General features: G+C 46.4%; 1 long non-coding RNA gene across 1 annotated transcript; it reads right to left on the bottom strand.

Annotated features, from left to right (window-relative positions):
* Positions 1 to 14,000: 14,000 nt before the first annotated feature.
* LOC138503593 (uncharacterized) lies at positions 14,001 to 69,369 on the bottom strand. Its single transcript, XR_011279670.1, has 3 exons — positions 69,054 to 69,369; positions 67,434 to 67,562; positions 14,001 to 16,589 (listed from the first exon to the last, which is right to left on the bottom strand). It is a non-coding gene; the product is annotated as an uncharacterized lncRNA (long non-coding RNA).
* Positions 69,370 to 72,089: the final 2,720 nt, after the last annotated feature.

The raw sequence follows: 72,089 nt of genomic DNA, 5'->3' as shown, positions 1-72,089 counted from the left end.
CGTTTAGCCCTCTTCGAAATAGGGTAAAACAAGCTTCAGAGGACCAATCTGCTTCTTTAGATGTCCCGGGTACCTGTTGAAAGTCGAGTAGACGTTCCTGGGCACTGTAGACCTGCTCTGGGCGGTCAAACATGGTCTTAAGGGCCTGTATGAAGCCATCATAATCATCCAGGAGAGAATCCCCAGAGTTAACCAGTGGGGTGGCCCAGGTCAAGGCATTGCCGGAAAGATGCGAAATAATAAAGCCCACCTTAGCCCTGGGCGTAGAAAAATAACAAGGCTTGAAAGTAAAGTGGACCAAACATGAGTCAAGGAATCCACGAAGGCTCTTTGCTGAACCATCATATTTATCAACAACGCCGCCCAGTATTACACTCTCTTTTGTAGTGGATTCACAGGACAACACCAATTGCTTTAAGGCAGCGTTCTCTGCCTTTAAATTTCGGTCGTCAGCTCTTGCATGCCACGCATAAGGTCCTGGATGGCCGCTTCCATGTCTGTGTCAAATTCAATCAGGTAGCGTCTCAATCTGTCACAGGTTTCCTTTTTTCTCACCTGTTTTTGCTGCCTTGCGGGATCCTTCGCCAGGGTTTTCTTCCGTGCTGTTCGGGTCTTGTATAAGCCCGCTCGGCCGTTGTCGGATTCCAGGATTCGTTCAGCTTCTTCGTCCGGGATCAAGGAAACTCCAGGAAGACCAGGAAGGAAGGCCGCACACGGGGGCGGTCTGCGCCGAACGCGGATGGATACAGGTACAAGGGGAAGGGTAGGAGAAGGAATGGGTCCGGGAATTCGAGCAGTAACTCAGTTCCAGGAGCACGAACTGCGACGCACGTCTAGTCTCAGCTAACGATAGCGTTGAGACGCGCGAAGCCGCAGGGGCGTGGTTAATTTATGGAACGTACTGCATGGACGTAAAGGTTTGTAACGCTCACCTGGCTCCCACGGAGGCGCTGGTCTGGTCTGGGTTGCTGTGGCCTCTTCAAGCGTGATGCGCAGAATTCAGACCACCGATTGAAGAGGACCCCCAAATCTTGCTTGTCTGGCCCGTAGGAATATCCTTCTGCAGATGAGAAAGGGGATTAACTGTCTGCTGAATAGTGTGCTTGCTCCCCCTTTCCCCCCTTCGTTCTTCTCTGACTTCCTCCAAACCCCCGGTTTAAGCTCACCTTATGGTTTGGAAGGATGAACTCTCCATCCTGCTTCTGGTGCAGGGGGGCCGCCTTCGTCCAGTTACTTCACTGGTTTTCAGAATGGCGCTGGCAAATCCACTTGACTTTTCTGAGCGATACGCCGTAAGTATGAAGATGCAAAAGTTCAAGTGTGAGCCTCCTTTTCTGTTGATTTTCCTAACCTGTGATCTGTCCTTTATTTCAGGTGCAGAACAAAGGCGATGCGTTGAGGGGTTAAATTGCCGGTAGTAAAATCTGGTGAGTTAGTGCTGAGGGCGACCCCTCTAAATGTCTTTATAATTCCCCAGTAATGTCTTTTGTCCTTTCCCTAGAGGGGCCGGGGTGCGGTACCTGCCAAAGATGCAGCGCCGACCCGAGATGTGGAATGGTTCACCAAGAGAAGCCGGTAAGTAATATGGCTGAAAATTCGGCTTTCCTCCTGTGTTCCCTTGCTCACCTTTTGTCTCTTCTTCTCTCCCCTAGGTGCAGAGATGTGGCGACCGGTGCCGAGAGCTGCGATGGAGCCGGGCGGCGTCTCGGGAACAGGTGAGTGAAGCGCGGCGCTGCAGCGAGCAACGCGGTGCTTTCAAATGGAAGTCTTCCTTCAGGAATGCTGGCGTGAAGATTCCGGAGGCAGGTAAGAAGGTTGAATAAGTTCTTGGTTTTCACCTTTCTCTTCTCTTCTTTCCTTGCAGGTGTTCTAGGTTCGAGGCAGGCGTGGCTGGAGTTCAGGTGCAGGAGCAGACACAGTGAGCGTTCAGCTGCTGGGATGCAGAACAACGCGAAGCACGTGTGGCTGTCCGGGCGTGGCTTAAATAGCCTTGGAAGAAGTTCCAGGTGAGTGTTCTTCCACAGCCCCACCCAAGTAACAAAATAGTTCCTTCAGAAAAATAATCCCTCCTAAGCCTCGTTTGGCTTGGTTCTTCATGCAGCATGGTCTGCTTCAGGTAAGTGCACCCAAACACTTCCCCATATGAGCCTGGTGCCTATGGCGCCAGGACTGATGTCCAACATGAGCCTGGCGCCAACGGCGCCAGGACAGAGTCCAAAGAGCCCCTATAAAGGGCCGCTGGGCTTTTACCCGGGGGCGTGATGCCTGCTCCCTGGGGTGCTGGGCCGGGCCTGGTGCTCCGGGGGTAGGCATCATGACAGCACTCCCCCCCAAGGCCCCTCCCAAGGTCGTTCCCTCAGGAGGTTTCGGTTTGTTCGGGAAATTCCGATGGAACCTTTTTACTAGCCGAGGTGCATGTACGTGGTCGCTGGGTTCCCAAGATCTTTCCTGAGGGCCGTACCCCTTCCAATCAATTAGATAGAAAAGTTTTGATTTTGAGATCTTAGAGTCCAAAATGTTCTTCACCTCGAATTCAGGCTCCCCATCTATCTGGATTGGTTCTGGTGGCTTTATTAATCTGGTTCCTGGTTGCATTGGTTTCAAAAGCGACACATGAAAAACGGGGTGAATCTGCATGTTAGCTGGTAGATCTAGCTTAACTGCCACTGGGTTAATTATAGCTTTGATCGAGTAAGGGCCTAAATACCTTGGATTAAAAGTCTGAGGTCCCTTGAGCGATAAGTGTTTGGTAGCCAACCATACTTGATCCCCTATTTGGTATGGAGGCGCCTCCTTTCGATGCAGATCCGCATTCTTTTTGTATTTCCCTTTCGCATGTTGTAAGTGTGCAGTAGCATCCTTGAAGGCTTGAGTAATCGTAGAATGCAAATGGTCCACTGCGGGCATTTCGAGGCTCAAAGGTGAGTCCAAGTCTGAAGTACGAGGGTGATGTCCATATAGGGTATAAAAGGGGCTCTGACCAGTTCCAGAGTGTATCGAGTTATTGTATGCATATTCAACCACCCATAAAATATCCTTCCAATTACCCTCCGATTGGTGCAACATACATTGTAGATATTGTTCAAGGGTCTGGTTCGTTCTCTCCGTCTGACCATCGGTCTGTGGGTGGTGGCTGGTTGAGAGTCTTACGTCGATTTGTGCCAGTTGACCACACCTTTTCCAAAAATGAGAAATAAACTGGCTTCCCCGATCGGAGATTAGTATGGACGGGAATCCATGCAGACGGATGATATTTTCGAGGAATTCCTTGGCAAGAACAAAAGCTGAAGGTAATCCTTTCAACGGAATAAAATGGGCCATCTTGGAAAATAAATCCACCACAACCAGAATAGTATTGTATCCATTACAAGAGGGCAGGTCTGTGATAAAAACTAGTGACAAGGTGTGCCAAGGTGCTGGTGGAATGTCTAAGGGTTGAAGAAGACCAGCGGGTTTTGTTTTTTGACCTTTGTTTGGGGGCAAACTCCACAAGACATCACGAAAGATTTAATATCCTTTCGCCAGGACGGCCACCAGAATTGTTGTTTAATTTTTTCCTCTGTTTTGGCAATGCCAGGATGTCCTTCCATCAGAGTATCGTGATGACGGGAAATAACCAGTTCTTGCAATTCCTTTTCTGGCAAAAATAAAAGTCCTTGGAAGTAAGGTAAGCCATCGTTGATTGAAAAGTCAGACCCCCTTTTGATCCAATCCTGCAAGGCTGAAGAGTGCAGGAATAGTTTTACCCGTGCTTGAATGTATTCAAGGGTTTGTAAAGTGGTTATCCCCAAGATTCTTTGTTCGGGAATTATCGGCACAGGTTCTGAGTTTGTGTCCATTTCTCACATTCCAATTCGAGATAGCGCGTCCGCTTTGCCATTCTTACAGCCGGGACGGTAAGTGATTACAAAATCGAACTCAGCAAAGAATAAAGCCCATCGGAGTTGTCGTGAAGACTGAGCCTTGGCAGTTTTTAAATATTGTAAATTTCGGTGATCAGTGATCACGGTGATGGTATGCCTGGCGCCAAGAAGATAATGCCGCCAATCCTTAAAGGCGGACTTAATGGCTAATAATTCCTTATCGGTGATTGCATAATTTATCTCCGGCGGCGAGAACTTTCTGGACCAAAATGCTACGGGGTGCAGTTGGTTGGTTTCGGGGTCTCTCTGAGACAGGACAGCTCCCATGGCTAAGCTGGATGCGTCGGTTTTGACTATATATGGGAGATCAGGACGCGGGTGTTTCAAAATAGGTGCGGACGTAAATTTAGCTTTTAATTCCTGAAAGGCCTGTTCAGCTTCCTCGGTCCATTCAAAACGTTTATTCTTCCGCAAGAGTGCAGTGATGGGTTGCACCACCCGTGAAAATTCCGGGATAAACCTGCAATAAAAATTGGCAAAACCAAGCATGCTTTGGACACCTTTCACCGAACTAGGTGATGGCCATTTGAGGATGGCATCCACTTTCCGTGAGTCCATTCGGACCCCTTTAGGTGTCAGGATGAATCCAAGAAACTCAACCTCGGTGGTATGGAAAACGCATTTTTCCAGTTTTGCAAACAGTTTGTGCTGGCGCAATTTCTCAAGGACGGCCCTGACATGTTTTCTGTGATCTGATTCCGAAGAGGAGTACACCAGAATGTCATCGATATACACGACAACACAGACATCGATGAGTTCCCGAAGGACATCGTTCATGAAGAATTGGAAGGCAGCAGGCGCTTTGCACAACCCGAAAGGCATCACCTGGTATTCGAATAGTCCATATTTTGTACAGAAGGCTGTTTTCCATTCGTCGCCTTCTTTTACTCGTACCAGATGATAAGCCCCCCGGAGATCTAACTTGGTGTATATGCAAGCGTCCTTCACCTGGTCAAGGAGTTCAGGGACCAAAGGCAGAGGGGAACGATTTTTAACAGTTATCTGGTTCAATGCGCGGTAATCGATACAAGTTCTATGGTCGCCTTCTTTTTTTGGCACGAAGAACAAAGCCGAGGATGCCGGAGACTTTGACGGGCGAATGAAACCATTGGCTAGGTATTGATCTAAATATTGTCTCAAATGCAGATTCTCCGGCTCAGTAAGGGCATAAATCCTGCTACAAGGGGGTTGTGCACCGGGCACCAGATCGATTTGGCAATCGTACGATCTGTGAGGACGTAATGTGTTGGCCTGTTCCTTTTGGAAGACGTCCTGAAAGTCTTGGTATTCCGGAGGTAGTTGCATGGAGACAGAGGTTACTGATGCTAGACTGATCTTCAGATTTTCTGGGTAGCAGGTTTGTGCACACTCCAGAAAGGTTATTCTCTTTGCTCGCCAATCAATTCGAGGATTATGTGTCTCTAAGCAAGGGATTCCGAGAATAACCTGAAACTGTGGAGCCTTGATTACATCAAACACAACTGCCTCCCGATGGCCGTCCGGACCTACAAGTGTCACCTCAGCTGTGGAATGTGTTACCGGTCCCCGAGGCAATTTCGGTACCATCAACTGTGGTGATGACATCTTTGCTGGTTTTAGGACGCAGAGGGAGGTTAATCCTGGAGACCAATTCACGATCCACGTAGTTTCCTATAGCCCCACTATTGATGTATGCCTTTATTGCATGCAACCGCTTAGGCTGTTCCGGATCTACGAGGACTATTGGCACAATGAAATGCGAGGTCTGAGAGTTCGTTTTCAAGCTCGGCGAGCGGACCCCTACACTTGTCGGGCGGGGTCGTTTCCCGATAGAGGTTTCATGGATTTTATCAGCGGCTCCTACCACCTTCCTGGGCGGCCTTGCCGGGCAATCTCGTAGAAAGTGTCCAGAGGAACCACAATAAAGACATAAGTGCATCTGCCGTCTTCTTTCACGTTCCTTTTGAGTTAAAGGTCCTTTAACTCCTCCGATTTGCATTGGCTCAGAGGCTTCAGCCCCTTGAGGTTAGCGTGAGTCTTGACTAACACCCGGGTCTCAAACTTGGACCGATCTGCTTTTCTGTTTTGCAGTCTGTGATCCAATTGGACCACTAAGTCTATATATTCTGAGCATTCTTGGGGCGGATTTACAACTTGGGCCAGGACATCTTTAAGTTCATTGCGTAGACCTCGATAAAATAACGTGATTCTTTTATCCTCTGGCCACCCAGTTTCCACAATTAGTCTATTAAAGGTTGCAATGTAGGAAAGGAGGTCTTGATTGCCCTGTTGCAGAGATAGAAGTTCATCATCTAGAGCCTGCCCCTGGGAGTGACGAGCAAATAACCTTTCCATGCTTGCTTGAAATCCTTGAAAATCACAAAGAATCGGGTCATCTTGAGTTACCAGTGGAACTGACCAATCGGCAGCACTGCCGCTGAGATATGACAATACAAAGGCTACCTTGGTCTGGTCATTAGGGAAGGCCCCAGGTCTGCACAGGAAATGCATACGACACTGATTCATGAATACGGCAAATCGTTTGGTGTCCCCAGCAAAGCGTTTGGGAGGGGCCAGCGGCATGTTTCCAGGTAGATTAATCTGCACCGGGTTACTGGAAAGCACAGGAGCGGGGTTCCCTCCGGAACCGGGTAAAGGAGTTTGTCCAGCTTGACCTTGCAAAAGCTGTCTAGCCAGGTCATCAGCTCTTTCCTTTGTTACAATCACTTCCCTCCTGAGAGCATTAGTCTCTTGACGAGCGGCGTGTACTTCGGCCCGTAATTCCCCCAGTAGTTGGGCCAACTGGTCAGTCTCAGAAGTTTCCATAGCGCCTGGGTGGGAATTTGCAGGAAGGCTTTGCGTTCTGTAACGCTCACCTGGCTCCCACGGAGGCGCTGGTCTGGGTTGCTGTGGCCTCTTCAAGCGTGATGCGCAGAATACGGACCACCGATTGAACAGGACCCCCAAATCTTGCTTGTCTGGCCCGTAGGAATATCCTTCTGCAGATGAGAAAGGGGATTAACTGTCTGCTGAATAGTGTGCTTGCTCCTCCTTTCCCCCCTTCGTTCTTCTCCGACTTCCTCCAAACCCCCGGTTTAAGCTCACCTTATGGTTTGGAAGGATGAACTCTCCATCCTGCTTCTGGTGCAGGGGCACGCGTTCGTCCAGTTACTTCACTGGTTTTCAGAATGGCGCTGGCAAATCCACTTGACTTTTCTGAGCGATACGCCGTAGTATGAAGATGCAAAAGTTCAAGTGTGAGCCTCCTTTTATGTTGTTTTTCCTAACATGTGATCTGTCCTTTATTTCAGGTGCAGAACAAAGGCGATGCATTGAGGGGTTAAATTGCCGGTGGTAAACTCTGGTGAGTTAGTGCTGAGGGCGACCCCTCTAAATGTCTTTATAATTCCCCAGTAATGTCTTTTGTCCTTTCCCCATAGGGGACGGGGTGCGGTACCTGCCAAAGATGCGGCACTGACCCGATATGTGGAATGGTTCACCAAGAGAAGCCGGTAAGTAATATGGCTGAAAATTCGGCTTTCCTCCTGCGTTCCCTTGCTCACCTTTTGTCTCTTCTTCTCTCCCCTAGGTGCAGAGATGTGGCGACCGGTGCTGAGAGCCACGATGGAGCCGGGCGGCGTCTCGGGAACAGGTGAGTGAAGCGCGGCGCTGCAGCGAGCAAAGCGGTGCTTTCAAATGGAAGTCTTCCTTCAGGAATGCTGGCGTGAAGATTCCGGATGCAGGTAAGAAGGTTGAATAAGTTCTTGGTTTTTACCTTTCTCTTCTCTTCTTTCCTTACAGGTGTTCCAGGTTCAAGGCGGGCGTGGCTGGAGTCCAGGTGCAGGAGCAGACACGGTGAGCGTTCAGCTGCTGGGATGCAGAACAACGCGAAGCACGTGTGGCTGTCCGGGCGTGGCTTAAATAGCCTTGGAAGAAGTTCCAGCTGAGTGTTCTTCCACAGCCCCACCCAAGTAACAAAATAGTTACTTCAGAAAAATAGTCCCTCCTAAGCCTCATTTGGCTTGGTTCTTCATGCAGCATGGTCTGCATCAGGTGAGTGTGCAGCATGGTCTGCTTCAGGTAAGTGCACCCAAACACTTCCCCATATGAGCCTGGCGCATATGGCGCCAGGACTGATGTCCACGTTGGCGCCAGGACAGAGTCCAAAGAGCCCCTATAAAGGGCCGCTGGGCTTTTACCCGGGGGCGTGATGTCTGCTCCTGGGGGTGCTGGGCCTGGGTGCTGGGCCTGGCCTGGTGCTCCGGGGGTAGGCATCATGACAAGGTTGATAGACCTCGTTCTGTGAATTCGGCCATGTTGGGTGTACTATAGCGAGTAAACCCCGACGTGCCAGGGACCAGGAGGACCAAAAGGGGCGTGATCGATGGATCATGACAGCCAGGACTTCTCTTGTGTTTAGCAACTGCCTGTTATATGCTGGCCAGAACTTCTTATGGTTTCCCCTTTGTCCTCAAGTAGCATATACCTTTTCACTGGTTGACCTGGTATACATATTTGACAAATATTCAATTTGTTTTTCTTATTTTCAAAACCATTTCTCTTCAAGTAGCATATACTTCTTCACTGACTGGCTTGATAAGCATTCACTTTTACAATGTTCAGAATCTTTTGCCTTTGTGATTCAAAAACAATCTTCTTTGCAATTCACTTTCTGTATCTTTATAACGTTCTAATCTTCTTCAGTGTGGTTGCCTCAAGGCCTTGGGGTCCCCACTCACCAGTTTCCAGTAGCGTTTATGGCTTGCTCGCGCATACGTGATATGGGTTCACCGTCTGCTTTCCATTCCGGGTGGCTCTGATGCGACTTCAGGCTGCCTCGCGCTCTGTTCTTGCATGCTGGCTTCTCTGGTAAGGACAACGCTGCTTCTGGCTGCCGGGTGCCCAGGGACCCTCTAGCGGTTCTTGGCATTTCCACGACCCACCTCGCTTGCACCACGTTTCCCTTCTTTTCCTACCCGTGAGCTCCATCGCTCGCATTTATTTATTTTATTTTTTCCCCACTTCGCCTGCTGAAGCTACTATGCTGTTGTTGCTCCTCTGCAGTCCCTCAACTGCTGCAACCTCCTACTCACGCTTTACCAGGGTAAGACATGCATTGTGTTAGCCAAAGTTGTGCTGTGTATGTGTTTTGCTTTTTTTGCATAAAATATTGAAAATCGCAGCTTTGATGCCCACAAACTGCCTGGATGCATTCTTCATTTATTTTCACCTAAATCTTGGGTTTCTTCTGCTCCTTCTCAATTGTCAGCACACGTGGGCACACCGTTCATGTGCCTTTCCAAGATGGTGGGTTTCTCTAACTTTTAGCAATGAAACTGAACTACTGAAACACTATTACCTCCATCTCTATGGGTTAGTTCCCTCCTTCTGTTTACCATTTCTATTGCCTTCATGGTCCTTCACCCTCCCGTGGTCTCCCTGTTATGCTCTCTAATGCTCTCGTTCCAGGACTCACCTCTAACTCATAGCTCATTTATTTTACCTATGGTGCCTTAGCATTTACTTTTGAAAGTCAAATTTGGGTGTGTTTTGAAAAGTCAAATTAGGGTGTGTTTTGGAAAGTCAAATTTGGGTGTGTTTTTCATTTAACTTTGGCCCTAAATTGTAAGCTGCTAGCCCAGTGACCATTCCATAACGATGTACTTACATATTTCGCCTACTGTCTCCTCCCTCTACCTGCCCATGGCGTTATCTTTTTCTCGTTTCTACTCCAACTGCTTCTCTATCAACTATCCTTCCTTTCTCACTAAGTCTGGTAAGAAGACATTTAAAAAGGATATCCTGGCCTCCAACCCGGCTCTCCCCATTGCCGATACCTATTTCAGCGCCTCTGCCAGATAAACCCTCACTGACATCCTCTTTCCTTTGCCATATCTCTGGACCCCTCATATGATCTCTGTTCTCTGTCCTGTCTCCTCCTCTCCCATTAATGGTAGCACCCGCTGGGAAGTCCTTATGGATTCCTTTGACTCCTCCAGAGTCATCATTAATATCCACCTAAATGGCACTGTCATGGTGCAAGGCCCTCAGGCCAATCTCCTCCTCTTTGATAGGCGGTTCTGTCACCTTATCAACGTTCCCTCATCTCCAGCTGTCCCCTACTCTCCTCCCTTGGCTACCTTGCCATCCTTTCCTTCCTCCTCTGCCCTACCTCATGCTCCTTCCACACCTCTGGAGGACGTACCCCGGATTTGTACCCCTCCCCGAAGGTCTTTAAGGCTAGCAACCTTCTTCATCTTGCCACTCCTCTCGCTCTGCTGTCAAACACTCCTCTGACATCTGCCACCTCCTTGAAGACCTGGACCTTGATGTCCTCGGTCTCCCTGAGACATGGTTAGCGGCCAGCTCTGTCACAAGCTTTGATACTCTTCCTCCCTGATGGCTACAACATCCTCTCCGCCCCCAGATCCACCCGGCCCAAAGGGGGAGTATCCATGATCTTCCCTGAGTGGATTTCTGCCTCTATCATCCCCACCCAGACTTATTCCTCTTTCGAATGCCTTGTCTGCAGGCTCTCTCTCTCTCCCAGCCACTCTCTTACTGTTGCTACTCTCTACCGGCCCCCAGGTCAAATCATCTCTTTGAGTGGGCAGACCTCTCCTCCTCCATCCTGGCCTCAACCACTCAACTCCTCCTCCTTGGTGACCTCAACATTCATCTTGACTCTCCCTGTTCCGCATCTGTGCTCTTTCGCGGCCACTGCAATTCACTCTCCCTCTCTATCCTCCCTTCTGGCCCAGACTCACTCTGCTGGTCACACACTTGATGTCTTGATCTCCTCTGGCCTCTCCCTCTCTATTCCCCTCGCCACTCCTCTCTCCTGGAGTGATCACTGTCTCCTCTCCTCTCATCTTTCCATCTCCTCCCCTCAAGCCAAGCCTACCCCAAGGCTGCCACCCAGCTTCTCAGACATCTGGCCCATGAAGCATGCGTCATTCGAGGCTTTCAATGCCACCTCCCCCCTTTCACCCCGGGCTGACTCACACCCTGACACAGTCCTGTCCATGCTCTACTCCTCTGCTACTCTTGATGCTCTTGCCCCTGTCACGTGGATCCGCTTGAAGTCCAAAGCCAAGTGCAATTCTTGGTATGACTCTGACCTAGCTACACTTAAACTTAAGTTTAGGGTGGCTTAGAGGAAATGGAGGGCTTCCTGTTCATCCTCCAACAAACTGGCCTGCCGCCTGCTCCAAAGGCAATACTGACTCTCTGTCCGGACAAGAAGAGTCTGCATTCAAGCCTGTGTCTGTGTGGCATCTAACAACTCGGCTGAACTTTTTAAAATCTGTAAGGAGCTGGCCAACCCTACTGCAGTCTCCACCCCTCCTCTCGCCTCCCAGGCTCTTTGCAATGCCCTTGCCTCTCACTTTATATCTAAAACCCAGGACATCTTGTCCACCCTCTCCTCCGCTCCACCTCCTCTCCCCCCTCCTTCTCTGCCTGCTGACCCTCCTTCAGCTACCCCCACCCTCTTTCTCCTCCTTTCCTCTTTTCTACCCTGACGAGGTCGCTAGACAAGTCCAAGCTATGAAAGCCTCATCAAAACAGGTCCATCCTTGTTCCTCTGAAACCATTAAGGACAACATTGATACCCTCTCTCCCGCCCTTGCAGATTTCTGCAACCTCTCCTTTGCCTCTGGATCTTTCCCCTCCCCTCTGAAGCACTCCCTTGTACAACCCACAGCTGATCCTTCTTGTCCAGCTTTCGCCCAATTTCCATTACTCCCTTTTTTGGTAAACTCCTGGAAAAGCTGTCCATCTCTCAGCTTATCCTTCATTCCGATTCTGTTGGTTCCCTCCATGATCACCAATCCGGCTTCAGAGCAGCCACAAGCACGGAAACTGCTCTCCTGAACATCTGTGAAGATTTGCTCTCCAACCCTGACTCTAACATTCCCTCTTTCCTCATCATACTTGATCTCTCATCTGCTTTCCACACTGTCAACCATACCACCCTGCTCAACCGTCTCCGTGACAACCTGGGTATCACCGATCAGGCTCTGGCCTGGCTGACCTCTTTCCTCTCTGATCGACCCTCCCAGATAAAACTATCTTCTATCTCCCTTTCTACCTGTGGCGTTCCCCCAGGGGTCAAACCTCTAATCCTGGCTTTTCAACCAATACCTGGCAACTCCCGCCTACTGCATTTCCATTTTCTGCTCTAATTTTCAGTGTTATGCTGATGACACCCAACTCATTTTCAGGCTTCCTTCAGCCACCTCCTCTACTTTCCTCATCTCGGATTGCCTACTCGCCATTCAAAATTGGTGTGCCGCCAACGATCTCTGTCTAAATGCCAGCAAGACTGAGCTTCTCCTCATTGGTACACCATCACCATCCTTTCCCCTCACCCTCTGGCCGGCCTCCCTTGGCCCTCCTCCTACCCCTACCTGCGAGGCCAAGAACCTTGGGGTCATCTTTGACTCCACACTTCCTTCCCACATCTCTGACATCTCTAAAAAGTCAAACTTCTTACTGCACCTCCTCAGAGGTACTCTGCCTTTCCTCTCCTTCCCTCTGAAGCTTACTGTCTCCCAAGCTCTGGTTCTCTCTCCGTTGTACTACTGTAACAGCCTCTTTCTAAATCTACTTGCCTCCGCCCTTTACAACTAATCGAGAACAGGACTGCAAGACTTGTCCTTGGCCTCAAGCCCTGGCATCGTCTCTCTCCAGCTCTGAAATCAGTTAATTGGCTCCCAGTTGATGCAAGGATTACATTTACAACCCTCTGCATTGTCCAAAACGCTTTCTGGGGCGTAGGTCCAAAATACCTTCTAATATCCCTCCGTAAATATCTCCGCCCTCTCGAGCCCTTCGCTCCTCTACTTCTAACTCCCTCCGTGTCAGTCGTTTTTCAAAGAAACAAGCTCTGGGTAGATCTCTGTCTTCGGCTGGGGCCTCCCTTTGGAACAGCCTCCCTGCCACCTTGAAACTTGAGGAGAACCATCTCTGGTTCCGGAAGCACCTCAAGACCTTCCTCTTTGCTTCTGCCTTTGCCCCTCTTCTCCCCTGCAGATTCTGTTTTCTCTCTTGGCACTGTGCACCTGGCCATCCTCTGTCCTTCTGGCTCAGGTACCTGCTCCCCCTGCCACCCCCTCTTGCACTGCCTCCGGGCCACCCCTTTCACTGGGGTCTGTATCTGTACCCATACAGTTCCCCTCCCATTTCTCTTTTGCACTTATCATACATACCCTATCTGCTTAACCTAGCACTTGCCACTTGCTGGCCGCACCTCCACCTTTATATATTTATTTATTTATTTTACTTATTTATTAATTCTGTTCTCTCCTCTATTCCACACTTTCCACCTCTCCCCCCTTCCATGCACTTTCCCCCTTTTCCCTTTCCCATGCACTTGTGTGCTCTTGATGTCACTGGGCCTAGTAAGATTGTTGTTTTTGTTCTTCCCTGTTCCCCTCCCTTTGCCTGCTCGCACTCTGAAACACTTGTGTATGAGCGCAATATAAATAAAATATTTTATTTCATTGCCACTCCTGCTTTTGCTTGCACTTTCTGCACAACCAGTTAGGTTTCTCTTTCCCACACGCCGGAACGCATCTCCAGCCTATGTCTCCCTTGGTTGAAGCACTCACGCCTTCTTTTGAGCTGTTGCTTACTGTGTGGTTTCGATTTGTAATATTCCTCTTCACAACAACTGGCACGCTCAATACAGTTGCAGCTTCATGTTAACTCATTTATCCTCCTTGTCTCAGTACTTAGAGGATTATGGGATTTCAAGTCCCTTAATGGTTTTTGTTGTAAAATGTTTGGAGAGTCTTTTGCAACGATTTTACATTGAAATTCAGTTCTACCTTCAAAAACATTAACATTGCAAATGGCCATCAGGGTATGGGGCAACATGGTTTTGCTCATGGGAAAGTGGGGGATACTGCCTCTCAACGAATGGAGCCATGACATCTCCCCAGTGGCTATTTCCTCCCATGTGATCCACCCTCATATAGCCTCCCCCATCTATTGCACCAATCTGGAAAAAAGTGAAGCACAAAATGTAGGTTCAAGTTTTTACAACCATCTATTTCCAACAATGACATGAATAACAACAAGGTGGCTGGTTAAGGAAGCGGGGTAAAACAACTTGTTATGTCGGTCACACCATCATGTCTTGTCCACGACAAAACAGGCTTCATGCCCCTTAAGCCCTTTAAACAATAGAAAATGAGGACAAAAGCTGAATGTCAACAACTAGCTATTTAGATACCATGGGCATTTAGACAACTGGTATTGCTGGGCCTAAAAATAAACTGCACCACCAAGAAAATGTAAAAGCCAATAGATGCTTCAGTTATTATTAAAACAATTCCCAGTTCCTAAGTCCAAGCAAACAGTACATCATCAGCACACAATAAATGATTGCCTCAGTGCAATTTAAAATCTTAAAATTAAGGGAGACCTACTGCTCAATTGCCTTTCCACGCTCCTACTCTAAATCTTTATTTTCAATAATATGATTTCCAAAGAAAGCAGTCAGCACAGCAATTAAAGGGTGTGTATTAGCATATCATTGTAGAAATACACCATGGTTATTAAAAAGCAGAACAGTGATCATTCTGCGCATGCAAAAAACATGGCATTTCCCTCCCATCCTTTCTTGTCTCCAACCACGATCCTGTGAATAGTGAAGACTAATGGAAAAAGTCTGTGGTGTGTTGGTGGTAATGTGACTGAATCAGCCAAAGTTGGTTCACACTCCAAATGTCAGTTAGCGTTGTATGCTTCATGGCATTTTGAATCCAGATCAAAATGAGGTTTTCTGCAAAACAGTGGGATGAGAACACATTTTTATTCTTTAGAATGGCAACTCTGATAGTAAGATGTGATATATTTTCCAATTTTTGTCTTCTAATGAAGGTCAATTCTTCATTTGTGATTGACAGCAGAATTAATAAATAAAGGTAACTATGAGTGGGCAAACCATTATTCTCAGGCCCATCATCATCACTAAGAGCAGTTGGCCATTAGGAAGGAATACCACTGAATGGCTCGTGAAGAACCCGCCGGGCAGATGCAAGCCTGCAGACTCTATCTGTTGAATACAATAACATAACAATAGTTAGTCCATGGAACCTCACCATGCCGCACACCCTTAAGAAAAAATACTTGGCCTTTGTGACTAATAGCTGCCCTGTGTCTTGTGTGACCCCCTAGTTTTCACATTTCATTCTGGGACTCGTACTTACAATGGAAAAAAACAAAGTCCAGACATGCAGTGGTAAAGACCACAAATGGCTCTGTGTCAAGCATCAGACAGGGCAACTTGGCAGCTAGGTAGGCAGTGACTAATGAACTGTTTTCTAATACATATTTGTCAGCATAGCCTTTTAAAAAACAAAAAAAAAAGCTTAAAGCCTGTAACCAAGCCATAAATTGCAATGCAAAATGTTCTGTATTACAAAATGCCCATCAAGCCCATTTTATGTATCTTCTCCCTCATGCCCGCTCTCAAGCTGTTTAGTTAATTGAAATAAATTGTTTTCGCAGTCTTGTGCCTAAAAAACGGGAACTGCGAATGTTCCTATTTGTTGCATTTCTTCTGTACTATCAGATCTTTCTACACTCCATTAGAGCTTTTGTTTTTCCTTTTCTGGCCAACTGAATGTCAAGGCCATGACAGAAATAAAGAACTCCCCCTTTTTCTCCAACATAAAACCTTTCTAGCAGCCGTGAATGTCAACACATGCTATTGGCCAGCAAAAGATTTTTTTTAAAATCACTTTGTACGTTGTACCTTTTTTTTGTCATTCAAATGAATCGATCCTTCAAAGGAAATAACCATGGGTGTCGAGAACTGGGACACAGTATATTGTAGTGTCTGCTGAATTCATTTGCGCAAACAATTCATGATGCACCTACCAGTCTCGAACCGGAAAACACCAATTGATTGTTGGATGAACAGCCATAGCTTCAGCCTGGCTAGCTACTGTCACTACAAGAACCATCTGATGTTTGTTCTTCAAGGAGTTGCTATGTTGTGAACATTCACATCAGCGCTTCTCAGGCAAAAGCTTAATTGTATATTGGTCCTCCTTTCAAGTCAATAGAGAGTAAAGCCACATTTCAGCAGCCATTTTAAAATGGTGCACACACCATCATACACACAGAAGTATTTTTCAAGTGGTGTTGCAATAAGTGATCAAAGGAGCCTATTAATTTGTGGTGTGAAGCATATCAAACGTCACTATTATTATATATTAGCTGAACTACCTGGCTGTGCCCGGGATTTCAATTCTCAGATTTTTAAATCTCTGATCGGTAAATCTCACTTCAGTTTCATTGCTTTGTTTTTTAGCAGCACAAATTCGCAGATCAGTAAGTGTCACTTGATTTTCTTCAGCAGTTTAATTCCTTCGTTGTTCAGCAGCACTAATTCTCTTCCCTGCAAGTTGTGCTTCAATTTCTGGAGCCGTTCCATTGCTTTATTTTTTAGTAGCACAAATTCTATGATCAGTAAGCCATGCTTCAGCTTCTTAAGCACTTTCATTGTTCTGTCTCAAAGCATGTTGAATTCTATCAGCTTCATGGTCTTGAGATGTTCCTTCTTCAGAATGGTGATCATGTTTCAACTTCAATGCTCGATGATGAGCACTTCCTACAAATGATCTGTAGATAGCGGTTTAACACCACAAAACGTAATGGCGAAAAACAAAGCTGAAAAAACAAAAACATTAATTATCTCGGGATGACCTATCGAGCCAGAAATAGTTGCATTCATTTGGCAATGGAATACAGAATATTCCATGCAGAATTTATGACACTCAACCTATATATGAAGCAACTTTATAGGGTGACTAGCTAAGTACCCGGCTACACCGCAATATCCATTCTCATATTGTTTTCATAGTCCACTGAAAAAGATGAACACATATTGTTGATTGCCACAAAGGAAAAACGCGACCCGTGTTAATTTCACTAATCAATTGAGCACCAACTGTTTATTCATCTCTGATTTAAATTCTGACATGAATATCATATCTGTATGCTTACTCTGATTATTTGCAGTGTTCTTAGCATTAACATTTTCGCTGCTAAGCACTCACGGCAATTAATCAAAGTAAGAATACAAATATGATATTCACATGAGAATTTCAATCAGAGGTAAATAAAACTTTGGTGTTTAATTAGTGAAATTAACATGTATCCATTTTATTGAAAAACAAATCAATGAAAATAAAGACACAATAACTCTCTACTAAAATAATTTGAAAACCAAAAAATGCAAGAACAGTTTAGCATAGACAGTGAAAAAATGAGCACTTTCTACAAATTACCTGTAGATGGCGTGCGGAACAGACCACAAAACGTAATACCGAAAATCCAAATAATTAATTCTCAGCAATGGGATGACCTATCGAGCTAGAAATAGTTGCATTAATTTGGCAATGAAATAAAGAATATTCCATGCAAGATTCATGACACCAGACCTCACCGTTCATGAGAAGTTATGTCCTCAAGTTCCATTTCAGATACAAACCCACAAACAAACACAACTTTGTATAATATATATATATATATATATATTACATGGCCTGCAGTAGCAGCCATGTAGTTATGGTTAAGTTGCTAAACCCATAGGAAGAGCACTTTTTGGGCGGCTTATAACTTTGCTCCCCGTGGACGAATCCTCACCAAACTTTGCAAAAAAAGTATATGGCCCGCTCTGCTTGGCAAAGTTTGGTGAGATTTCATCCAGAGGGGGCAAACTTACAGGGGGGGTCCCAAATTTTTTTTTTTTCCATAGACACAACGGGAACAAACTTTGCTTACGGCTACAGCCCAAACTGCTGGACAGATTTTCACCAAATTTGCGGCAGGAGCGGCAGCTTGGTCCGGAAAGCGTGCTTTTGTTAATTTGGTGTAAATCTGTCCAGTGGTAACCAAAATGTAAGTTAGAAAAATTAGTGATATCTATGTTCTGCGGACACACTTCCCTGTCCGCTCCACGGACAGGACACCGATTGGTTAATCGGCTTGCGTCATGTCCACGGACACAAAACGTGTTTGCTGATTGGTTTGGATGAAGCATAAGGTCCGTCAGAATTTTGGAAACACCAGCCAGCTTGGATTCAGGGACAGCGGACGGTGTCCGCGGACATCGCGGTAAAAACATATTAAAAAACACAAAATTGCACTTGTCAAATTTATCAAATAATCTCTGGGGAGGTGAGGGGTTTTGAGAATGAGATGGGATGGGATATGGCTGCAAGAAGCAAAACAACAGGTGTTTTTCACCACGAAAGTCTGCGAACAGTTCGGATGTTCGCGAACAGTCCTGTGAGGTTCGGGGACAGTTCAGATGTTTGGGGGCAGTTTTTGGATGGCTTATCACTTTGGCGCTACTTAATGAAAATGCATGAAATTTCGGAATTATATTCCTGACCTGATCCCGAATCAGTTTGCAAAGTTTGGTGGGATTCTGTCAAGAGGGGGCAAAACTAGAGGGGGTCCCAAAATTATTTAAAGGCTTATAAATGTGGTGCCATTTGACAAATCTACACAAAGGTTTGCAAAAAGATTGTAGATCTAGATATAAATGTTTTCGTAAAGTCTGAATGGATTTTGTCGGGTGTATTGACCCACGTTCGAGCTATTATTCTGCAACATTTGGTGCTGTGGGCTTAGAAAATCCAAGATGGCCGAAAAGCCCACATTGCGCCAGAATCCAGGAAAACAGCACAGTTTTTGCACACACCAAAATGGTCGCCTTACCTGCCACCCACCAGTGCGAGCGTGATGGGCCCGGAGTGCCATAAGTGGAATGTGTGCCAAAGGAAAAACAGCAGTGCCTGTTAGCTCAACCACACTTTGAAATCACCTTTGTTTCTCTGAATGCAAGCTCAAAATGCCTATTTCAAACATTGCAAGATATTCAAAAATCTCACTGAACACCAGCAGACATTTGGCAGAATGAAGTCTTGTGTGCATACACAATCTTGGAAAAGAAAGAGCCTAAAATAATGTTCATAATGAAACTGGCTGAGCTGTGGATGTCAGCAGCTTAAGTTAAATTGGACTGAAAGCCACTAAAATCTAAATGTTTAAAATAAAAGAGTAACCTACTGTTGAGTGTCACATAGTTTGCAACTGTTAAATGTCATAGTTTTGAACTTAGAATCAGCATTCTAGCTGCATGTGTAAAAATTGTACGTTTGATTTGGATGTAGAAAACTGGAACAAAAGTGACATTTAGCTGAAGCCTGGCTTAAAGAGATTGAATTCTGCCTGGCAACTACCCCCGACAGGAGTTGAAACTTGCCCAGCAACTCTTCCCAGGCCTGGCTGCATTCTGCTGCCCCCACCAAAAGGAGATGACACCTCTCTGAGTGAATCAGGGGAGTGGCACCTAGGACTGGAAGGAAACAGAACAATGTACTTTCCTTGGCAGGCAAATGTTATATTGGGGGGGGGGCGTAGTATAGCTTCCTCTTGGGAGAAACTGGGAGGGGCAGTGCCTCTGTGAGCAAGCTGAGCTGGAGGAAGTGGACAAACCAGAAATTCCACCATGTGCTTTGGGAAACCACACCCCTCTGGGCCAGAGCATAATTTTAAAAAGATGGATAATTCATAGTGCGGACATGTCAAAATTATATAAATAATATCATCATTCTTGTGATTTTTCTGTGCACATTTTAAGAGGAGTTAAGGCTCTGTGGTATGTTCTGGGGGGTATTAGCGGAAAATAGGTTGTTACTCCAAATGTATGTATATTAAAATTCTGACACCTTATCATCTGATACCCATATTCCTTGTGCACATTTGTGTAAAATCTGGAAAAGTTTAGTGGTCGTTATCTGGATGAAAAGGACAGAATTCTGTCAGAAGTGGACTTGACCTCTTACAAAGACAGGGATCGGATGGTTTGGTGCTACAGAAAATATGTTAACTGGACATATAATATTAGAAAAATGGTACATAGATAAATATGTATTTGGATCAAAAATAGATTTGTGGGCAAATTGACAAGGGGAGTGTTCTTTCTGTATGCCATAAAATTAATCCCTGATGACACTCCATTCCTTCCCCCAATCAAGGGAGAGAGGAGGACTTAGCCAATGATAAGTTGTGAGGGGCAGGCTTAGTTATGCCCACGCACACACCCACTTGCAGAACACATAAAAAGAGACTGCTTGGACAGACAAGACATGCATTTTCCATTTTCTTGCAGAGCATTTTGCCGGACCACACAACATCTAGAAGGAACATCCAGAATTTAGACTCCAGATAGACTACAGAACTTAAAGCAAAGGCCTAACCCACAAGCTGAGAACTATTCTCAGCAGGCCTTCAGAATCCAGCAATGCAACCAAACTATTCTACAGCCGGGCAAGCTCTTGGAGTCTTTGCCAAGAACTTTTGCCAGAACCGGTAGCAGACCCAGAAAGCAGTGCTGTATCCAGAGAGACCAGAACCAGAGAGACCCAGACCAGACCGCTATGAAGTGCAGAGCAGAGCTGACCCAGAGAGCTTTGACTTCAGAACCACCCGCCAGGAGTCCAGTCTAAATCTGATCAGACATTGACGGCCTATTTCAAATTCATAGTGTGAGTACTCAGCGAGAACTGAGCAAAACCAATCTCTTAGTTTAAAATAATCTAAATCAAACTATTTTAACCTATTAGAACTGCATCATAAGGAATTGTGTGTACATCCTGTTGATTCAAACCTTCCAAGCGCATCTGTCACTCTGAAACTGTAATTTCATTTCTGAAAATCTACCTCCACTAAATCGTCCGTATCTCTTGAACCGTTTGTGCTAGAAGCGAGATTTAACTTTCATTTTAAAGCTAAGATTCTAAGCTTTCCAACAAGCCTAATTGACAGTTTGCTTCATTTCAACCACGTGTAAAAATATCTGTCTTTTGCTTCCATTACTGAATCCCATTTTCAACCTGATAACCATCCCTGAATCATTGGTAGGGCTGACCTGAACTGATTTAAAGTATCTCTCACTCACCCTGAACCTCTAGAGGGAATTAAAAGCATTTTCAGCATATTTTTCACTTCATTGCCACCACATTTAAAAGGAACTTGCCTGCTTTAAAATCATACCTGTCTTCCTCTAAGCTCGCTGAGGGGAACTGGAAATTTGTATTGCATTTTGTATTCCTGAGAATCGTGTGCTCTCCTTCTATCTCCTTATCTTGCATAGGGGGCGGGGAGGGAATTGTCAAAGAAAAAGTGATCATATCTTTTGCTGAAATCATATCAAGTTTATTTCTGTGCTGCATTTTTCCCTCATTGCTTTTCCTTGAAACCATAAAAGTATTTTCTGCTACCTTATCCTTCCTATACTAACTCCTCATTGATTGTAAAGAAGTGTGCTAGTGTCAGATTATCTATTGTTGATCAACATTATATTCATAATGTGCTATCAAATATTACTTTATTATAAAAGTGTGATATACATATATTTTGTTTAATTTTTCCAATAAATCTTTTAAATTGCAATACAAACCTACTTCTTGGCTCAGTGAGATCAGGGGGATTCATAGAGAGGGGTGTCATACAAGGGTTTATCATCCAGGGTATAACTTGCTATAAAAATATATAAATAAGGGCTTCCCTTGGGCGTCCCAGACGAGGCACTGACTTAGTGGGATTGCTGAATTGAAGTCACTTAACAATTTTGTCAAGTGGGGGCTAGGTTATATGACGATTGTATGTGCATACATTTGACGCTTTTGAAAAAATAAAACATGGGTGGATTTCCAGCAAACTTTTGTAAGGAGCATTGGCAAGGACCTGAAAGCATGGTTTTGCAAATGTGCCTCTGTTTTATTTTTTTGACAAGTGTCATAATGTAGGTACAAAAATAGTGATATATTGATATATCTTTAATTGATTGGCCTGCGGAGAGAGTGTTTTTTTTTCCTTCTTTGGAGAGAGAGAGAGAGAGAGAGAGAGAGAGAGAGAGAGAGAGAGAGAGAGAGAGAGAGAGAGATTTTTTTCTCATGGGAAACATTTCCATTCCCAGGTGGTGACTATTAGGACAGATTTAGGGTGTGGCAATTTAGACAGGTTGTGGACCATGTAATTGAATGAGTTGACCATGCTCATATACCTTGGCTCTAAGGTGAAGATTGCATTTCAGCTTGCTTAGCTATTTCTGCACATGACCATATTTGGCTCCCACCTCTTTTTACTGCTAGCTGAAATTTGTGAATATTTTACTTCAATACTTACCTGTTTGGTAGGCATGATTTGGAAACCACATTAATCATATACTAAAAATTTAATTTTGATATTTTGTATTTTTATTGTGAAGCATGGATATAGGAGAATGATTGTACCTTAATCTTCTCCATATAATAAACTACAGTACATAAATATCCAGATAATCGATTTTAGCCCAAAAATATCTCTTCTGAGTTTTACCACTATGTTTCCAAGTTTAAAAAACATCCAACACATGCTTGTGGAATGTTATTCATGATGTGCATGAGAAAATGTGAAATTGTAGCAACACTGTTGCTTGTGCCACACATGAGAGGAAATGGTGTGCTTCATGTACATCCTCTGACAAACTGGCCCGCTGCCTGCTCCAAAGGCAATACGGGTTCTCTGTCCTCACCAAGAAGAGAGCTCACATCCAAGACCGTGTCTCTGCGGCCTCGATGAACTCGGCTGAACTGTTTAAAATCTGCAAGGAACTAGCCAACCCTGCCGCAGTCTCTACCTATCCTGTCCCTTCCCAGGCCCTCTGCACGGCACTGGCGTCTCACTTCATCTCTAAAACTCAGGACATCTTGTCCTCACTCTCCTCCTCTCCCCTCCCTCCCGCTACTCCCTGCTCATTCTCTGGCCCTTCTTCGGCTACCTCTCCTCCCTCCTTCTCTGCCTTTCCCCTGTTCTCCGCTGACAAGGTTTCTAGACAAGTCCCATCTATGAAAGTCTCGTTCAAACAGGTTCACCCCTGTTCCTCCAAAACCATTAAGGACCACATTGACTTCCTGGCTCCTGCCCTGGCTGACTTCTGCAACCACTCCTTCACCACTGGAGTCTTCCCATCTCCCCTGAAGCACTCTCTTGTGCACCCTTTTCTTAAGAAACCCTCTGCTGACCCCTCCTGCCTGGCTAACTATCGCCCAATCTCCATCACTCCTTTCCTGGGCAAACACCTTGAAAAGCTGGCCATCTCCAAGCTCAACATCCACACTGAATCTGTTGGGTGCCTTCATGACCATCAGTCTGGCTTCAGAGCTGCCAGAAGCACAGAAACTGCTCTCCTGAACATCCGTGAAGAACTGCTATCTAACCTTGATTCTAACACCCCCTGTGTCCTCATGTTGCTTGATCACTGTTCTGCCTTTGACACGGTTAACCATGCCATCCTGCTCAAATGTCTCTGTGATAACCTGGGCATCACCGGTCGGGCCCTGGCATGGCTGACTTCTTTCCTCTCTGACTGACACTCCCATGTCCAACTTGGGTCGTTCCTCTCCGCCATCTTTTTCTCTACCTGTGGTGTCGCCCAGGGGTCTAACCTCTCTCCCTGGCTGTTCAACCAATACCTGGCACTTCTCGCCCACTGCATCGCCGCTCTATGCCCCAACTTTCAGTGTTATGCAGATGACACTCAACTCATTTTCAGGCTACCCTCTGCCACCTCCTCCCCGTCTCTCATCACTGACTGTCTTTCTGCCATCCAGGAGTGGTGTGCTGCCAATGACCTCTGCCTTAACGTCAGTAAGACTTATATTCTCCTCATCTGCACACCCACTCCCTCCTTTCCGGTCTTTCTCTGGCCGACCTCTCTCGGCCCTCTTCCTGCTCCCACTTGTGAGGCTAAGAACCTCGGGGTCATCTTCGATTCCACACTTTCCTTCTCTCCTCACATCTCTGACGTCTCTAAGAAGTGACACTAACAGCCGCACCTCCTCAGAGGTATTCTCCCTTTCCTCTCCTTCCCACAGAAGCTCACTGTCTCCAGAGCTCTGGTTCTCTCTAGGCTGGACTCATGCAACAACCTCTTTCTAAATCTGCCTGCCTCTACTCTCCGTCCTCTGCAACTCATCCAGAACAGGACTGTGAGACTTGTCCTTGGTCTCAAGCCCAGGGATTGTATCTCTCCAGGACTGAAATCACTGCACTGGTTCCAAGTGGCTGCGAGGATTACGTTAAAAACCCTGTGCATTGTATACAAGGCCTTCTGGGGCCTGGGGCCTCAATCTCTTCCTAAATATCTTCATTCTCGAGCCCTTCGCTCATCCGCCTCCAACTCCCTCAGGGTCAGTCGCTTCTCCAAGCAACGAGTTGGTGGTAGATCTCTTTCCTCAGCTGGGGCCTCCCTCTGGAACAGCCTCTCTGAAACTTGAGGAGAACCATCTCCGGTTCCGGAAACACCTCAAAGCCTTTCTCTTTGCTTCTGCTATTTCTCCTCCTCTCCCCTGCTGACCTCCTGGCTGATACTGTACTGGTTACCTGGCCACCCTCTGATCTCTGGCCCAGGTCACCTCCCCCGCCAGTCGCACACCTGCACTGCCGTCCTGGCCAACACCACACGTGGGGACTGTTTTCTGTATCCCTACAATCCCACTACCATCACTTGATACCTGATGCCTGTACTTACCCTTGCACTTGCCACCGGCTGGCCTCACCTCTACTATTGTTATTTATTCGCTTATCCCATGTACTACACTGTTCTCGTCCCCTTCCCCCTGCACTTTTCCCCTTCCCCCTTCCCATGGACTTGTGCAATCTGAATGACAACTGGCCTAGTAGGATCGTTGTCCGTCTTCCCTGTGTTCCCCCTCCCTTGCCTCGTCGCGCCTTGAAACACTCAATAGGCACGTTATAAATGCCATATCATATCATGGAAAAATGCCAGAGACCTGTGCTATTGGGTTGCTCCTTCGCACCCAAAACCCTTTTCCCTGAAATGGCCTACGTGAAAAGAAACAGCTGGCACTGTGCTTAGTAATTCAGTCAAAAAGTGAGTGGATAAACCTATTCACTGAAGGTAGCATAGTACTACACCGCGATATGAGATGATTCTCACATGTACACTGTATCTTACAGTGACAAAGCATATGGTCTGAACACTTTTGGTACAGTCTTCAATTTAGATACCGAATCATATTCATGTAGTAACTCTTCATGCTATTTATTGGCAGTGAATGGCTGTTTATTCAACACTCCATTAGAGTGGCAACGCTCTAGGCCTTCACGAAAATTATGTTATTTTACTTTATAAAACGTGTGTTATATTTGAGGCAGTGGTGGGTGGGGAATCAAAAGCGGGCTTTTAATTGTTTTGCAAAGAGTTCCATGTTTCACCATGCAAGTGAATTATTACACAAAGCAGAGACCACACTTTCTGTCTTGTCACGCAAGGTGTTCCTATCCCATAAGTAAGTGCTGTAATATTTCTCCCACCTATATTTTGTCTGTTTAGGTCAAGTACACATTTTCTCCATGAATTCAATGGGTAGCCACTAGGATTTTAATTAGGTATATGTGCCCCTAAACAAAGATCTACCAGATTAAACAAAGTCTTGTTCTTTACTAGCTCAAATCTAGATCTAGTACCCTAATGAACGTTTCTCCTTACCTGAAATATCAAATCCCATTTCAGCAACGCTTACAGCCCACCACAGTAGCATACAGTTCTTGTTTCTGCGAATCTCAGCTCGTGTGTGTTGTGCTTGTTCTCTTATTAACAAAGCGGAAGGTCTAGAGATATATTAGTACTGTTAACACAGAGAACAATACAAGCTAAGGATCTGCATTGAAATGTACTTGTCAATAACAGCCAACCCACAGTCTGATAGCCCCAGCCATGCTGTGAAACTAATTATGACGTGTTATGTTTCATGCGATGAAAATGTGAGGCAAAGACTGCTTTGAAACAGACACCCATGTGATGAATCCTCCAAAGGTGTGTGCTACTTTTTCACTTACACAAAGACTTCACTGCAGTATCCTCAAGCTAATAATATATCCCTTTCTGGACGATTTTTGCGAAAAAGAGGACACAACACTAGTCTTGCAAATGTGCACCATTCACCCCGGAAAGCAATGTGGTTCACCTACAGAGCGCTCTGGTGCAAGATATTTGCTCTCATTTATCATTAAGATGCATTAAAAGTGGTTATAGTACATGAATGATATATTCACCAATGATATGTAAAAAGACTACAGCAGTTCCTTTTATCGAATGCACAAACGTTTTTTTCATGGTATTTACATAAGGAATTGGTGGGGTTGGTTCATTTAAGTAGGCATTTAGGGGAGACAACAGATTCACAAATGGTGAAGCAAGCCCGAAAACGCTACTGGGAACTGGTGGGTCTGTGAAAGCAGAGTAAGGAACGCTGGGGCACTGCGGCAACCACAGGGAACATTAGAATGTTATAAAGATAGAGAAAGTGAATTCCCAAGAAGATTGTAAAAGTGAATGTTTGTCAAGTGGATATACCAAGTCAGCCAGTTAAGAAGTATATGCTACTTGAAGAGAAAAGGTTATGAAAATAAGAAAAGCAAATTGGATGTTTGTCAAGTATATATACCAAGACAACCAGTGAAAAGGTATATGCTACTGGAGGACAAAGGAGAAACCATAAGAAGTCCTGGCCGCATATACCAGGCAGTTGCTAAACACAAGAGACGTCCTGGCAGGATCTTGTGGGATGTATTTACCCATGCATCCGAGCCCTACCTCAAAACTGTGCAGTACTGACATGAAAACATCATGATGGCCAGAGCTTCCCAGAAAATGCACAGGGAAATGCAGGAAGAATAGGCTGCCACCCATTTTTGCCGATGTTATGGGCACAGAAGGACACTGCCTAAAACCACCATTGGACTACCCGCACAGTAGTCTGAAACCATTGGGAATGGCAATGCTGATTGCCAAATGCAACCTAGAATTGTGGGGAATTCATTCTTAAATCCCAAAAATGGGTGCAGTACCAGTACTCACCACTATCCAAAAGCCGGCGTTTTAAAACCACCCTGTGTTTCTCTGAAGGCAAGCCAAAGTGTCTATTTTAAACATTGCAACATGTGCAAAATATTCACTGAACACCAGCAGACATTTGGCAGAATGAGGTTTTGTGTGCTTACAAAATCTGGGAAATGAAGAGCCCAAAACAATGCTTATAACAAAACTGCTATGGAGTCAGCAGTTTAAGTTGCACTGGATTTAAAGACACTAAAATCGAAAATGTTTAGATTAAATGAGTGACCTATGTTTGGTGTCACATGCCTTTGTAACTGTTGAAATGTCATAGTTTAAACTTAGAATCAGCATTCTAGCTGCATGTGTAAAATTGCAAGTTAATTTAAAAAGCAACAAAAAAAACATGACAGTTAGCTGAAAGTCTGGCTTAAGGAACTGAATTCTGCCTGGCAACTACCCCCATCAGGAGTGAAACTTGAGTCACAACTGTGTTCCCAGGCCCATCTGCCTTTTTGCTGGCCACACTAAGGATATGCCATCTATCTGATAATTGAATTACCTGTGCTCTGCAGGAAAGTGAACAAAGCCCTGTCCTGGCTCAGGCAAAGGTTTTATTGGCAGGAGTCGTAAATGGTCGTAAAAAGTGGCTTCCTCCTGAGGAAAGGGGAGGAGCACTGCCTGTGAGAGCAAGCTGGCTTGGCAGAACTGGAAAAACCAGAAATTCAACCTTGTGCTGAGGGTAAACCACACCCCTTTGGAGCCAGAACATAACTTTAAAAAGATGAATAACTCATAGAGCGGACATGTGAAAATTTTATAAATGATACCATAATTCTTGTGATTTTTCTGCCCACAGTTTAAGAGGTTTTTAGAACCGGTGGTATGTTCAGGGGGGTTTTAGCGGAAAAGTGGATATTACTCTAAATGTATGCATGTTAAAAATCTGAAACTTCATCAGTTAATGTCCATACTCCCTGCACACATGTATGTAAAGTTGGGTCAATGTCAGAAATTGAAAAATCAGTTAAAAAGTCAATTATGTGCCATTTTTGAATGCAAGCTCTTAGAAACAGCAGATTTGGACAGAGACATGGCTAAATTCAGCCACACCATGTATATGTAATTTCAAGCAACTGTGTAACTGTGAAATATGTATTTTATTATCAAATATAGAATGTGTGCAATCTGACAGAGGAGTGTCCTATCTGCAAGCCATAAAATGACATCCCTCTGACTCACAGTTCATTCCCCAATCAAATGATAAATGGAAGTTTGACCAATTAGAAGCTGAGAGAGAGGTAGGGTCAGTGATGCTAGAACACACCCACATTCTAAACACATAAAAGCAGACAGACAGGACAGATAGGGACCTTCAATTCCATCTGCAGCGGGACGCTCTGCTGAAAAAAATCCATACTTACCTCCATCAATCTTCAAAGAGCCAACACTTAGACTCCAAGATAAACAGAGACTTCAGAACCTTAACCAAAAAGGCCACTGCCAGCAAGAGTATTTGTCAGCAGGCCTCAAAATATTTTTGCAACTGAACTCTTCAGACAGCCGGGCGAGCCGTCTGAATTTTGCCAAGAACTTTTGCAAGAACCCGGTGACAGAAATATCCAAAGAGAAGGCAGGACCCGACCCAGAGAACCGGTGCCTAGCAGAGACCAGGCCATTGTATCCAGAGTGCTGACCCCGATGCTGTGAGCAGTTCCAGAGGCCAGGCGCTGTGAGCAGAACCCGGGAAGACCTGACCAGACTGAAGTCCGTGACCAAGTCGCTTTCCGGTTCAAAATCTCTTGTGAGTACTCAGCAAAACTCAGAACACCTCTCTTAGTTAAAATCATATAATTCAATCTATTTAACCTAAGTAGAACTGCCTCCTAGCTGTCACCTGTCATTTTAGCTGCAAAATCTGCCACTTGTCATTTTGAGCTTTTAAAATTTGCAAAACCAAAAACGACCTCTATTAAATCGGTCATAACTCTGTAACCGTTTGGGTTAGAGACTTGCAGTAACTTTCCTTAGAAAGCTTAGAATCGTGGCTTTCCTACGAACCTAGAACCGCATTCCTACCCCTACTATAGTTTTACCGCAATCGCGGAACACGCATTCGCGAATTTTACCGCGATTTGCAAATTTCTTCACATGTAAAAACTGCTGCTGCTTGCCTTCCATTTGCCAGAAATTCGTTTAACCTGCTAACTATCCCTGCATCATTGCTAGTGTGAGCCTGGACTAATATTAACTAGATACCACTCACCCTGAACCTCTGAAAGGGAATTAAAAGCATTTCCAGCATATTTCTCATCCATTGCTAGCACATATCAAAGCATTTTGCCTGTGTTTTCAAAACTCCTATCTGTTTTCTGTAGTGTAAGCTTGATGGGGTGAACTGATTTACATTGATTGCATTTCTGAGAACTGTGTGTTTTCCTTCCATTTCCTTGCCTTGCATCAAGGGGGGGAGGGGATTGCCAGAGAAAAGTGATTACATTGTTTGGTTGAAATCATATTGAGTATTTTCTGTACTGCATTCATGGAATATTGCATCCACCTGAGCTTACATAAAGCATCCTCTACCACATTATACTTTTGTTCCTATTTACCAGTGTGCTACCTTATCCATTTCATGTCAACTCATTAGTGATTATAAGAAGTGTGCTAGTGCCAGATTCTCCGTTGTTGATCTTTATCATATCAGATTAAGTGTGCTAGTCAATTATTAATTTATTATAAAGTGTGATATATATATATATTTTAATTTATCAAATAAACCTTTTAAACTTGCAAAACAGAACTACTTCTTGGCTCAGTGGGGTCAGGGGGATTCCAAGAGAGGGGTGTTATATAGGGGTAGTCATCCAGAACGCATGAACTGGACCTAAAGATATATCAATAAGGGTTTTCATTCAGTATTATAGACTAGGCGTTGACTTAGCTGTAGTGTTGAATTGAATCCCCTTACAAATTGGGGGCTCGAGCCGAGACGATGGGTTAGATTTACCATTTGTGCAGCTTAATACAGTGTGCGAACTGACGGGATACATACATCCAGTCGGATCACCACGCTGCATTACGCTGTGAAGCATTCCTCAAAAGGGACACTCCAAGAAAAGTTCTGTTCTGCAAAAATAAAATACAAACTTCTGTAAGTCAGGACAGAGACCAATCTCTAGAATGACGACCTTGGTAGATATGAAAATAGCCAGAGAGCACCTCTTGCATAAGCTATTTGTAAGAGGTGAATGGACCGAACAGGGCCAGGATGTGTGGTTGCAGGCCATCACACAACAGGTCACTGAAACAGGGTCAGATATATATAGAGATCAGGGTCCCTTACATGTGGCCCTGAGTGAACTATATATGGCTCCTAAAGCCAAAGAGGAACACAATAAGATTGCCAGGATAGCAGCATACCTGTACCTATATATGGGAGACATGCAGGATAGATGTGCTGAAAGCCAAAATCTGGCAAATAGGCAACAGATGGCATTACAGAAGGCCCAATCTGATCTGGACTCTTCTGAGCAGAGGCTGCAGAGGAGCCAGGAGGCAGAAAATGATAGTAGGCAATATATCATTAAAATAAAAGAGGATATGGGCATCCTACAACAGGAAAAGACAGACCAGGATACCCGATTTCTGGCCCTGCAGAAGGAGCACCAAGACAGTTTGGACTCCTTACTGCAGAACCAGAGAAATCTGGAGCAACAGATCAATTTCAACAGGGCATGCACAGAGCAGGTAGCCACCCTGCAAATCCAACTAGACAGAGAGAAAGAGGAGAGCAATAAACTGATTCTGAAAGACCTGGATACCCAGGCAGAGTTTGATGAGGAGCGCCAAAAAGCTGGTGCCCTTCATCGGCAAAGGGACGACCTGGCGGCACAGATGCAGGCTCTTAGTCAGGAAAGAGACACTTTAGGCCAGGAAGTCTGCCACTTAAAAAAGGAAATTGAAGAAAATCACCTGGCCCTCCAGGGGCTGGGTGATCTCCAAAAAGAAAACCAGAACTTGGTAGAGCACACCAGAAGGGTGGAAGATGCTCTAGCAAGAAAGGAGCAGGCCAATAGGGACACAGCCCAGGAGGTAAACCTCCTGCAGCAAAGACTGGCCCAGTTCTCCAGGACCAACCAGGAAGCACAGAGGGAGAATGAGGCCCTCTGTCAACACAATGATAGGCTCCAACAGCAGGTAGCGATGCAGGAGAGACTGATAGAGTCGAGTAAGGCCTTAACTGAGGAACTGAAGGCACAAATGCAGGCTCTTGCATTGCAACAGGGAGCAGGGGCGGATAGAGATGAGGTTCGCTGGGAAATGGAAACTCCGGAGCATAACCTCAGGAGCCCTAGTACCAGAGGCCCTCATACCTCTCAAACCCTGGACTCTGCCACCCCCGTGTCCCCTGGCGCACATGAGCACAGGGCCACAGGGATGGCAGATTACTATCCAGCCAGAAGCATGGGGCTCATAGGCCAGTACCATCCAGGAATGGAGGGGCGGGCATCCGGGTATGGGCACCCAAGCATGGTGCAATTCAGTGGGGAACCCCGGGAGAATAGGCCCATTAAGGGCATCCTGAAAACCTCTGCCCAGTTAGGTCAGTGGGGGGGTACCCAGCAAATCCTGGCAGCAAGGAGGAATCTGAAGACTCCTCTGAACTGCGCAGGACACAGGAGACCAGGTCCCCACATTCTGCCAGCCATTCCCAGGCTCGCAGAATCCGGGAAAACCTGGAAGAACAGACGGGAACCTCTGGGAGCAGTGCCTCTGAGTCCGAGGACGAATGGACAAGGGTTACCCGAACCAAAAGGGCCAATAAGACAAAAAGGGCCTTGCTTAAGGACCCTTTAAAGCAGATTAAGGCGATCAGGAGCGTCATCACGCCTTACCATAAGAACGCTAAGTATTCTGTTTGGGAGCACTTAGAGTTGTTTGAGCAAATGATGGAGACTTTCCATTTGAAGGACAGCCAAAGCTGTATTCAATATGTAAAGTGGACCTTCTCCCCGGAATACTCCAGTTTCTTTGCGGGGCTGGAGGACCAAAATCATTTAAGATGGTCCACCTATAAGGCGGCCATCTTGAAACATTTTTCTGTTCACAGAAATCCTCAAGAGGCTCGCAAGGCAGCCTACAATTTGCAATGTGGGGAGGATCAGGCCCCACAAGAATTTGTGCAAGAACTGAAACGTGCTTTTGCGCAAACCACCAGAAGGGTGCGCACGGATAGCAGGGAATTTATTAATACGTTTTTCCATGCCTTGCCCAAATATATCATGACCCAGCTCGTGAGGGATTTTCACGAGAAAAGATCTTTAGACTGGGTCATTGAACAGGCTACCCGGATCTATGAGGTGCAGAAACCGGTAGATAGCAAAAGTAATGCCCAGAAAAACCCCAAAGCCAACACCACCCCTGCTGCTGCCAAGGTGGCAGAGGTAAAGGTCACCCCCGTTTTAGATTTGAAGATGGGGGGGCCTAAAAACCTACCTGCACCTAATAATGCTAGGCCCAGAAGGTCCTCGGGCCAGTCACAGACAGGGAGCCAAGGAGGCAGCCCCACAAATGGGGTCCCTCGCTCTCCTGATTATGTAAGTCCCCGTTACAAGGGAAATCGACCCATCCTGGGTTATGTGTGGACTCCTCCAGCCCAGGGGGGGGGGATCCAGCCAAGTACCTAACCCAGGGAACTTCCCTCCAAACTTCCCACAGGAGGGCAGAAATTTACCAAACCCTGGGCAGAACTTTTTCCCCAGATATCCACCCGACTTTCAGCCCCAAAACCATCCATCCTTCTTTCCCCAATTCCCTGAGCCCAGACCACTGAATCCGGGAGAGGGGAGGCCAAGGGTGGAGGGGTACCCAAATCTTCCCAACCCGGGGTATTACCAGAGGAGGGATAGCTACCCTTCCCGGGATCAGCCCAGGGGAGAAAACAGGGCCCCGTATCAGCCTGAGCGGGTTTCCCAGTTAGAGCGCCAGGTTCAAAACATGGCGCGGGATATGGGTCATATACTGAGGGCGCAGCAGAACCCTCAGATCAGCATGCCGGCGCAGAACGCACCCAACTCTGGACCTGGTGCTCCAGAACAATGACGGGGGCAGCACCCCGATAACTCACCGGTTCCCAGGGAGGAGGCACAAAGGGAAGGGGGGTGTAAAGCCTTGGAGGAAGCTTCCTTCCTCACTTGTAAACAGCCCCTGGAAACCCAGGAACCGGAAACAAAATCACTGGCCCCTGAAAGTCTGCCTCCTAAGGAGCAGAGGGGGGGGTAGGAGAAACAAAAGACCCAAACAGACTCAGTTTGAGGAGGAGGTACAGATCTTCCAATTTGAGGGAGAGGGATCCTCAGAGGATCCTGAGAAAAGGATCTTCTCCTTCAGAGAGGGGGGAACTCCTCCCAAAGAAAAATGGGTCCCTAGGAATGCAAATCCAGACTGGGGAGATGTGGAGACTGAGCTACCGCCGCCCACCATCTCATCCCAGAACCAACAGCAAGAAAATCCCCGGGTTCAAACCCATACTGGGGACTGCCTCCAAAAAGGGGGGGGCGGCCCAGAACTGGAACCAGGGGAACCCACAATGGCTCTGATCTCCAGTTGCCAAATTTTTCTTTCAGATTCCCAAGACTCTCCACAGAATTCTGCCCAAATCTCTTCGCTAGCAATGTCCAAAACCAGAAAGTTAGCCCACCAGTTGTCCAAAAATGTACATTACCTGTGCCCCCTTGAGGAGAAGGAGGGAAGATATTATGCCCCGGTACAAGTACAGGGGCAGGGTACAATCTCGGCACTGGTGGACACTGGATCTCAAGCTACCCTTCTGTCCAGAAGGGCCTTTGACGAACTGAATGCAGGAAGGGGAGAGAATTACCAAATTCCTCTCACCTCTCTTCCGGGACAACTACAGAACTTTGACGGGAAGGAAATTCCCGTTGAGGGGACTGCAGACTTGGACATTAAAATTGGGCGACATAAGTTGAAACACCCGGTCATAGTTGTGACCCCGGAGGGCACCCCTTGTTTACTAGGGAATGACCTCCTGAGAAGGTTGTCACCCCTAATAGATTGTGTAAACAAGGTCCTCTGGACCCAGACTAGCCGACCAATAAAATTAAAACAGAGTGTCAACCATGTTAGTTTAAACGGCACATGCCACATGGTTGAACAAAAATCTGACCAAGTAGAATTTCACTTCCAGAACAACCAGATTCCAGACGTGACAGTAATAGCAGTAGGACAACAGACTAGTGATGGGGGGTCCTCTCTATTTCTGAAAATCAACCTTCCTTCCAGTTTAAGGTGGTATTCCACGCTGGAAGGAAACACTCTGAAATTCTATACCAATCCACAATCTGAAACTCCCACTCCTATAGTCCAGAAAGATGTGAAATCAGCTCAGAGCCTGGCTGATATTCAGCAAATTGGAGAGCAGTTGTTCATCCCTGTTCAGTTAAATGATGGGAAGGACTCTGTTCTCGCTCGAGCGTGTGTGAACAACGGTAAGAGCTTCATCAGCGAAGCCATGTTTCGCCAACTCCCAAAAGATCCAGCCATTCCCACCTTCAAACTGATAGACAAATGGGAAATGGACCTGGAAGCACCTAATTCCAAACATCTCCTGCCAAGCAGGTGTATGCTCAAAATCTCCATTGGCAACAAGAGCATAGTCCACAATTGTTGGGTCGTGCGAGACGTCCCTGCCGCCTTTTACTTAGGCAGTGACATTCTCAATCGCTTTGCCATTAGTTTGGACCTAATAAACTTCAAAGCTTGGTCCCGATTAGCGGATAATCCCATGGGCTTTGATGATCCAGAAAAAGCATTTAGGTCAGCTCAATTGCTACCTTATGCAGTTGAAATTCAGGTTAAAGAGGAAGTCACCATCCCAGAAAGGACCCGACAATTCTCCCTGGAAGTGAAAGTTAAAAGGGGACAAGAGTTGAAAAACCCTGATGCTTACATACATCTAAATGCTTCTCTCCAACAGCAAGGGTTGGGGGTAAACCCAACACCATTAGTCAACATAGAACATGACACCATTCCAATAGAGGTGGATAACAGCGACTTAAAGAGTATTACTCTAGCCGCAGGCACCATTATTGGAATGGCGGTTGATGACCGACATTTCTCCATTGATCTTAGAAATGAACTGTTAGGACCAATCCCCAAGGACTGTTTTGACAGTGACAGTGAGGACAATACAACACCAGACAGGATTTTTACCCGGCATGGGGGGAACTTCCTGGTGTACACTTCCTGCCCTTATGGTAAGGAAGATGTGACTTGTGAATTCAGGAGGGATGAGGTGATTTTCCAGGTTCATGAAGGCTGCCTTGCCCACCTGAAGCCTCCGGTCCAAATCAGCACTCTGACCAGGGACTTCTCCACCCAGCTGGAGGAGGCCGCGGAGATAGCCAAACCAGAAGTCTTTCCAGGCTTCAGGCAGATGGTGGAAGAGAGAGTCAACCTAGCTGATGCCTGTGTGACTCTGGAACAAAAGCAAAAGTTGAAACAAGTTTTCTTGGATTTCCAAGATCTCTTTGCGGTAGACTCATATGACTGTGGTCGCACTGACATCCACACAACAACAATCCCCACGGACCCTGGCATGACTCCTGTGTTTGTGAAGCAATATCGCTTGCCTCTCGCATCAATGGAGTCCCTTACTGAAATAATTAAGAACCTTGAGTCCCGGGGAATAATCCGTCCAGTCCACAGCACCTTCAATAATCCGGTGCTGGGAATATTGAAGCCAAACGGCCAGTGGAGACTCTGCGCCGACCTTAGGGAGCTCAACAAACGGGTCCATACTTCCCGATGGCCTCTGCCCTACATTGACCAAGGTCTGGCCCAGATTCAGGGGTCACAGGTATTCACTGCAATAGACCTGACCAATGGATACTGGACCGTGCCTGTCAGTAGGGAGGACCAATACAAGCTGGCTTTTACCTTTGGGGGCCAGCAGTACACATGGACCCGGACTCCCTTCGGATACCTCAACTCCGGCAATGAATTCAACATTTTTCTACACAAGGCCATGCCCGACTTGGGTGCAAGGGGTAACCTGGCTTATGTAGATGATGTCCTCATCAAAAGCTCAACTGTTGAGGAACACATAGCGGAGATCCGTTATGTTCCGACACAGTTGAGGGCCGCCGGAGCAAAACTTTCCTTTCAGAAAGCACAGTGGTGTAAAACCCGTGTTAACTTCTTGGGGCATGAGATTACTCCTCAGGGTCTTTGTCCCCAGGAAAAGAAAGTGGAAGCACTTCAGAAACTGAAAGACCCCACAACTCTGCGGGAACTAAGGAGCCTCCTTGGACTGACTAATTACAGCAGAAAGTTCATTGAGGGCTACGCAGAGATCACCAGACCCCTGATTCATCTCCTGAAGGGGGGGGTCAAGTGGGAATGGGGTCCAGAACAAGCCGAGGCAGTAAAACAACTCAAAAGAAGCCTCTCACAAGCGCCTTGCCTAGCTTACCCGGTCAGAAACAAGGAGTTCTTCCTGGAGACAGGGTTCTCTAATACGCGCTTGACGGCAGTATTATATCAAAAGCGTGACAAGGTCAATAAAGTAATCTCCTATGCGAGCAAAACTTTATCCTCTGTGGAGGAAAAATTCAACGATTGTGAGAAGGCACTCCTGGCAACGGTGTGGGCATTGAAGAATTACCGCCCGTTTATCCAGGGGGAACACATCATAGTGGAGACTCCACACCAGCCTCTGCAATATCTCCAAAGTGACAGAATCCGGGCCGGAAATGTGAGTAATTCCCGAATTACTTCCTGGATTCTGTCAATGCAAGGCTTTCCTGTGGAGGTCAGATATGGCCAAAACAAGAAGAGTCCCCTCGCGCAAGGTCTGGCTGACTTGCATGATTGTGCCAGAGAAAACTGTCTCGAGGACGAAAGTCTAAAAATAAAGGACAACATGGAGGCATACCTTAATTCCCCCCACAAAGTCTTTGAAGAGGACAAGTGTGAGGGAATGCCCACTGTCTATGTGGATGGATGCTCTTACCATGTTGACAACGACGGGGAGAAAGAACTGGTGGCCGGCGTAGGGAATGCATGGGTGAATGAGTCCCCAGAACCCTCCGCTGGATACAAAATTGGTCCCCGAAGTAGTCAGGTGGCAGAATTGATGGCTGTGCATCAGGCCATCCTCGCTGCTGTCCAGCATCAACTCCACGAACTGGTCATAATCACAGATTCGGATTATGTACGGAACGGGTTCGTGGAGCACCTGGTTAATTGGAAAACCAGAGGCATGTTATGTGCTAACAACAAACCCTTGAAACATGGGAAGTTGATCCAAAACATTGATGATCTGGTCACCTCGAATGAGATGACCATCTATTGGAAAAAGATCAAGGGTCATTCCAAAGTAGAGGGACCAGACAAAACTGGAAATGACTTAGCTGATCAGCTGGCCAAAACCGGGGCCATCCAAGGGGATCTAATTGAGATTGAGTCCCTGTTGGGGGAAATCCAGGTCACTGCCATCACTAGGTCCCAGACAAATGCTCACAACGACCTTTCAATGGCACAATGGAGTAAGGAGACCCCTGATGCTGATTTGATTACTGCTCAGAAGGGGGATCCAATTATTGGTAAATTTTACCAGCACCTTGAGGACCCTGAGAACTTTCCCCTGACGGATACCGATTACATTGGGAAAGAGGACCTAAGAGTGTTGATGAAATGTCCAAAAATGTTCCGGATCCAAGACGGTTTGTTGGTAAGGAAATCCAAAGCTGGCCACGATCAGTGGGTGGTTCCTACCTCATTCCGAAGCCTGATGTTAAGTCACGCCCATGATGCGGCCACCGCCGGTCATAGGGGGTTTCACACAACATTGGAAATCTTAAGAGAGGTTGCATACTGGCCACACATGGGGCAGGACCTCGACCAATACTTGAAGGGGTGTCTTGTGTGTGCACAATTTCAGCCATCATCCCTCACGCACCGGGCGCCTTTACAAAAGAGGGGAATGACACTGCCATGGTCAGATTTACAAATCGACTTTGTAGGCCCTGTGATTCGCTCGGCTAGGGGGAATAAGTACATGTTGACTGTGACATGCTTGTTTACCAAGTGGGTGGAATGTCTCCCAGCCCCAAACTGCAAGGCAGAAACGGCAGCTGCCTTGATGATTAACCACATCTTTTCCCGTTTTGGTCTACCTCAAAGGATTGAGTCAGACAGAGGTAGCCACTTCACCAGTGAAGTAATGACAAAGATGTGGGAGATACTGGGGGTCAAGAGAAAGCTGCATATTGCTTATAGACCAGCTTCTTCTGGGGCAGTGGAGAGATATAACCGAACCATTGTGAGCATCTTAAAAAAGTTTGTGGCAGATTCTGGGCCAAGTTGGGATATCCGATTACCTCTGGTCCTAATGGCCATCAGATCTACCCCTTCATCTGCAACCAAAATGTCACCATTTGAGTTGATGACTGGGCGCAAGATGGTGCTTCCTGAGCATTTGCTCTACAGGACCCAAGAGCAGACACTGATAAATGCCTCCACTACTCATGAGTATGTGGAGAATTTAAGGAAACACCTCCAACATGCTTTTGCTTATGCTCAGCGGAATCTAGAAAGATCAGCTGATAGCATGAAGACCCACTATGACCTGAAAACTTCCAGGAAGGAATATCAGGTGGGAGACCGGGTCTATCTATACAACTTCCAAAGGAACCAGGCCAAGCAGCGCAAATTTTTGCCTACATGGAAGGGACCCTTTGAGATCATCGACAAGATCCCCCCTGTGGCCTACAAAATCCACATCCCCAAAGGTCCTTTGGCAGCGGGGGAAGACAAGTGGGTCCACATAAACCAGTTGAAATGTTGCCATCCCAGGCACACTCTGCAACAACTGGAAGAATCCTCTGGAATCCTAGCGGGTACTGTCTCAGACTAATTCTGTTCCAATCATAAAACATACCACATCTAGTCTCTAAAATATTGTGATTTGCATGAAACTGTCTCTTAGTTATACTGTTTTTTTTTTTCAAAATAAGAATGTAATGTTTCGTGATGATGAAATGCATATGCTGCCCCACTATCTCAACGGTGGTGGAAAAACGTCTATGAATAGGTATTGCCGCTCTTCCTTTGTCGTCCTAGGAGAAAGAAAACCTTGAGACGGGCCAAGGAGGACGATCCGGAGACCGGGAGCTGAGACGCAACGGGCTCGGGGTACCGCCCAATATTCCCATCAGGACCGGCGAGGAGAACCGATCGATCCGACCGGATGGAGGAAAATATGCTGAACTGTGCCATCTATTGGAAGAAGATGAGGAAACATCCCAGATCTTGCGAGTCCCATCAGTGAAACCGAATGGCCATCGCAAGAGGGGGGCTTGTGGGATGTATTTACCCATGCATCCGAGCCCTACCTCAAAACTGTGCAGTACTGACATGAAAACATCATGATGGCCAGAGCTTCCCAGAAAATGCACAGGGAAATGCAGGAAGAATAGGCTGCCACCCATTTTTGCCGATGTTATGGGCACAGAAGGACACTGCCTAAAACCACCATTGGACTACCCGCACAGTAGTCTGAAACCATTGGGAATGGCAATGCTGATTGCCAAATGCAACCTAGAATTGTGGGGAATTAATTCTTAAATCCCAAAAATGGGTGCAGTACCAGTACTCACCACTATCCAAAAGCCGGCGTTTTAAAACCACCCTGTGTTTCTCTGAAGGCAAGCCAAAGTGTCTATTTTAAACATTGCAACATGTGCAAAATATTCACTGAACACCAGCAGACATTTGGCAGAATGAGGTTTTGTGTGCTTACAAAATCTGGGAAATGAAGAGCCCAAAACAATGCTTATAACAAAACTGCTATGGAGTCAGCAGTTTAAGTTGCACTGGATTTAAAGACACTAAAATCGAAAATGTTTAGATTAAATGAGTGACCTATGTTTGGTGTCACATGCCTTTGTAACTGTTGAAATGTCATAGTTTAAACTTAGAATCAGCATTCTAGCTGCATGTGTAAAATTGCAAGTTAATTTAAAAAGCAACAAAAAAAACATGACAGTTAGCTGAAAGTCTGGCTTAAGGAACTGAATTCTGCCTGGCAACTACCCCCATCAGGAGTGAAACTTGAGTCACAACTGTGTTCCCAGGCCCATCTGCCTTTTTGCTGGCCACACTAAGGATATGCCATCTATCTGATAATTGAATTACCTGTGCTCTGCAGGAAAGTGAACAAAGCCCTGTCCTGGCTCAGGCAAAGGTTTTATTGGCAGGAGTCGTAAATGGTCGTAAAAAGTGGCTTCCTCCTGAGGAAAGGGGAGGAGCACTGCCTGTGAGAGCAAGCTGGCTTGGCAGAACTGGAAAAACCAGAAATTCAACCTTGTGCTGAGGGTAAACCACACCCCTTTGGAGCCAGAACATAACTTTAAAAAGATGAATAACTCATAGAGCGGACATGTGAAAATTTTATAAATGATACCATAATTCTTGTGATTTTTCTGCCCACAGTTTAAGAGGTTTTTAGAACCGGTGGTATGTTCAGGGGGGTTTTAGCGGAAAAGTGGATATTACTCTAAATGTATGCATGTTAAAAATCTGAAACTTCATCAGTTAATGTCCATACTCCCTGCACACATGTATGTAAAGTTGGGTCAATGTCAGAAATTGAAAAATCAGTTAAAAAGTCAATTATGTGCCATTTTTGAATGCAAGCTCTTAGAAACAGCAGATTTGGACAGAGACATGGCTAAATTCAGCCACACCATGTATATGTAATTTCAAGCAACTGTGTAACTGTGAAATATGTCTTTTATTATCAAATATAGAATGTGTGCAATCTGACAGAGGAGTGTCCTATCTGCAAGCCATAAAATGACATCCCTCTGACTCACAGTTCATTCCCCAATCAAATGATAAATGGAAGTTTGACCAATTAGAAGCTGAGAGAGAGGTAGGGTCAGTGATGCTAGAACACACCCACATTCTAAACACATAAAAGCAGACAGACAGGACAGATAGGGACCTTCAATTCCATCTGCAGCGGGACGCTCTGCCGAAAAAAATCCATACTTACCTCCATCAATCTTCAAAGAGCCAACACTTAGACTCCAAGATAAACAGAGACTTCAGAACCTTAACCAAAAAGGCCACTGCCAGCAAGAGTATTTGTCAGCAGGCCTCAAAATATTTTTGCAACTGAACTCTTCAGACAGCCGGGCGAGCCGTCTGAATTTTGCCAAGAACTTTTGCAAGAACCCGGTGACAGAAATATCCAAAGAGAAGGCAGGACCCGACCCAGAGAACCGGTGCCTAGCAGAGACCAGGCCATTGTATCCAGAGTGCTGACCCCGATGCTGTGAGCAGTTCCAGAGGCCAGGCGCTGTGAGCAGAACCCGGGAAGACCTGACCAGACTGAAGTCCGTGACCAAGTCGCTTTCCGGTTCAAAATCTCTTGTGAGTACTCAGCAAAACTCAGAACACCTCTCTTAGTTAAAATCATATAATTCAATCTATTTAACCTAAGTAGAACTGCCTCCTAGCTGTCACCTGTCATTTTAGCTGCAAAATCTGCCACTTGTCATTTTGAGCTTTTAAAATTTGCAAAACCAAAAACGACCTCTATTAAATCGGTCATAACCGTTTGGGTTAGAGACTTGCAGTAACTTTCCTTAGAAAGCTTAGAATCGTGGCTTTCCTACGAACCTAGAACCGCATTCCTACCCCCTATAGTTTTACCGCAATCGCGGAACACGCATTCGCGAATTTTACCGCGATTTGCAAATTTCTTCACATGTAAAAACTGCTGCTGCTTGCCTTCCATTTGCCAGAAATTCGTTTAACCTGCTAACTATCCCTGCATCATTGCTAGTGTGAGCCTGGACTAATATTAACTAGATACCACTCACCCTGAACCTCTGAAAGGGAATTAAAAGCATTTCCAGCATATTTCTCATCCATTGCTAGCACATATCAAAGCATTTTGCCTGTGTTTTCAAAACTCCTATCTGTTTTCTGTAGTGTAAGCTTGATGGGGTGAACTGATTTACATTGATTGCATTTCTGAGAACTGTGTGTTTTCCTTCCATTTCCTTGCCTTGCATCAAGGGGGGGAGGGGATTGCCAGAGAAAAGTGATTACATTGTTTGGTTGAAATCATATTGAGTATTTTCTGTACTGCATTCATTGAATATTGCATCCACCTGAGCTTACATAAAGCATCCTCTACCACATTATACTTTTGTTCCTATTTACCAGTGTGCTACCTTATCCATTTCATGTCAACTCATTAGTGATTATAAGAAGTGTGCTAGTGCCAGATTCTCCGTTGTTGATCTTTATCATATCAGATTAAGTGTGCTAGTCAATTATTAATTTATTATAAAGTGTGATATATATATATATATATTTTAATTTATCAAATAAACCTTTTAAACTTGCAAAACAGAACTACTTCTTGGCTCAGTGGGGTCAGGGGGATTCCAAGAGAGGGGTGTTATATAAGGGTAGTCATCCAGAACGCATGAACTGGACCTAAAGATATATCAATAAGGGTTTTCATTCAGTATTATAGACTAGGCGTTGACTTAGCTGTAGTGTTGAATTGAATCCCCTTACAATCTATAACAGGAAACTGAACGAGAGAGAGATGTCCTGGCAGAGAGTACACCAGGAAATGTACAGTCATACAAAGAGTGTCAAGCAGACACAAAGTTTGTTAAACAAGGAAGAGAATCCTGGCAGGGGAGTACACAAGAAAAAGTGCAGTCATACAAGAAGTGTCAAGTAGGCAGTGTTTGTTAAACAAGGAAGGAACTTGTGTTACAAGCAGGAACATTTATATTAAAAAGGAACTTCTAAGACCGAACAGTGTTTGTCTAACAGGATTGTTGTGGGCCAAGAAAGACACAAAGGAACGGTTAGATGTAGAGACATTTCTTCTACACTAGTGAGAAATCCAGTGGAAGAAAATCCTCCTCTGGAGTTAAAGTCATTACCATTTCTGAAGGACATTTATGTTGGAAAATTATAATTTTGTTTAAGAACACTTATTACAGATACCAGGTTATAAACATTTCCCTTAGCATTTTATTGTTTTGTTTTACTGTGAGGTCCAGGATAGATTGTATGGTTACAAGGACAGCTTTTGTTTTACGACATCCTGACAAAGACAGATCATTTGTTTTGGTTTTTAGGTAGGGAAACTCCTCTGTAGAATAGGGTCAGAGAGGCATGTCCAAACCCTTTTAAGTTGAGTAAATGTTTATAACCAAATCATGACGATGTTGTGTCAGGCTTTCATTCCCGTCGTCTCACAGATCCCACTATAATTTGTGAAAGAAGCCTGGTAGTTTCGGCCTCTTCGCGTTGCCTGGACCGCACGCCTATAACTCTGGGAGGAGTATGATGGCCTACTGAAGTTTCGGTCTATAGATGCAGTAAAGCGGGAATTTCCTGATGCTCCGCGGAAGCAACGAAAAGATCAAAAGGTTCTTCCACTTTGCAGGGCTCATGGCGACCTGGCCGTGTCCGTATCTTCTTTCATACCTTTCAAGGCCTCATCCACTTTCTCTCCGAACAGTTGGTCACCCTCACATGGCATATCGAGCACCTTATACTGGACATCCGGTCTAAAGTTGGTACATTTCAGCCAGGCTTGCCTTCTCAAAGCCACTCCGTTGTTGATTTGTTTGAACCCGGACTCCGCCAAGTCCACAGCGATATTAATCGAGTGGTTCGATGCCTCTTCCCCCTCACGGACCAGTAACATAGCCGACTTTCTATGCTCCTCAGGAAGGTGTACTAGGACAGGGGCCAAACGATGCCACATCTCCCTGTCGTACCTTGCCATAATTGCCAGTGAGTTAGCTGCTTTAACCGTCGTCGCTCCTACGGATAGAACCTTCTTGCCAAACGCGTCCTGTCTCCTAGCCTCATTATCCGGAGGGGTAGAACATTTGTGTTGCGATCTGGCGGGGCATGGCCAGGGTGTTGGGTGGTCCCCTCTGGTGTGGGCTGCCTACGGGGCATGGGCCAGGGGTGTTGCCTGGTCAACTGTGGCGTGGGCTGCCTGTGGGTCATGGCCAGGGGTGTTGGGTGGTCCCCTGTGGTGTGGGCTGCCTATGGGGCATGGCCAGGGGTGTTGCCTGGTCCCCTGTGGCGTGGGCTGCCTGCGGGTCATGGTCAGAGGTGTTGGGTGGTCCCCTGTGGTGTGGGCTGCCTGCGAGGCATGGCCAGGGGTGTTGGGAAGTCCCCTGTGGTGTGGGCTGCCTGCAGGGAGTGCACGCGGCTCCTCACCATGCAGGTGCTCAATTTAGGGGGTACACGAGCGCGCTTTTCATGCGATTTGGCTGGCGCGAGCGAGGTACGTGTATTCTGGGGTACACGAGCGCGCTTTTCATGCGATTTGGCTGGACCGAGCGCAGTACGTGTATTCCGGGGTGCACTTTTCACGCGATTTGGCTGTGGGGGGGTGCTGTCCCCCTCCCCATGCCCTGCAGGCAGCCCACCACCACAGGGGACCACCAAACACGCATTTAAGCCATGTGTATAGGCATGGCTTGTTCCAGGGTGGCTTGAAAAGAAAGAAAAGAAGGAGAAACCGCCTACCTGGATGTTCGCTAATGCTCCAACTTGGTCCTGAGGCTGGGCTGTGGAGCGAAGGTACACCAGTCGGGAGTCTTCTGGGTCAGCAGAGGTGGTCTCAGGTACAGGATCCCTGGCTATGGATTCTGTGCAGGCACCAAATAGCAGGGCAAGCTGGCAGCAGCAGATGGCTCGTAGGAGGCTGCTCGGGGATCGGGGGCAGGTAAATGGCCTTCTGGGCAGGAGCGTGGTCTTCCATGTGTTGTCGCGTGGCCAGCTCAATGCACAGTGATTTAGGAAAGGGCCTTTGCGCATAAGATGAATCGCGCGGGCGTTTCCCTCGGCACGGGTTAAAGGTGAGCGCGGGCCAGCAGTTCGCTGTAAGTGCTTTTCGTGGAGACAGACACGTGTGTTGCTACTTGTTGGTGTTTCATGCACCATCACTTCACAGCAGAACGAGGATGTACCTCTTCTTTTGGTGGGTGTTTTTTCTTTCCCATGCTAGTCAGACGGTGAGTCGCGCACGCTATTTTTCGCACTGCGGGTCCCCCTGTGTATCGCGTACCCGTTTGAGGTCATAGTGGCCTGTGTGTCCACGCATACGCGTTTTATTCTGTCCCCGTGTGCCACCGCGTACTGTGGGAGGTTAATTCACACACGTAGGCTACCGGGGGTTGCGTGCACGGTTTATTGCAGATTTGGGGTGCCTGAGGATTGAGTGACCCGTCATTTTCTACCAGGGGTCACATACTCCCAGGGGTCACATACAGCCTTGCAGGAGCACAGGGGTGCTGTTTACATCACGTACCCCGCCCCCTTCACACCAATTGCCCCGGACAATTGTCATGTACACCTCCCATTGGCATTAGTACATCCGTGCCATGGTTGGGAGGCCACGAAAGGTGAGGGGCGCCTCAGTTGGGTATCCTCCACGTGGTGGGCGTGGTCAGGGACGTGGCCAGGGTGACCAGGGAGTAGGGGGAGTACAGGGTGGCCAGGGTGGCTGCAGAGGGGGAAGAGGCAGGGGTGCGCCACTTGGGCAGGATGTTCTGCCACATGTTGGTGCAGTCATGCCACCACCCCCTACGGCTCCAGGAGATGCAGTTCTTGCATCTGACACTGGTGCCCATGTGACCCAGCAGTCAGTTTCATCTACTGTCACAGGCCCAATGGTAGTGGTAGCTGCAGGTGCAGCTGTCGCGCCACCACCCAGACCTAGGGTCGGCCAGCGCATGATACGTTGGCACCTGTGGACTCCCAGGCTGAATTCCAGGTGGTCAGTAGGCACAAGCAATGTGCGCGCAGGGATGCTCTGATCGAGGCACATGTCCCTGGGGCAGTGTTGTCATCCACTGCCCCAAGCAGCCAGGTGTTGGCAACTGCATGGGCAGATGCAGCCAACACCACCCCGGCTGTGAGTCTGTCAGCCAGGACTGTGTCAGTCACAGACCTTGGCACAGCGGCTGTTGCTGCGCTGGGTCCTGTCAAGAGAACCCAGCAGCCACTGACGCAAGTCAGGGTTTCTGTCCCAGTTCCACCTGCCACTCCCTTGGTCCACTCCACTAGCGCCACTGCCCCTACTGATCAGGGCAGCATTTGCCAGTCAGGGTCCGTACCACTGTCCAAGAGGAGGAAGGTTGGTCCTGCGCAAGAGGCTGGGACCCCAGACACAGCTCCGGCCTCCGGCACGTCGAGGAAGAAGCCTTTCAACAAGCCGGAACTGGACATCCTTGTGGGCTACGTGTCAGAACACAAACGCAATATACTAGTGGGCCCAAATTGCCCTACTATGCCTGCCCAACATTGGGCACACTGGTAGCATGTTGCGGATCGTGTTAGTGCATTCGGGTATGAGGTGCGCACAGCTCAGGACTGCAAAAATCGTTGGGAAGAACTCAGACGCTATGCTAAGTAAAAGCGTGCCTCCAATTATGCCATGACTCAGGTGACTAGCAGTGGGCCACGACCTGAGGAGGAAGAACTCACTCCGCACAAGGTGATAGCTGTGGAGTTCATCCCGGCACAATTGATTGAAGGAGTGGGAGAGATGCAGGATTGTGATTCCCCGTCCGGTGAGTGTTGTAGCGTGTTTGTCCAGCCCATGTGTTGTTTGCTTGTGTGATGTGTTGTGCTTGACTGCCAATACATGCTATGTGTACATGGTTCTCATGTGCGAGTCATGCAATGCTTCACTAATGCGTGCCTGTTGTGATGCATGCTGGACATGTGAAACAGACAGGGACTTTCCTCATCACCACACATGCACCCTACTCATATGCTAGTCACCCGGATGCCCCTCCGGTCCATGTTCCAGCTCACTGACCTGTCTGCATGTAGCCTGTGATGTCTTTCCACTCAGCACTCGCACTAGGTCATCGCATGACTGAAGTGCATGTGTGTTCAGCCTGCATGCGGGTACTCCACGCGGGCATGCTTCCTTGCCCCTCCAACACCCTGCACCTCAATTTCACCATGGCACTGGTGGGTAACATGTTGTACTACTGCAATGGCCTGTTCCACGCTACCGTGCACATGCACACTTTCCCCTGCAAACCTGCCAGACACATACTGTGGGGTACATCCTTCGTCCTTGATGCAGGGTGTCTCACTCGGACTGTGCAGATGGCAGATGCTCCCTTGGGACAGGAGTGCCCATTCATGCTCCATGTGCATTCCATGCATGCCCCTATGTGGCCTTGGCAGGATGATCATTGTAATACGTATAATGGCATTTGGTCATCCATTCCATGCTCACTCTGGCTCAGTCCTGCATCACGCACATGTTTAGGGTGTCATTGTCTGTGTGGAGCACATGCCTCCCCCTGTTGCAGGCCCCCTGACTCTGTTCAACTGGTATAGTGCCTTCTGCTTACTGTCCCATTCTCATCTGCTGTGGTGTCAGTTGACTGAGATGATGCAATTGACGCTAGCCAACGCTGTCTGCCAATAAACAGTTCTCTGGTCAACCTTTCATTGCTATGCAATGGCACTCTGCATTTTTAATAAGGGGGGGGGGTTAACTGTAGCCAACCCAGTGCATGTACATTGCACATGATGGCTGAACTTGCCCTTACACTGCTGTCATGTTAAGTGATTGACATCAAAACGTACTTGTTCATGTAGATTGTTGGTAACGTACACATGTACTGAACTGCACCCACCCACTTCTGAGCCATGTTACACCGTTCTACATGCCTACTCACTGCTGCAATGTCAAAGTGACCTTGCATGTATATTCAGATTTTCATCCCTTCACTGTTATGAAACACACTAGCACAGGTGCATCCTGTGACATACATACTCTGTATTGGAACACCCTAGCGGGTGTTTAGCAAAGTTGATAGGTCAATCTGCGGGCTATACTAACTGGTATAGCCCGCAGATTGATTATAGCCTGCAAATCAGGTTGTAATTACTGTGGAGCTGCCTGCACGTGTGCAAGTGTACACTTTCACATACATCAAAGCAAGCAGTGTTGAAGCTGCTTGCTTTGCTGTATAGGAGGCTGTTCATATACACCATACGGGTGTATTTGAACACTTTCACATATACATATGCAAGCAGCTTCAATGTTGTGTAGCGGTGTGTGAAATTGTTTATTTACACATGTGTTCTCAGCATCATTTTTGTTAAATAACTAATATGTCGTTATTTTACGAAAATGCTGCTGAGATTTCAGCATTGCGCCTGTTATGTTCAACCGGCACAATCCTGAAGGTGCACTGTCATGCACTATAAGTACGCCCAGGCCCACTTAGCAATACTGGTGGAGCCTGGGCGTGGTGATTTGATACACTGAATCATGTTTTTGGGCACATTCAATGCTGAATCAGGCCCTGAGGGGTGTTCTAGAGGCTTCATGGACCGGCAGCTCGAACCGTACTGGGCGTTATGGTCCCTCATACCTCATTGAAGGCCCTCGCTTTGCTCGGGACATTCACTATGTCTTCAGGGTCCATGACGTCCGGTATGGGCGGAGCTGCAGATCGATGAAGCTATATTGGTGATGATGATTTAGTGATGCATGTCTACATGCATATTACGTGTGTCATGGTGTGTTTTGATTCACTTGCAGCTGCGGCCATTTGGCTGTTCAAACATGCTTATGTTACGTGCCATCTCTTCATTGCCATCTGTCATTTCTGCCAGTGATTTGTGCCTACCAGAGGTGGTGTGTGGTTGAGGTGATATACTACATTCAGTTCATGTGTAGGCTTTGCAATTTACACGCATCCATTTCTGCTTTTGGGATTCCATTGCATATCAATGGCACTGGATGCATGCTGGAATTTAAGTTGTGTGTGACATGTCTACTTCATGTGTTGGCTGTCGATGTAGTGATGTCTGTGTGCGTGTGGGTTATGTGCTGCTGATATGTGTACTCATGTTTGTTTTGTTCACGCTACAGGTGATGACGCAATGGAGCCAGCGGATGGTTGATGTCATTCCAGACACGGGGTTGCTTTTACATCATCAACCCGGCTCAAGTGGGGGTTGTGGGGTGGTAGACCACGATAACCCATTTGTGCTCCAGACCGTCATGTCCAGGGCTGGCAATCAGTCAAGCTCTGATGAACACTCTGAGCACAATGTTGAGTTGGATGCGCATCATGACAATTCGTCGCCGGTGAGTGATCCTGATGTGGATGATCTACTGTCTGCGACACCTGCACTGATGGGCCAGGCAGTGTTAGAACATCCACCTGTGGTGGTTCTGGATGTACATTCACACTCCACACCAGTTGCTGATGTGCCTGGGGCATCATGTCGACGGAGGGATGCAGTCCTGCAGCCGTGGGCGGTGCCAATCCAGCAAGGGCCACGGCTCCTTGGGTCCAGCAGGTGTCATGTCTGGCAATGTGGTGGCCGTGCACCACCGGGGAATGCTGAGTGGGAGCATGCCATGTATGCCAGTTCAGAGCAACAGGGGGCAGCTATTGAGAAGATTGCTCAAGGCATGGAAAGTGTGGCCCAATCCGTGCTCCCCCCTGATAGGTAGGTGGAGCTCCAGCAGCAGGCAACGCAGTCCACGTGCCGGACACTCAGGCTGGGCATGGCGCCTCAGACAGGGCACGCCGGGCTGAAATGGTGTGTCTGCACCAAGCAATTGCTGCTCAGGCAGAGGCACAGAGGGAGGCCCTGAGGGAAGAACACCAAGCCCTCAGATCTACTCTGGGTGTGCTCAACATGTCCCAGAGGCAGCAGTCAGAAGTGAGGATGGAACAGCTTGAGAACACCATCTCGGCTGAGCTACGTGCGTGCCGGGAGCTGCTCCAGATGTCATGTGAGGCCATGCAGGCAGAACTCTGTGTTACACGTGCTTCCTTGCAAAAGTAAGCATGCGTATCACGTGAGGTGCTGCATGCTGACCTACGTGCAATTGCCACACAGGACCAGGTTTACCAGACTCGCATGCTTGCTGCCATGGAGAGGCAAGCTGCGGACAGGCGTGGTCAGGCAACTGTGCCGCATTCACCTTCTGATTATCATCCAGAGGGTGAGTAGGACGACTTATCTTCCACACAGGTCGGGCCGTGCAGGCTTTGAGCCCATGGAGGTTTTTTTAAATCTCAACATCATTGCATGTGGGTGTTGAGGTGCACCCTGTAGCTCCCCCTCCTGGGTACCCACCCTCCAAACCCCTGGGTCGTATGTGGCCATTTTTTTTATTTTCTATTATATTGTTTGTCTATTCTGCATTCATGTGATGGTGTGGTGCTTTGTGGCTTTTGAAAGCATCCACTGTGTGTTCCAGCTGGGCCCACACAAGCTTGTCTTGTGTATGTGGTTGGGGTCCTGACACATATGCCACTCCTGCTACCCCTTTCCATGGGCTTGCAAGGATGGTTCGGTGTGACAGCAAATTACACAGGGGCATTGGACTTCCGTCATATCTGTAGCCAGTCTGCTGTCCTATTTGTGTATACACCCCTAGTGGGGATTAAGGATGTTTTCTCCACGGCATGTCTGCAATCAATTTTGGTGAGTATATTTTTGAACTGTGCTTTTTTAAAATTTGATTGTGATGTTTTTTCATTACTTGCCTGTATACGTGCTTGATGCACTTCATGCTGTAGACCGTAGCATGCACCCTTTAGCTGTCAAAGCCACACTGATGGTGGGAGGGGGCCGGGTGGTGACAATGTCAAGTTGGTACGTGTTAGTTCACCCCCTGTAAATTGTGGCAAAGGTGGAAGCATTAGGAATGTGACCCAACAACCAAAACTCATGGTCCAGTCCTCACCTGAAATGGCCGCCTAGACTACTTCTGCACTCCGTTCCGTTTGGACGGCACGTTGTATCCGTCTTCCCTCTTGGACTTCGCTGCTGCGTTACGGTGCAGTTTTCCTACTGTACTCCAGCTCTTTTACTTGTTTTTCACACTCTGGTGCCTTTGGTCCCTGTTTGTCTTCCTGCTACTGTCCTTGTTGCAGATCTGTCCGCCCGTCTCTCAGGCAGTTCTTTCCGTGTACTCGTATGCTGCCTCGGTTAGCCTCGGTACACTTCTGTACCACAGCATCTCTCTCACTCGCTCTCTGTCTCGTTCCTTCTATCGGTACACTTCTATACCACTGCATCATTCTTTCTCGCTCTCTCTATCGCTCCTCCTATCTTTCATCTATTACATCCATACCTTTATGTTGACTTTGGCCTTTTACCAGAGCTATTCAACTGTTCTGGCTCTTTACTTGCTGTCAGCTCTTTCCGGCGATCTTGCGTTCACTCTGCCTTTCCAGACTTGTGCTGTCTCTGCCTTTCTCTATTCATGATATCAAGGATTGATTGGGTTTCAGCTCAACCATCCAGTTGTGCCAGCCTCCTTGGTTATTTTCTACTCAAGTTTCAGTTCTACCCATCAGTTGTGGCATCCTCATTGATTATTGTCTACTCAAGTTCCTACCCGTCCTGTTGAACCATTTTACAACTGTGCAACCTTGGAAGTTATTCTATCATTCAGCTTGGACATTTACTTGCCCATATTCTACAACCTCAAGTCATCTACTAGAGACTCTTGCAGGGTTTTTTGCTGACTTGAGGCTTTTTCCCTGGTTTGGGGGTTTGGCTCCTTTGAGTTCTCTGCAATTTGGTTTTTTACCAGTCAAGGTGGCCTCTGAGGGAGCTAGACCCCATTTACACGAAAAGAAGAACAAGAAAACCAAGGAGAAGGGGGATCCTGAAGCCAGGTAGACTAGAAGGAAGAAGCAGACTGACCCATAGACAGTTCTTGTGAAGGTCAAGGTGAGGAGGAAATAAGGGAGGGGCTTTCGTTGTCTGACAGTACGCTTGGGCTACAGTGATTGGTCACTGTCTGACATTGTCAATGTGGGGTACTATGTACATAAGGTGTTCTGCTGGTCAATGGATGTTCCTGTGTTGGGTTTACTTTTCAGGTGTCAGGGGATTGGTGTGGTTTGACACACTGGGGTGTCCACATGGGGAATGTTCACATGTGATGTGTACAGGACACTGAGGGTCACTTCATTTCACATGCATGTATTGAGTGCATGTCCCTACTGACACACACACTTACAAAACGTACCACCAGACATACAACCACCCATCCATGCCCACACGTGCACACAGATTGCCTTCTCTGCCCTGCTGTGTTCCTGCAGCGCACGATCACTTACAATTGTCGTATCGTGTACATGCGTCACTGGGTACTTTTTGTTGCTTGTCCTTTTTTATATGATGCTCAAGGTGTATCCCCAACACAATGGCCGCTCACTGTGCTGTGCGCTGAGCGGTGTGTTGCAGGGGACACACACAGCACACAGTTTTGGGATTTGTGGATTTGGATTGCCCAATATGTATGCCAACAGGCATTCTGTCTTTTGTTGATGGTACCGCTGGTGGCATGCATTTGTTTATGACTTTGTAGGTGTGGGAGGTTGTTGGTCAGTCATTTCATCTGATTCCCTGTCAGGTGTGATTGTCTCAGGCCTGTTTCCATTTATCACATGGCACTTTGTGACTAATTTGTCATGTGTTGTGCATTTGGTTTGCTTTTTTGCTGTTGCATGCCATGTCATGGTGTGGCCGACGAAGGTAATGGGGCTTGGGAGGGATTGGGTGACATACCAGTGTTTTTCTTGGTCTGGACAGGGGGGTGGTGGGATATGCATCTTGCATGTGGTTCTTTTTGGTCACACCGGATTGGTTATGTTTAAGTAGCTAGGGATGCCCACAATGTAGCAGTTCCATGGAAGCATTCTCAGGGTGGTAAGGTTGTGACAGTTGACTGTCTCTTTGTCATCATCGATTGTCACCTGGTATGTGCCAGGCCTGTGTGCACTCCGCAGGGGTGGGAGTTTAGGTGAAAATTGTGGCCACAAGCTGGGTCCGGGCTGCCTCATTACGTGCCCTTTTCCCTTCCATGAGCAGCGCCTGTGCATGTGGTTGGGGATGTGGACGCACCACAATGTCCACCGATACGCCCCGTCGTGTTGCAACATTGTACAGGACACATGCTGCCACAATGATCCTGCACACTACTGAAGGTGCATATAGTAGCTTCCCGCCAGAGCGGTCAAGGGTGTGGAAGCGTGACTTGAGCACTCCGAATGTGCGCTCCACTATGGCCCTGGTTGCAATATGGGATGCGTTGTATCTTACCTGGGGTGGTGTGGTGGGGTTCCGTATTGGCATCATCATGTGGGTGCTCAGAGGGTAGGCACTGTCCCCTGGGGAGGTGATGATGGTTGTCATTAGTTGGGTTTGTGTATTTGTCTGTGTGTGACATGCATGCATGTGCACAGACATTTCTACTCACCAATGAGCCATTTGTTGCCATGCTTCCCAGCTTCCAGGGCCCGGCTTAGGGCAGACATTCTGTATATGAAACTGTCATGGGCAGACGCGGGATAGTTTGCATAGACAGAGGTGATGATTCCATGGGCATCGCATGCAACCTGTACGTTGATGGAATGCCAGTGCTTGTGGTTGCGGTAGATGTTCTCAGTGGCCCTACGTGGACATAGGGCCACATGGGTGCAATCTATGGCACCGCGCACTTTGGGGAAGAGTGCCACCTTGTAAAAGCCCTGGACCACAGCCTGCCTTTCTGCTGATGTCCTGGACATGTATATGTGCCTGCGGACTGAGGGGCGCGCAGTCATGATTGCCAACACCTGGTGAAGGCAGCATGACTGCGTGGGCTGTGAGACGCCACCAACTATGGCAGTTGTCTGCTGAAATGACCCAGTGGCCAAAACATGCAGGACATTGAGCACCTTTCCCAATGGGCTCAGTGCATGGGAGCACAACGTGGGTGATGTGAGGGAGGTCATCCTCCCACTCAGTGACCAGGTCTAGGATGATATGAGGTGGAAACCTATACCTGCCATAGACCTCATCATCAGGCATCGCAAAAAGGCTGGTCCTGGGCAAAAAAATGCGGGGCCTGGCTATTCTCCTCCTCCTGCGGTGTCCCATGATCACTGCTGCGAGAAATGGGACATTCATTGTAGCTGTATATGCGTGTTTGTTGTTTGCATGCACTTTTATGCTGCACAGGGGCGATTCTGCCTGCCTTCGTGTGGCAGATGTGTTTACACCTGTGCATGTCTTTTGGTGTGCGCGGATTTTCCCTATTCGATTCCCTGAATATGTGTTGTTTGCGTGCGTGTGGGCGTTCCATGCATTTCCCAGCAGTACTTCGCAGTTACGCCCTCATTTTAACGTGTTGTTCCCCATTCCGTATGTTCTGCCCCATTTTTGGTGTGTGCACTACACGTTGTGCGCTTTCGCTGTGCGTGTCGCACACAGCGTTTGGGATGTCGCAGTGACGTGTAAGGTAGGTGCGGACTTGGCGCAGCTCCCAGGAAAAACATGCGCACAGACATCCATGAATCGCTTGCTTGTGAATCGCACAAGTGCGCTGGATTTTTCTCCCTTGCGCCACCAATTTTGGCGCACAATTATTCCATAAATCGGCCCCTAAATGGGGTCTCACCATTCTAACAATATAAAAAGTAGACTGAGAGTTCTGCTGCAGAGATGCTCCTCTATCACCAATATTATTTAATGTACAACTAACATGTCTATATACACTCCTGTTTCTTAAATCTTTAGGCATACAATACCAATTGTTTTCAGATAATAGGCAGATGTATCTGTCTTTCAACAGACCCAAGAGGGTTTTTCTGATTTGTACTTTTGTCTAGAGGCTCTCAGCAGATAGATGAGACATTGGCTGGATGCTTAACACAAATAGCACTATAATGGAAGGACTTCAGCTCGGGCTTTGCATCTGTTATGGAACACTTCCCCTGTACCCATACCTCCAGTCATTTTTGGCCTTTCCCCCAATTACCTAGGGGTTCTCTGGGAGGTGAAACATAGATTGAATGCCTATATTAACAGTATGATGTAGGCTGCCTTTTGTGTTTAAATGATTGGTATTTACAGTGTGTCCTTCATGTTATGCCTGTAGAACTCTCCGATTCAGTAGTTGGGTCTCTAATCAATTAATAATTGGAGTATGCTTAATCTCTAAATGTAGGATTTCCATATTTCCAAACTCAGTGTCTGCAGAATGTGCCTAATGCTGCAACTTGGCACATCTTTGTTCTCAGAAACAATAATGAATTCGGAACCTTTTGCCTTTCTCTACGTTGGTTGACTGTTCACGGTCTTATTTCTTTCAAAGTCCTCTGACTGTTTAAATGCATTAATGGTTTGGTCCCTCCTTATCTAGCAACCATAACCCTGCCTTACAAACCCACAATACTGTTCTATCTATAGGATTTCTTTTTTTTAGCGAAATTCTAGAAGTCTGGAGTTGAGAGCAGGTTCTCGTGCAGGGCTCCAGGCCATGAAGTCGCCTCCACCCCGTGGAGATTATTCATCTAACCAGCCCGACAGCTTTCAGAAAAGCAATAAACCCTTTCTTGTTCAGTTGTTATGGCCCGGTTATTTGTACTTGCCTGGGTGATATGACTGTGTGCTTTTCACCCAGAAGCAATTTAGTCTTCAATTGCAGCATGAAAACCCAAAATTAAATCAATCAAAAAATAATAATACCCTTGGGTTAGCAATTCAGCCCATCCTGTGGTGTTGATTTTTAGAAAAGACGGTCCACTCTTCAGATCCACAGGAACCAGTTCCCCCATAGCCCCGCATAAGTCATTTATCAATGCTTTGTGAAAGGCATCATCTGATTAATTTACATATATTTTTACATCCTATTATGTTGGCTAGCCATGGCATGATAACTTGCATTTTTGATTCATTACTGAACCCCTAAACACTGTTGTGAAATTCATACTAAACTCGAGAAGGATTGCATTACCACCCTATTTTTCCCTCCTCTGTACTTATTAGTAGCCACGTTTACAAATATGTATTAGTTCAATTAACCGCATTGATCATAAACGTATAGGCGCTTGCTATGAGGTATTCTAGAGAATTTCTGCAAGTGATCATTTCTGTTACCACATTCAGTAATTCTAGTATTCTAGAGAATTTCTGCAAGTGATCATTTCTGTTACCACATTCATTCATTCTAGAAATCTGCCTCATTACACAAATCTACTGTGCTTCGAGCCCAGCAGTGAAAGTGGGCCCGTGAGCCCAGCAGTGAAAGCGGGCCCGTGAGCCCAGCAGTGAAAGCGGGCCCGTGAGCCCAGCAGTGAAAGCGGGCCCATGAGCCCAGCAGTGAAAGCGGGCCCGTGAGCCCAGCGGTGTGGAAGGGCCCGTGAGCCCAGCAGTGGAGGAGGGCCCGTGAGCCCAGCAGTGGAGGAGGGCCCGTGTGCCCAGCAGTGGGGAAGGGCCCATGCGCCCAGCAGTGGTGGAGGGCCCGTGTGCCCAGCAGCAGTAGTGGAGGGCCCGGGTGCCCAGCAGCAACAGGGGCCCGTGTGCCCAGCTGTGTCCGTGGGCCCGAGAGCCCGCAGTGAAGACAGACGGGCCTGCGAGCTCAGCAACCAATGGTGGCCGCGTGTGCCCGGCAGCTGCCGAGAGCCGTGCGCCTGCAGTGAGGAGGGGCCCGTGTGCCCAGCAACGGAGGAGACGGAGGACCCGTTCGCCCACAACAGAGGGAGACCGGTGAGGAGCTCCGGAGGAGGGCCCGTGTGCCCCAGCAGCTTGAAGGGCCGGTGTGCCCGCAGCCCAACAGCGGCCTGTGCGCCCTGTCGGAGGGCCTGTGAGCCCAGAAGTGACCGAGGAAGGCCTGCGCGCCCTGCAGCAGCCGGGTGGGCCTGTATGCCAACGGTGGTTCCGGGAGGCCGGCGCGTCCGTCATTGAGCAGCGGCCCGTGAGGACGAAGAGGGCCTGTGTGCCCGTCGCTGATCTGAGGCCCAGTGTGCCTCGAGAAGGTGAGGCCCGAGCGCCTTGAGAAGGTGAGGCCTGTGCGCCTCGAGAGGAAGAGGCCCGTGTGCCTGGGAGGACGAAGAGGGCCCGTGCGCCCGTCATCGACCGGAGGCCCGTGTGCCGTGAAGGTGAAGCCCTCGCGCCTCGAGATGGAGAGGCCCGTGTGCCTGGAAAGCGAGGAGAAAGTGCCGGAGGATCCAGGCGGGCCTGTGCGCCCAGGAGAGAAGAGCCAACACCGTGACGCGAGAAGACCCGCTGGCCCGCGGCAACCACACAGCAAGTAAGGTGTCGGGGAAAGGGAACCTCACGTCTCCCCATGTGACATTCAAACACATACGGGAAAACCACATTCCGACCAAAAGGGAATCCCCGTGTCTCCCGCACGTGACACATAAAATAATACGGGGGAACTACAATACGGAAAAGGGGAATCCCCGTGTCTCCCCACGTGACATCCCAAGGGACAATTAAGTAAGAAAGATACGAATCCCTGTGTTTCCCCATGTGACACCCAAGGGAATAAGAAGCTAAGAACGCTACGGCAGAAGGGAACCCCTGTGCCTCCCCACGTGACATCCAAAGGGACAAAACGATAAGAAACACCACGGAAAAAGGAAATCCCTGTGTCTCCCTGTGTGACATTAAAGCAATTGTGCGACAGAGACCGCCACAGCAGAGAGGGGAACCCTGCGTCTCCCATGAGTGACACCCCTACAGATGACAGAGATAAACCAAAACAAAGAAGGGACTCCCAAAGCCAAAGAAGGAGGGAAACCCCGTGTCTCCCCAAGTGACATTCAAAAATAAAGGAGTGAGCCACGCTACGAGGGAGAAGGAAACCCCGTGTCTCCCCACATGTAACATTTAAAGAGACCATACAGTTAAACCAAACCACAACAAAAGAAAGAAAGCCTGTGCTTCCCACGTGAGACCCACACAGGAAGCCATAGCACCAAGAGTCAACTGTGCCACCTGACTAACGAAAGCAGACCAAGCGACACCATCATGTCGGCCCCGGATGCAGCGGACCCCAATGCCCAACCACCAGTACCAGGAGCACCCTCCTCTCACGCAAGCCTAATGAGGAGACCTGCCCCATTCACATTAAACCCACGTCACGACCAGGGCCAACGATGGGAAGAGTGAATGGAAGAATTTGAGGAGTTCTTAGGTGCAATTGGGAACAAAGACCCGCCAAACAAACTTAGCATATTTAGGAACCTGGTAGGAAAAGAGGTAAAGGACATCATCAAGACAATCCCAGCTACAGACAAAACCATGTACCAACGTCTCCTCGGTGCACTAAACGACAAACTCATAACAGGATCCAACAAAGACTACGAACGCCTTGCATTCAACCAACACAGGCAGCGTCCACACGAATCGATTAGGGAGTTCGTCATACGTCTCCAGCAGAAGATAGGAGACTGCGACTTCGCCAACTTCAATGATGAAGAAGCTATAAGACTAAGGATCATAGAAGGGTGCACCTTGACAACGCTCAGGAAACACCTTCTCATAAAGCCCCTACCCCTAGCGAAAATACTGAATATGGCAAAAACATACGAGAGAGTTGAGGCACAGACAGACACCATTGAAAGGAAAGTGGAACACGACGCCATCGCATCCCTCACGGAAGAGCGACTGCAATACTCTGAGCCCACTCGACCCTGGAGAAGGAGGAAACCGAGAAGACAACCGAGAAGAAAGCCCAGACACAGAACAATACCACAGGCGAGGGTGGAAACACACCCACAGACAACCATACCCAGCCTTTGGACGAACATGCTGGCGCTGTGGCCAGGAAGGTCACCTTCAGAGAATGTGCAGGGCAAGACCACCCACAAGCTTGACATGCCAACCCACACCCCAGGCAAGAGACCCGAGTGCACCTAGAGCACGGTTAGACATCAGGAAAGACATCAAGGTCGTGAACACCAGCCCACCCAGAGGTCTCAGGAATGCACACCCCCTCGACCCTTACGGACCAGCACTTGGCACACGAACCCCACCCGTTCTGCCAGAGGACTATGAGCTTCGCAACCGCCCAGTGCCCTTGGAAATATCGTACGAGGGGGGGAAATAGAAGTCACAGAAAACTGCACTACAAGACAACCGTACCAGACAAGAGTGGAAGAATACCCCCTAGACAAACCCCAAGACCATGCCGCCCAATGGAGGACAGCACAGACAGAACAGCCCAAAGGACAGTCACGACGTGACCCAAACCAAGGAGACCGCAGAGTGCTGGACACCATCCGCATGATACCGAGTCCCGCCAGAGGATACAGCCGTCTCAGTCACCGGACAGCACTACAGCACGCACTCATCAACGTCCACTACAGGTCATTCAAAGTAACCCACAAGAAGGACTACGTGCCCAAAGAGCAGGTGACAACTATGACAGAGAACTACGGCAAAATGACGCCAAAGGACTCCCTCCTCCACGAGCTATACTTTGAAGAGCAGGAACCAATGAAAGGAGAAGAGATCGAGAGAAAGGAAGAAGAGAGAGCAAAGACTTATGAAACACTGCAGTGCATGTTGTTTCTATCTTTTGTGGACCAAAATATTCCATGCAGATGGTGGGTGCATACATGTGCTGTTGGTGTCTGTGTGTGCATGCCTTTTCCGTAATGCACACATTAATGTTTCTCTAGTCCTACTGCGCAGGTCTGAATATATAGATGCGCGTTTGGATTTTCAAAAGTGAATATATCAAGTTTGGCTGATCAGATTATCATAATGTTTGCGTTTTGTGCCAGTCTCGTGGAAGGGCTACTTCAAAATTGAAATGGGCAGTCCTTAGATGTGGCCTAAAAAAGTGGGGGGGGGGTTGGTCTAGGAAAGATGGACAACCCAATGCAACAATAGCTATTTTGCAACGTTCTTTTTCTTTATGAAAATGTCCATCAAATCTCACCAAATATAGCAGGTGCATTGAAATGAGACCAGATAAGTTGCTTGCCAAATGTGGAGAACTTTCATGAATGTGATCGAACGTTAGAGAGTTAATGATTTCTCCTAAAAGTAAAGTGTCAGGTAACCTTAATGTAAATACACAAACACTTCTTCTAAAGGTTGCGCACAGGACCCACCACCCATGCTTCTAGTACACACACTATGCTTTCCACTTATATCCCCCAAAAGGTGAAATAAGTTTGTCTTCCTTCAAGTTACCAATTATACTTTCAACCAAAACACACTCAGATAAAAATACACAAACTGTCTCCTAGCCAAAATCCCTGGAGCATCACCTCTCCAGCCTAATATTTAACTCCATAGCCCTTAAAGGATGCTGTAATGGCTTGTAAAAGGTCAGTACATTTGGGTCTTGGATCAACAGATTGTCTTTATCTGGGGAAAAACGAAAATAGCTCAATAGCATAATCACTATAACGGCGCCTTTGGGTTACAGATCCACCATTTTGAAGCTGTTCTTAATCGGAGAGACCACTCCATTAGCAATGATTGGCATTCCTAGATTACTAGGTTAGGTATTTATTTTGCTACATCGTACTTTTAAAATGTTTACCTCCATCATCTTGGTGGAGGTAAACATTCAAGGAAATAAAGTATTTAAACTCATAAAAGGACGATAACTACTGCATGTGGTATTCCTGCAGTTTACCACATGCATTAATTCGGTCAGGTCCATAAACAGATGAAAATCAAAAACTAGTGGTATTTCCAAATACTGGGCTTTATTCTAAGCATGCCGGTATCCTGGCAGTAGAGCCGTCAGGATACCAGCAAATGCAGTTACTGTTTTCGGCACCCGGTACGGCGGCATTGCAGCTGGATTACGGGTGCCAGAGTGATGGTGTAAATTCCCCATTCATAGAGTTGCATAGAACTCCATGAGGGGATTTGCATTCATTACCGGTACTGGCAATACCGGTGCTGGTAATTACATATTTAAATGCTGGTAGGGCACCTGCATTACCTCCAGCTTTTAGCAGGAGGTAATCCAGGTGCCCCACCGGCATACCAGTAGTCGGCTGGTCTGGTAAAATGCAGGTATCCATGAATACCGGCACTTATTTAACGGACCCGCCAACTTTGAACAAGGCCCACTGTCTGTTTTTATGATTATTGCCATAAACATAATTAGACCCATAGTATTGGTTTCTAATGTAAACATTTCAATCTCCTTCGTACGCTTCATTGTTTATGTTGGTGCACATATTTAACCAAAATAAAAATAAACAAACATGTTTTTGGGCTGGGAGGATAATTCAGGGGCATCGCATTTGTCTTGGAAGCAAGACAACACAGAGCAACACAGGTTTGAATCTCGGTTAATAAAAAATGAATTAATTAATGGTTGTGTTACTAATCGGTCAAGAACAATACAGTAGTTAAAAAAAAAAGCTGAGTGAAATAAATCCACGTTTTTCGGGTTGTACTTCTCCATGTACATTTTAACTTTGGACATACAAATGTGAATTATTCATGAAATGACATTTGTAGTCTATATTGCAGCGTAACATTGGGCAGTCCACTTATACATCAATCATCCACCTTTACCAAATGCTGCTGTATCCAAGAAAAGCAGGAAAACTAAGAACACAGAGAAAATAAACAATTTACAGAAATATTCAGGTTGTACAAACAAAACCGTTACAGTAAGAAGCTCGTGTACTCCAACTAATAAAGACAACATGTACATTTCTGAATGTGGTTTCTTACACACATTCTGAGTTTTCATCAGCACAAGCAAAATGAGCGCAAAACCAAATCTGGAAACTAAGAGGAGCAAAATTGCACTGTATGCAAAAGAATAGGTGTTTCTCAAAACCATAGTTTACCTACAATAAAGCACAAATGCCGAACATAACATTAAACCAAATATAGAACCAAAAATGTTAAAATGACACATTATGCCACGATAATTTTTAGACAAGTTTATATGTCCATCTACCACCTTACAACTCATATGTGCAATAGGAATGCATACAAAACGGAAACAAAAAGCAGAACACAAAATTACATAAATACAGCTTACTAAAAGTTAGTCGAAATTGTATGTTTACCAGTGATATTCGTAATACAAAGAGCATTGTAATATGTTCAGAAATTGCACATTATAAATACATTACAAAAATGTAATATTAACTACAATCCACTTAGCAATACCCCAAAGACATGACAGTTTCAACTATTTACAATCCATGTCTCTTGCCTGTATCCAAAACTCTTTCTGTGTAAGTTGTAAGCAATGTAGGAACACACTTATCTAAGTAAACCTCCTTTTCATCTGTACGTAAATCTGAAATAGGCCATATTTCATGTGTGGTTTTCTGCAATCTTAAAAATAAAATAAAGCATGTAGGTTTACTAGGGTTAAATATGTAACGGACAAAATACTTTCAATTGTAACTGACTGTAAGGTGTATAGATTTGAAATCAAATGAAAGTAATGATTTCTTTCATCTCAAAAATGAAATTTCACAAATGAGTCCTCGAGAATATCCACAAACCCAAAAACACCATAGCTACTTTTACCCTTAAACATTAAAGCAAATTCCCAAAGCACTCAACTCACAAAATACAGATTATAATGAAACCACTCTTGCATGATCCACACAATGGAAATATTGAACTTCTTACATATTTCTAGAAAAGTCTATACGGACAATCCAATTAAATCATCTCCTGTGTACAACAACCTAACAACTCTCACTGGGCTCACCAATCCACTTTCTTTCAGTTTTTACAGTTTTATGCAAAACTCGATACAGACGCCAAATCAGATCAATCCATCAAAAATACATTTTTATTTATTTATTTCGTTGATTTAATCAAATTAATGATTTTTACAAAACATAGTTGAAGAAATCAGTAGAAAAATAGAGATGTAGAAACATTTACAGTCAAAGTAGAAGACTCTTAACAAAGGAAATTCATAAAGACAAAATGGACTTTAAGGTTTGAGTGGTCGCGATTGTCCAGGTATTTCGTTCTCCGCTCATTAAGCGACCCCACCAGAATTCTTCCTCCCTGGTGTAGGATGCCTGAAGATGTTGTTGCAGATACTTTTCACCAATATCTTGGGTACCTGGACAGTTGAGAAGCAAATGCCGAATAGTTTCGACTTTTGAGCTGTCTTTACAAAAACGACATGTATCTGAGTCACTCAGTCCTCTACGTTTCAGAATCTCATTTGTCTGCAGTAGATTTAAACGTACTCTCAAAAACAGGTTTCTGGCAGCTTTGTTTGGGAACCTGCTCAGATAGTTGGGGACCGTGTTTAATTTGCTGTTATAGGGCGGGAGATGTTGAACTGATTTCGCTTTTTCTGCAAAGTCCAGAGTCTTTATCCAATCACACTCTGCCATTTTATTTTTTATTTTTGAAGGATTTCGCACCAGCTCTTGTTCCGAGAAATGGAGTTCCAATAGTTTTGCTTTTCTTGCTGTTTCCCAAGATTTTAGCTCCAAGCATCGCGTCCTTTTGACCTCAGCATGGATCATCGCTAACACGCGAGGGCAATCGGGTAACAGCATTTTCCTGTAGAGCATCATAGATTTAATCTCCACAGATCCTTGCAGTGAAAGTAAACCTAATTCCCTTCTGATTAAGGGTGCCAATGTGGATTTTGGCAACCCCAGAACCGTACGCCAAAAGTACCCCTCTAATTTCAGCCATAAATGGAAAGGCACATGAGGGAGAGCGTCCGCTGCATAGGTGATTGATGGAACTACCTTTGTACGGTAAAATTTGATCGCTGGAAGCAAAGAAAAACGCCCGTACTTTCTGTCTAATGCTCGCGCCTGTGCTGCCAGTTTCTTTGCCTTATCTATCAGACACGTCTGGAATGCTACATTTGTTCTAGAACTGTCCAAGGTGACTCCTAAGTATTTTATAGTTGACACTTTCTCAAGAACCTTGCCTTCCAAATACCAGGACAATTTTTCTTGTCGCCGTTTGAATTTTTCCATCGTCAAGATTTTGGTCTTTGCAACGTTGATGGTTAAGTTGTTCTCGCAAACATAAGCAGCAAGGTTATTAAGCTGACGCTGCAGACCGATTGGGGTCAAATCCATAAGGATTAAATCGTCTGCATAAAGTAACCTTGTAGTTTTGCGGTCTCCCAATAGCGGTGGAAAGGAGCGAATTAATTGCTCTGAATCTTTGAAGTCACTGAGGTAAGCGATAAAAAGTGCGGGAGCAAGTGGACATCCCTGCTTTACTCCTCTGCCAACCAGAATTTCAGATGATAACACGCCTGCTTGATTTAACCTAACGCGAAGCTTGGTGTTCTTGTGTAATGCCTGAATTGGTTGGAGTATTTCTGCTGGACAATTCCACTGGGACAGTTTCCTCCACAAGTTTGCTCGATTGACTTGATCAAAGGCGTGCGCCAAGTCGATAAAGGCCAGGAAAACTCTTGGAGCTCCTGCTAGCACCTTACTTTTTAGCGCACTGAGGAACATAATATTTGTGGATGTACCATTTTTCTTGGTAAAACCCGTTTGAAATGGGTCTGAGCGATCTGTATTATCGAACCATCGATGAAATTGCTGAAGTAGTAAGGAACCAAACACCTTCCCAATCGTGTCCAAGAGAGCTATAGGACGATAGTTCTTGGGATCGTCTTTTAGCCCCTTTTTAAAGATGGGGACGACTATTGAAGTTGTCCATGAGAGCGGGATTTGTCTGGCCTTTTTGCATCGTCTGAAGATGTCACTAATCAATGCAGACCATTCTGTTGGAAATTGTTTTAGATCCAGGTTTGTAACACCGTCCGGGGGCTCTGGACGGTTTAAGCCTACGAAGTATTTTAATGATCTCTTCTTCATTGCTCAGATCAACCCACGGTTCCAAGTTTGTATTTTCCAGTGAAGGCCCCGAGTATATGGGTGCCTGAAAAAGGTTTGAGTAGAATTTTATCCAAACAGTTTCACCAATTGGGTTTATTAGTGGTTCGCCGAAAGGCGAGATCGTAGATCTAATTAAAGCCCAAAATTCTCTTGGATGATGACCACTAACCAATTTTAGCATGGCTTCCGCGTCTTTTTGGTAAAGATTACACCGTTGTTGTTTAATCCACGTTCTATAGGTTTTCTGCAAAAATACATTCAAATAAAAGACAAAAACAGGGGGTTCCAATTTATATAAAGAACTATAAAATAACGCAAACTATTGTACTTTCATTAGATAAAACACTCAAAGGAATATGCAATTAAAGAACACTAGGAATTAAAGAAAGCAAAATACACACAGACAGTAGGCAATATGCACATATAATACATTTCGAATGTACATAAACATTGGCAATGTGCTCCGAATATCACGCACACACAAACGCAAAAAATGAAAAGCAGAGTAACAAGATGTCTTAAAATATACAATTAACGACACTACCTATAAAAAGGTGAAGTCCACAAACGTTGGCAATACTGAGGCAAAAATACTCAGTTCAGAGGTAAAAAAAAGAAAGTTTAAAAACATTTGCATATATCCAGAACACAATGATTTGAACTTAACTCACCATCTAAAACGTTAAAAGGATCATTACACAGTATGCATAAAGCCAAACCAGTACCCACATGGGTCACTGTGAGATTGTGGAGTCTCTAGCAGGATGTACCTGGCGCATGGTTGCAAGCCATGCCCAATCCCCACACTAGAGGTTTCCAATGAGCCTAAGGCATGTTAAAAGCTAAAGACCATGACCTAGCACAGTGTTAACTAATCATGGCGCAGACCCTGCCCAGTGTACACAATGGGTTGCTATGAGGTGCCTGGGGCATGGGCATGTCCTGGGCAAATTGGCTACTAATCATGGAGGCAGACCACGCCCTGTGGGCACACTGTGGTTCCTGGAAGAGCCAGAATAATGCTGAAGGAACCACCACTGGGCCATGAGCCCACCGGATATTGCCACAGGCTACGCCCAGTGGGAAAAGTCGGAATATTAGTGCATATCATTAAAAGCGCAATACAGATAGCGACCATACGATTATGGTTAAGTTTTGCTTCCCATTAGAAAAGCTTTTTTTGAGATGCTTATACATTTGGAGCCATTCAACAAATCTTCACAAAGCATTGCTTACAAATATTTTGACCCGAATTTGTAATGCAAAGTTTCATGATGTTCTGTCCAGGGTGGCAATCTTATAAGGAGGGGGATCCCAAAACCTTTCCCAACCAGTTTCTCACTAAGTAAACTTTGCTCTCAACTACAGCATGAAGCGCTGGACGGATTTGCACCAAACATGCGAGAGAAGCTGGCCAATAGTCCAGAATAGATGGTTTTGCTTTGTTGGTGCAAATGCTTGCAGTTGTTTGCTTAAAATTATGACTAACGGCAACATTTGTAATAAAGAATAGGGTAACCAGATTGGCTAGTTGAAGAACAGCCAATTATGTTTGTTTACGGCCTGGAAAACTAGACCAAATGGCCACCATTATTGCTTGCATACGTTTTGCAGTGTCCTGTGCAACTTTCGCGAATACAACCTGGGGCCTTCGGGAGGGGTACCCTTCAAAGTAAGTGGAGTGTGAGGGGCACATAGGGGTGGAATATGATATACATCGTTTTTTTTAAAACAGCATTTTCTTGTCTTTGGCTGCTCCCGTACTCTAGAGGGGTACTAGAGCGGTGGAACAGAGCAAAAACAGGCTAATTATTTAGCCATATTTTACATATATAGAACCTCCACTAATCCTCTATAGATGCTCCCACCTGTGGCTGGCGACGTGAAAATGTGGACACTAGGCAAAGCAATAGGCGATGCTCAATGTCCACAGAAGGTGTTTTGGGAGAGCTGCAAGCATGGCCTTTAAAGTGGCCAATGGGCATCGCGCTGGGATAATCCCAAGGCATGGCTGGCATCTGTGGCCAGTAATCATAATCAGTGTCTGGGGTAAGACTGTGGCCTTGCCCCATGGAAAAATATACACTGGGAATGGCTGCAGGCCGCAAACATTTTTTTAGACTTGCAACAGGTGCCCTTTCCTCAGTATTTAAGATTCCCAGAGCCCCAGCACTCTTCTGAGGAGAAGCTGCTCAAAGTCTCACCTATTCAAGACACATATGGCTTGTGGTCTCCAACAGTCTTTATACCAGCCGTTTTCTGAGGCATTTTCTGTCTATATCTTTGGTAGTTTGCTGTTTTCAGCTGTCTTCTGTTTCTGAAGAGTTTTTTATTTGGCTCATCCAGCAGGTACTGGACAAAAGCCACTGCTACCAGTTTTGGATCGAGCAAATTGAAGTCAGCCAGATGCTGATGCAAATCCTTGTGACAAGGCTTCAAAATGTGAATCAGCATGAGGTTGTAAAGTTTACATGACACAAAGTGCTTGGATGTAAAATGATTGTGCTGCTACCATGGAGCTGCAGTATGCATGTCTTGTTCCTGAGAGATCAGCGTGGAATGAGAAATGCATGCAGCAACTCAATTGAAACAACACAATAAGACTACATGAGGAGTTACCAATTAAAACCTTGAATAAATACAGCCTCATATGTTTAACACCTCCAACCGAAAGACAACTCAATATACGGTTGTGGATGAAAGAGTGTAATAAGGCCCCCTTAGTCACACCAAAAGGAGAAACTGTAATGAGTATACACCACAGAGAAATTCTTTCATATGTTTTTTGTTCTCCAATCATTCAGATCCCCCTCAAACAAGAATGGCAAAAGAGGAAATTACTGTCCCATGTTTAAAGTTAAATAAAGTCACCTGACGGCAGCAGGAGTCCACTCCTTGTCCCGACTTCAAAAGCAGTCCCCTGAAGAATGTGCCAAGTGGTAGGACTGAAGCATGTCGGGTGGATGTCCTTCAAAGAAGACATCGAATAGTTTGACTTTCCTAAGGGGATAAGAAACGCATTAGCATTATTGCTTTACATAATTACGATAGTGTTGTTGCTATTGTATTTTGTCTTATCACCCTGTGCAAAGTGTACAGTTTTGGCTATGGCAAGATAGTGGCGCGTGAAGATATAGCATCTCACAATTATATGCATGTTGTCATTTTATATCATATAGTAGAAAGTAAAACATGTCAACAAAAATGTTCTTCAATACAGGATTCTTTGTGACAGAAACGTACATCTTTTTGAAAATTCAGGCACACTCACAAGGCGTTCTATGTGTCAAGTATACATGTCATCCCGTGTTGGCCCTGTCTCAGTAATAAATGGCTCCCTCTCAACGTGAAAAGGGGTGTTGACAGGTTGTTAAGCTAGTCATATGTTTGCACTTTCATACCATAAATCCACCCACTGAGAAGCAACATTGCTCCCAGTCACCAACATTTTGCAAATTGTATTCTCTTACTTCAAGTTAGCATGAAAAAAACTTGCCCCTCGCATTCTGCTATATTGCTTTTACCCAGTTTAATTCAACTTTCTCTTCCTCAGCATTTTCCTTCTCGAATCTTCCGCTCATCCACCTCCAACTCTCTTAGGGCCAGACGCTTTTTCAGGCAGAGTGTAGGGGGTAGATCTCTGCCCTCAGCTGGAGCCTACCTCTAGAACAGCCTCCCTGCCTCTCTCAAACTGGAGCAGGACCACCTAAGGTTCCGGAAGCAACTCAAGACCTTTCTTTTCGCTTCTGCTTACTCTCTCCCTTGCTGATGTCCCAGTCTGCTGCCCATACTGGTTACCTGGCCACCCACTGAACTTACAGGAGAAGGCTCCTGCACGATCGGTTGCCCTTGCACTGCCTCCAGGCCTCCAAACCACTTAGGGACTGTATCTGCAACCCTACAGTGCTCTGACTTTCTGCACTTATGAGCCACCTCCCTGGTAGCACTTACGAGATCCTTTGCACCATCCCCTCCCCCTGGCACTTCCCCTCCTTACCCCCGCACTTGTGCATGCTGAATGAGACAAGGACTAGTCAGATTGTTGTTTAGTCCTTCTGTCGTCCCTTCCTTGTCTTGTTGTGCCTAGAAACACTTGTGTACAGGCGCATTATAAATTATGTGTCATATATCATAGCTGGAATCACTTCATTTCTGCACTGAGATAAACGAGTGAGTAAGCAGCCAGGCTCACCTTCCTCATTTACCTTGTTAAAAATGGCAGAAACAGAAACATCTGTGTTAGAAGCAAAAACGCTATAAATATAACACATGGTGGTAAATGTATTGTTTTTTGGAGTAACACATAATTTGTGATTCATTGATTACTCCATCTGCAAGGTAATGAATCAAGGTGTTAGTAGTGTTCTGGTTTAGTTCTATGACGGGTACCCCTTATGTCACGTTCCTCCAGTCTAACAGTTTTTGTTGAATCAGACACACAAAATAAAAATGTTGTTAAACAGGGACACAAAGGAGTTTCTGCCACATTACCTGTCCTGGTGTTCTGCTTGGGTTGTTCGCTTTTTTTCACAACACTTAAGCTTCATCTGAGGAGCAGAGCTGTGTCATTTTCTTTTTCGGCCAATCAATGATTCCAGGAGTTCAATTCCAAGCTCTCAGGCTTGTATTCTGTTCAGCCAGCAGGGATTTTCGTAGACCGGATTTGAGCAGCTTGGGTGACAAGAGTTTCTCACTCTGTCAAACTCGTTTATGGAGGAAGGAGTTGAAGCTGTGGAGAATGGTGTTGCATCCTTGGTTCTGCATTGCTTTCTGCACCTTCAGTTCCTTGGGGAGATTCATCTTGCTCCTCCTGGTGCTGGCAAACTGCAGACAGAAATTCTGAATTTTAACTTCCTTGACTTGCCGAGACCTCTTCTCATCTGCCTTCATGTCGACAATGCACTTTCCAAAAGCATAAGAGTACTTCATCGCTCTGCTCTTGTAGTCCTGCACCAAGACTTTAAGGGCTTTGTTTGCCATACTATGTGTTGGCAAAGGGATGTCACCAAACTTCACTGCTAGTTCTGTGTTTAGAATGTAGGGCAACTTCCAAAACATCAGTGAATGGGTTCCTTAATCTTTCCTTTGCTCAACTTGTAACTGTGCTCAAACTGTGAAAGTCGGCACTTAGGAGGGGAGAGGGGCAGGCAAGAATACAGGACAACACAGTATTAAGTTTACTAAAGGAATAACCAGACAGCTGTTTCTAGAATTCATTGTATATCGCATGAAGGGGCAGGTGAATATTTTAGGTTGATAAAGTATGTAAGAGCATTCCTTCGGTGTGTCTGAAAATATAGGGTGAACCAGGAATTTCAGGTATCAGTTAAACTGCAAGAATTAGATACATTATTGTCCTTTTATTTTAATGTTCTCTCTGAACACAGTTATTTTCAAACAGTATTACACATCATTGCCTCACACACGCTCTTTCTTCTGCCTGTGCTGGTTGGTCTGCTGCTACACTTAAGCCGAAGAGGATGTACTGACTAATGTTTATCTCTTTCGCTCTATGTCGTCTCTAGCTTGCTCTTGATCTATATCTGCCTTTGGTTCCTCAACCCCTACCCCCACCCACGCCCTGTCTCCCTCTCTTGTCCCATGGAAAACAGACGATTCACAGTAGAGGTGAGACTTTCTTTATGTCCCTATTTTCCCCTCTCCCTCCCGCACTCTCTCTCTTTGATCCAAAAGTAAAAGACTAGGGCCTCATTACAAGTTTGGTGGTATATCAAAAGTTAAATACATGGAGGTACCATCAAAACGGATGTAGTGGTAATGCCACTTGGTCCAACGGAATTACTGCTGAATTACATGTGGTGGTGTGGCAGTGTTAGTCCCCATTTATGGGGTCCATCCGACTCCATAGGGATTTCGGCAGAATTACTGTTGGTGGTAATTCCGAAATGTATGCTTTTTTTGGCAGTAAGGTGGAGGAATTACCGCCAGCATTTCGGTGGAGGTTTTTCCTACACCTTACCTCCAAACCCATAGTTTGGTGGTGCGGTAATGCAGCAGTAATGCATTGGAACTCACAATAAGGTCCAAAGTGTCAGATTTTCACAGTCATTATGTTCAGAACAGAACTGCATCACTCTTTTCCTTTTTTCCTATATGGACCAGCCAGAGGGGATGGTGGAAATGTAGAAAAAGTAGATGTGTAAGGTAATGTCTCTTTCCCCCATTGTAAAAAAACTATGCAGCAGAGAGGTGTGACATGGCCAGTACCAAAAATAGCAATATTGCACCCTCCAAATTTCCCTTCAATATTTGGCTGTTTGGAGCAGCAGCTGTTGTAGAGCAGGAGTGCTACTGAGGATCCCCTAAGGATAAAGAGACCAGCTGGGTGGTTGTGCTACTGCACGAGAAGCAGAAGTAGTACGTGTCTTTGTTCCACACCCTCTCACACATCATTTAGTCTAAATATGGCCGAGAATCTATTTTAGAGTTAGTATAGTTGTCACGTTCCAAGCAAAGTCTTCCTTTTTTCTGGCATGTGAGGTGGGCCGTGTTGTTTATGAAATAAAGGGACACCACCGAAAACAAAGATGGCCAGGTGGTAGTGCTGCTGCACTATAGTGAAAGACGCACATCCTTCACATAATGTCTTATTCTTTTGATTAGTCTTTTTCTCTCCCTCATTGTTACAGGGTGGAAAGGAGAACGACTGACACGCGGCATCCACTGCTGACATCACACAACGGCACAGACCGGAAGGTTGCAAGTCAAAAGAAAAAAAAAGACACCTTTTCTAAATAATTCCGCCTGGGCGTAATGGCACCTGTGGGGAGCCTGGAGTGGCAGCCTGCCTGACTTCTGACTGGGGGAAGCCTGGGCTGCTGCCTGGAAGAAAAAAAGATAAAGGGCCTCATTATCAAAATCATTACAATTTTGCCTGTCTGGAAACAACGGTGCAGGTAAGCTTACTGGCACCGTTTTTTCTTGACTGGCAAAGTACAAGTCTGCGGGCGGGTTGCGTTTTCCTGGCGGGCGGAACAGCACCCGCCCGCAAACTTTCATGGAAGCACCGGCACCGTTAATAATGGGTCCGATGCTTCCATGGTCCCCATTCCCATTGAGTCCTATGGGACTGAGATGGGAATGGGGACTAACAATTACTGTCGCCTGACTTACTGGACCACTGGGGCTGCAATGCCCCATTATTCCAGCAAGTAAGGCAGGCAGCGGTAAATCATGACGAGTCTGGCGGCAGCCTGCCGGTTTTACCGGCAAGGCTACCTCCGAACTCGTAATGAGGCCCAAAGTATCTAACACCTACCCATCCACCACAATCATCTATCTGGAGGAGATATAATAACTCCTACCTGGTGGATGTTCTCCTGCCTGGGGGGGAGAGTTTGTGGCATGCCCCATACCGCTGCCATTTCAGGTGCCAACAACACCTGCCTGGAGGAGAGAACAGGTGGCACAGCCCACACCGCTGCCACACCATTGGCCAAGTAACTCCTGCCTCGGGGAGTGAACATAACGCGCTGACGCCCGTGACTCCATAACCCAACCCCGATG

Source organism: Ambystoma mexicanum, chromosome 11 (genome assembly GCF_040938575.1).
Source record: "Ambystoma mexicanum isolate Mex_15411 chromosome 11, UKY_AmexF1_1, whole genome shotgun sequence".
NCBI classification, from domain to species: Eukaryota; Metazoa; Chordata; class Amphibia; order Caudata; family Ambystomatidae; genus Ambystoma; species Ambystoma mexicanum.
This window is presented reverse-complemented; position numbering and strand designations above follow the sequence as displayed.